Source organism: Ictidomys tridecemlineatus, chromosome 3 (assembly GCF_052094955.1).
Source record: "Ictidomys tridecemlineatus isolate mIctTri1 chromosome 3, mIctTri1.hap1, whole genome shotgun sequence".
In the NCBI taxonomy this organism is placed as follows: domain Eukaryota; kingdom Metazoa; phylum Chordata; class Mammalia; order Rodentia; family Sciuridae; genus Ictidomys; species Ictidomys tridecemlineatus.
In genome coordinates this window covers 85,630,248-85,702,336 of record NC_135479.1, presented here as the reverse complement: position 1 = coordinate 85,702,336, position 72,089 = coordinate 85,630,248, and positions in this window count along the sequence as shown.

Genomic DNA, 72,089 nt, shown 5'->3' with positions numbered 1-72,089 from the left:
ACTAAGAGACTACAAAATACATGAACCAGAGAAGCCCTGGAGAGCTCTGTGTGTGTGTGTGTGTGTGTGTGTGTGTGTGTGTGTGTGTGTGTAGATGGTGGGGGTGACATTGAGCTAGCTTATGGGTCAGAGAGTTGGTGGAAACAACATGCGTGAGCAGGGGGTGGGGCACACCTATAATTGCCATGACTCTTGGGAGGCTGAGGCAGGAGGACTGCAAGTTCAAGGGCAGCCTCAGCATCTTAAGGAGACCCTCAACAACTTAGAGAGAAACTATCTCAAAATAAAAAACAAAAAGGGCTGGAGGGATGTGGCTCAGTACCTGCCCAGCATGTGGGAGACCTGGGGTTCCAACCCCAGGACCACAAAACAAAGAGCTAGTGTGAGTGGGGACGCGGCATTGGCACACACACAGTGGTGGCTGGCTGAGGTTCCTCCTGCAGCTTGAAGAGCATTCTCAGAGGAAGTGCTGAGTCTCGGGTGAATCCTCCAAAATCCTTATATCCCAAAATCATGTGGGACCGTCAGAGGTCCTCAGCATCAGCCAATCCTCGGGTGTGTCCAATCAGCAGGACGAGGAGGCTGAGGCCCAGGACCCAGATCAGAGCCCACGAAGGACCCAGCGTTGCCTAAGTCACTGCAATCCAGAGGAACAGGAGCTTGGGAAACCAGCAACCCCAGCTTGGACCCCTGCTCCCCACTTACTGGCCACATGACCTGAGAGAGAGAGCAATTTGCCTCTCTGAGCCTCTTTTATGGCACGGGCCTAGCACCGTGTCCAGCAAACAGCTGGTGCTCCGTGGCGGTTGTCAGTGACCCTAACTCTGGTGCCAGCCCACTCCCAGCTCTGTTTCCTGCCAGAGCTTTCAACTCCCCTCCCTGAGGCTCCAGCCCGCGAGGTCGCTGTCCGTGATGTTCCTCCCTCGAAGTGAACGTTAAAGCTCCTCTCTTCGCCGGAAGAATTCAAAGGGCCCTGGAAACTTGTTTATTAGGAAAAGCTGTGGGAGTCTGTCCTACTTGGTGGAGGTGCTGACCGCTCACATCCTTCCCTGAATATTTCTCCCCGGTGACACCTTTTCATGTTCCCTGGCTGGCTCGGGTGAGTCACAGATCTGCAAAATCCCGACCACAGAAAACCTGGCCAAGTGCACTAGGTGTTTATTGGGAGGAGAGGGACAGGGATGATCAAAACATTGGCCGAAGCTCTGGCCTCGGAAACTTGCAAGAGCCAGCTTTAAAGTCTATGTTTGAAGCATCTAAACAGATTTATGGAGCACTCTCTTTTTAAATTTTTTTTTTCCCCAAGCCCTAATGAAAGTGAGATTGCATAGGACTCCTGGGTTGCAGTCTAACCTTTGGGATGCCTACGTGCGGTGCCAGGGCGTCTCGTGGAAACAGAAATGCCATTCTGTGTGCATCTTCCTTCCTGGTTGGATGCAGCCCCGCAGATGTGGACACGCGGGCTGCAGGCCTCTGCATACCTTGGGTTGCTTCCTGCTACGGTTCCCACGGCCTGCACACCATTCCACCCACTTAGGGAAATACCTGTTACCGCTCTGTGCCAGACCTTGAGTTGGGAACTGGGGACAAAGAGAAGAGTCAGACACAGCTCCCAGCCTCTCAGGCTTAGTGAAGGAGAGAGGGCCAGGGAGGGGGAGACCCAAGGTGAGCAGGCCTTCTCCAAATGGATAAAGGCAGGAAGGACTTCGGTCAGGTGAGCACATTGGCTCTCGTCCTTCAAGACCTGCTTGTATTGCTCCCCTGGGAAGTATCCACTCTGTTTGAGTGGTCCCTCACCATGTCCATAGTGTCCCTTGGAACTCCACAAAACCCATCTCCTGCACTGTGCATCTGCCTGGTGGTCTAGCCTGGTTGCTTCAGAGAATTGACATCGCGTTTCCTCTCTCTGTGTCCCAACACCTAGCTCCCGAGATGCGCCTGGCAGGTCCAGGAGGTATCTGTGTTGCTTCTAAGCTGAGATCCCCGTCATCCGCAGGCCAGAGCTGAGGCCACGTCACGAGCACGCCCACAAGGCCACACCTGAACCCTGCCCGCCAGGCCCCTGTGGCTTCATGCATCTGAGCCCCGGAGGGGTCTGGGTGGGATTAACCCCTGGATCCCTGCCTCATTCCAGCATCCGTGGTTTGGTGGTGGTAGTGGGGGGGCTGTTCAATCAAGGGAGAAATATGCTTTGAAATGAAAACGCGTCCCTCTCTGATCTGCCTGGCTCCTGCTCCCGGCCTCCTTAGTATGCATGTATTCAGCCCTCATCGCAAACTCACCCTCCGCATCTCCTCCACCCTGACGGGGGCCGGGCAGGGCTCCCTCTCCTCGCCCCCTCCCGTCCTCTCCAAAGACAAATTGCTTACATCTGTCAAGGCTTTTCTGATTAATAGAGGAATACGCCATGGGATGTCATCAGGGGTTCAGAGGCTTTTGATCAAAGGGGGAGGGGGACCCAGGCCACACTCCCCTGTTAGTCCGTGTATCAGGTCAGCTCGCCACCTTTCCCCCGAGTGACCCTGAAAGAGGCCTCCCCACGAGCCCACCGTGGACTCACAGGAGCCAGGAGTGGGGAGCAGAGAGGAGACGGCACCCCAGAAAGAGGCCATGGGGAGTGAGATGGGGAGAGGAAGAGGAGCAAGCTGGGGGCCATGGCCTCGGCACCAGCCCTTGGGGACGCATACCTCAAGTTCTCTTGGGGTGATGGCCAGGCAATTCCCCAAGCATGGACCAGGAGGAAGGGAGAGAGGGGGATGGAGAGAGGGGAGCTAATGAATGAATGAGGAAATCATAGAAGGGGGCGAAGGCTCCAGAAGAAGAGGGGAAACGGGGTGGGGGGATTGGCCGAGGCACCATCTGTGTCTGAATGGGCTCCTGATTGGCAGCCATCCTGACAAACCTCAGAGCTGGTAGCACAGGACCACCTCATTCCCCCACGTTCAGCCACAAGGCCCAGCAGCTAAGGCGACTTGGGCAGGTCCATGCCTCCCCTCCAGCCCAGCTTCTCCCCACCCTCTTCCTTCCCTGTGGCCCATGGGGGTTTGTACCAACCCTTGGGAGTCAGGTAAAGCGGGCCAGGCCTGCAGGGGTCTGGGGGCTTGTGTGGGAGCAGGTTCAGCCCAAGGACAGAGTGTGTCTCTCAGTTCATAACCCTCCTGCAGAGCTGGTCCCCGGGGAGCCAACGACATCCATCACAGGCTCTGTGTGTCCCCTCCGGTGTGCAAGGCCACTGGCCCCTGTACCCTGAAATCACCTTCGGTAAGGACTTTGCAATGGGAACTCCAAAGAGCCATGCAGGGGTCGCCTGGGAGGTTGCTAAATTAGGCTCTGAGGATTTAGATTAGCCTAATTTAATGACACGGCTGGCTGGCTGGATTGAAGTTTCTTGCTGCAGTTTTTTTTTTTTTTCTTTCAACTCACTCAACGATTATTTCCCTCGAGTTGGTTGCAGATGCAGCCTGCCCAGGAATTATAATCTGTTCCTTACTGAGCAAAAAGGAGGCCAAGGAGTTGCTGGCCCCATCCACACGCACGCCACCCAGGCAGGGGGCCCGCGGGGTGGGCAGCGCTGCCGGCTGTGTCTGTGCCATGACTCGGAACTTGCCAGAAAAACCACAGAGTCCTGCTGAGCCGGGCAGGCTGTCCTGGTGCCTGCCAGGCGAGAGGCTCCAGAGAGACACGGTGGCTGGCTCTGTCCCAGCTCCCAGCAGGGAGGGAGCATCCCCAGTAGACACGCAGTACTCGCAGGCAGGGGACACGTGTGGGCACATCTGAGATGCCCGTGACGCACACTCGCACACACACACAAACTCACGTACCTGCATGCAACCCACAGGCCCGAACCACAGAGGGCCTGAGAGACCCACGGGCAGACATGGCAAGCCACCACCCTAACCTCCCTGGTCCTCGGTCTGGAATCCCATTCAGCTCAACCCACCAACCACACCCAGAGCGCGAGCCCCTCAGCATCAGGCCCAGAGCCACCCATGGTCCAGCACAGCGGGTTACAGAGACATATCCGTCCAGTTAGCCTTCAGTGGACACTGATGTGGAGGGTCTGCTGTGGGGACTGGAGGGCAGACCCAGGGCCTGTCCTCCAAGCTCTGATAACAGATACAGGAACATCTATTCCAGTCATTTCACCCAGATTTCAAAAGAGGCCCGCTCTGCGCTGGGCCCTGGAAGACACATCCCCTGCCCTCTGGGCCCCCTCCCCCAGCAGGGAGGCTCACAGGTAAACAGGCCATGGGGGCTGTGCAGGGACTTGGTTAAAAATGGCAGAAAGAACAGCACTCAGGCATGAGAGGGAACCCAGGCAAAGGCCCAGGGACAGAGGGAGGTGGGCAGATTCTACATCAGGCCTGGGTCCATGTAGCAGCTGGGGAACATCTGAAGGGAGTTCCTGTCTTGCTGCCCAGGATGGCCGCATCACTGTCCAGGCACGAAGGACACTGTGACTCATGTTATAATCACCTTCCTCTCTGAGGAGGCAGCCATGGCCTCCACACTCGGGTCCCAGAGCCCAACCTGGAACAGGGTTAGGAGGCTGTGGTCTTGGATGCACGAGTTCTGGGCAGAGGCAAGGGGCCTTGCCAGCTGTGGGGCCCTGTATGGATCAGTTCTCAGGACACCTGTCACTCACCCACCAAGGAAACCCAGATGACTCCCTGCATGAACCTTTGCCTGGACTTGACCCCTGGTCTAGGTCCTCTCCCTGGAGTGTTCCCTTTCACCATCCTTCCCTTCATCTGATAACTCCCCTTACCCTTCCAGACCAAGCTGAGATGTCACCTCTTCCAGGAAGCCATTCAGAGCCCCCACCTCGCCTCGCCGTGCCTGGAGAGTCAGACACACTTCCTCAGTGCTGCCCTCTGGGGCAGCCATATCAAACAACATCACTGTTGTCTGTTAACTTAGAGTCCCAGAGACCCTGACAACTGCAGGTCCAGCTTCCCCAAAGGGTCTATGTATTAGCTAGCTATCGCCGCAAAACAAATTACCCCAAAACTTATTGATTTAAAGCAATAATTATTTATATCGCCAACATTTCTGTGGAGGAGCCAGGAATTACCATAAGAGGGGCATCTTATCCATAACATCAGGCCTCACCTAGGATCCAGAACCATCTGAAGGGTCATTCAAAATGTCTGGTGATGGATGCTGCCGATTAACTGAGGGACTCGCCAGTTCTCTCCATGTGATCTGGCCTCCCCGCAATGTGGCAGCTGGGTACGGGGGGAGAGAGAGATGGAATCTATGTCACCTTTAGGACTAAAGTCAGAAGTCAGGGAGCATCACTTGCACCATATCTATTGGTCAAAGTAGTCACACATACCTACGCAGATTCGAGCAGAGTTAACACAGGTCCCCATTTTTAGGTGGAAGAAAGGACAGTCACACTGCAAGGGAATTGTGTAAGGTGGGATAAATCTAGAGGAGTGGCTCTCATTGGAAAGCACTATTTGCTAATGCATATCAGCAGTAGATGCTCCATGCAGAACTGTGAATAAACAGAGGGTTCTTATTTTTCACTATCCATCTCTTGTCCTAAGACAATAATTCTCACGACTCCAACCAACTCCGAGAAGCCTGAGTGGCACAAGTCCTAGTCTCTCTGTCCACTCTGGAAACCAAGGGACCATGAAAGCCCTTCCAGCTCCAGAGTCTCAGTGGTACTCACAGTGGCTCTGGGAGCAGGGAAGGAGTTGGGACCCAGAGAGACCTCAAGAGCAGAGCCAGCAGGCAGCGCTGTGCCATCCACGGACACGGTTCAGGACGCGGGTCTTGGGACGGAAACATATGGGAAAGTTTCTTTTATAAGGTTTGCAAGATGTAAATAACTGTCTTCAGCTATTTAATCTTTCTAGGAGGAAAAAAAGTGCTATTTGGACTATGTGATTATATTTTTTTGAGCTCTAATCTTTGAACAATTACTCTGTTCTTTCACAGTTTCCTAATTAATAACAGAATGCGCCCGAGATGCGAAAGGAGGCCCCAGCTCTGTGCTAAGTGCTTTGGAGGCCCTGTAGCTGTAACAGGTCAAAAACACTAATATAGGAGAATCCAGAGGCTTCCTCTGCTTGCCACGCTGATGCAGTCAGCTGATGAGCAGGGACAGAGCCAGAAAGGCTCAGTGGGTGAGGGCTTGGGAGCAGGCGCAGCAAGATGTGCAGAACTGAGAGGAGGAAGGAGAATCTGAGAATCATTACAGGGAGTTGAGGGGTGGGTCTCCCGAGATGTTCGGCGGGGAAGAATAAAACCCACCTTGTCAGGGACTTCGGCTCTTGGACTGAGCTTCTTTGAATGTGATGCTGCACAGTCCGAGCCACCAGGACACTGGAACTGATAAGGCTCACAGCTCACTTGATCTTCACACGGCGGGATGAAATAGCGATGTTCGTTATGTCCCTCCGACAACCGAGAACAACCTGGAGGCCACCCTCTCCCCAGGAGGTCACTGCACCTCTTGGTCACAAACTTGGTAGATAGTGGAGAGAGGAGCACAGGCAAGTTCCTAGAAGAGGATCCTCCGGGTGGTGAGAGGAGACTCTTTCCATGCTCCAGAAGGGGCTGGGACTTTGCTATCCCTTCTCAGCAAGAACATCCTGGATTAAAGTTTTCAAGAACACGTCTGCCTGCTGCTCTTTCTGATCAGTTAGGTCTTGACCCTCTAATCAGGCTTATTTCTGTTCCCTCCGTTAACCTCCCTGGGCCTTCTATCTGGAATGTTCTTTCCTCCATCTCACCACCAGTCCAGCTCCTCCCTTCTTTAGATACTCAACGTGGAGGCCACCTCTTCCATGGCTCCTCTGTGGGCATCCCAGCCTCGGCTCCTGGAATGAGTGTCAGCCTCGGTAGCACATCTGGACTCTTTTCCTACAGAGACCACACCTGCTTCTGTCCTCTCCTTCGCTCCCCCTGTCTACCTCTCCCTGGAGCAGCTAGCTCAGATCCAAGCACACAGCAAGGGTCCACTAAGAATACACTGGACTGAACTTAGTGAGGAAAGGGATCTGGGTGTGTGAATGTAACCTAAGTGGCCTTGTGTCCATGTCTGCCTGAAGTGCATGCACTGATACCTAATCCCGACATGACAGTATTTGGAGGTGGAGCCTTGGAGGTAATTGGGTCATGAGGATGAGCTCTTCCGAATTGAGATTAGTGGCCTTGTGAGGACAAGCCTGGAGACTGGCACTCTTTTTCCCCTTTGTAAGGACACGATGAAAAGTCAGCAGTCTGTAATGTGGACGATGGCCCTCGCCAGCACCCCGCTGTGCAGGTACTCTACTCTTGACATCCAGCCTCTGGAACTGTGAGCCATAAAACTCTCATTTTTATAAGCCACTCGGGATCTGGCACTTTGTTTTAGTAGCCCAAATGGACTCAGACGCTGGCACATGGGGAGATTTTTTTTTCTTTTTAAATTAATTTCTTTTATGGGTGCATTATGCCATATTTCGGGATTCATTATGCCATATTCATACATGTGCATAACATAATTTGATCAGTCTCATTCCCCAGTCCCTTCCCTTCCTTCCCTTCTCCCTCCTCCATCCACCTATTCTACTGTACCGATCTCCCTTCTATCATCATTACATCATTGTTGTTGTTATTGTTATTATTTCAATTAGTGCTTTATAATTACTACAGGGAGAGATTTTTAAGTGAAATCTAATAAAACAAAAATGATGATTCCAAATTTAAGTTCCAACTGCACCTGTGTGCTCCATGCTCTCCTTTTTATGTTCATTCTGTTGAATGGAATTCTGGTGAACCCGGAAAGGAACAAGGGTCCTCTCCAGCAGACCCTGAGCTCACAGGTCAGGGCTCCTGTCTTCCTCCAGCCCTGGTCCCCTCTCGGCAAGTTATCCACATGGGTCACCACTCCTCATCGGCCTGTGCACCTCAGTCACTGCGTCTCAGAGCAGGGGTGACACTGCCCGGCCTGCAAGAACACCTCATTAAAGGGATGTGAACACATGAATGGTCAACTATCATCTGCTTCATCAGGTTACTTTAAGGGGAAATAGGATGCGGAAGAAGTGGAATACACAGCTAGAACTCAAGAAATAGTAGTTAAGATAGGTGGCAAGGCTGAAAGATGACACTGATAGTTTTTGGCATTCACAGCCAATGTCTCTTACACTTTTTTTCCATTGCCACATCTCTGACTGATCTAAGCCTTATTAAGAAACAGCAGTCAACAAAACAAAACCAAAGCAACCAGCAACAAGGAACCCCATAACTGCCCCCGTGACCACACAGAGATGCCAAGCATAGCTTAGCGGGGCCAGTGCAGCCACCACGGAGAGAGCACCACGTCCTGCTGATATCCAGGAAAGCAGGCCTGAGCATGCGCTTGCAGGGGTCACCTGGAGCCCAGGTGCCGGGGTGCTGTGCATCCCCAGGCATGGCCAGGAGTTGGCTTCTCAGAGGTTCCTGAGGGACAGTGTGCATAGCTCTGGTGCTGGCCCGTGAGATGGGGTGGGATGGGGGCAGGGACTTCAGGAGTGAGCTGGAACCCAGGCAATCAAAGGAATGGAGGACGTCATGGTGAGCTTGAGCGTCCACAGGGTGGAGCCGCGTGTCAACCACACCATGTGGAAGTAGTTCTTCGCTTGTTTGGCAGGCATCTTCCTAAGCACCCTGTGGCTATCCATGAGGGACACTCCTCCCCGTCCCCCACTGCGTCACAGCCATTCTGTGTCCGTTTCCTGAGGTGGCAGGCCTGGGGTTGGCTGGGTCCCAGGTTGCTCTAACAGGGTCATTCTCTAAAGGTCACCCTGCTGACCTCTATAAGGACATCTGGGACAGGGCGAGCGCTCAACGAACAGAAGCTACTATTAGTGCAGACACTGTTGGAGTGTGTGTGTGTGTGTGTGTGTGTGCAGGAGCTGTCCCCTTGCTCTAGTTGTGGCCTACCTGGGGCACAAGCCCTTTGGACCCTCCCCTCCACAGGAAGTGTGGGTCTAGGAGCATGGCAGCCTGGGTTGGGTGGACCCTGCTGAGCACCCTGGACATCAAAGTTGCCTCTTGACTCTGCAGCCATCTTTCTGGCCCTTAAACCGGGACCTGAAACTCAGATCTCTCCTGGCACAGAGGTTCTGCTTCTTCCTGTACGTTCTAAGAGCCAGCCTTCCTAGGGCAACGCAGACTTTGTGACTCGGCAGAGGATGAGACGGGAAGCCCAAGTCAGAATCATGTTGGTAAGACTGCTCCTGCCCCCTCAGGGGTTAACTATGCGGCTTCGAGGGCCAGGCTCTACCAAGCAGCCGGCAGAGCTGACCAGCTGGCCGCGTGCAGAAGAGTTGCCCCCCGCCATACCCATGCTGAACTCCCAAGGCAGCGAGTGTTCCGGGTCAGCAGAGCAGGTGAGCACCCCGACATCGCCTGAGCCCTCTCTGCCCCCATGCCCTGTGGGAGATGCCTAGGCCCAACCCAGAAGCGAGTCCCTCCGCTTATTGTTATGGCTAAATCTCTGGAACATTTTACAAACACCAAAAAGATCACAGAGAGCAAAGAGGAATGAAGGGAAAGGGAGAGGGGATGGGAACAGGAAAGACAGTAGAAGGAGTCAGACTTCCCTAAACTCATACACGGCCATGAACCCCCACATCACGCACAGCCACAAGAATGGGATCCCAATCAGAATAAGTTACCCTCCATGTACGTCGAACATGGCAAAATCCACTCCACTGTCATGTGCAACTAAAAACAGCAAATAAAAATATATTAACCAGAAAAAGAAAAATGACAAGAGAAAAGCCACCAACAAGATGGCACTTGGCCTTTGATTCTCCCCAGCCCCTTGGCTGGCTCATTTCCTTACATCATTGAGATCCTGAAGATTTATCCATTCTACCTTTCTGTGGGCAGCTCCTCCGCCCACTCCCCACCCCAAGGTTGGCATAATATTGGCAGTTGGCTTTACACTGAATTCTCCTTGCAAACACCAGTTTTCAAAGGACGCACGGTCCTCCCTCCTGGGCTGAGCAGGGTTGGAGGGAGCACCCGCTATATAGGCTGTTTTTGTTTGTGGTATTTGAAAGTAATGATATGAACAAGCTCTGGGAGCAATTCCTAGAAGTGGCACTACTGGGTCCCGTGTCGAAACATGTTAAGGGTTCTTGGTTTCCATTGCCCAATCACCCCTGGGAGGCTGTGACCAGTCTGCACCTGACTTGTAGAGAGTTCAATGCACTGGGCCTGCGGCCTGTGCTGGAGGGTCCCTTAATCCCAGACCTCGCTGCCAGTTATCTCTGCTCTCTCTCACTATTCATTCAGGGATTTGCAAGCACCAAGCAGTCTTCTTTCTCCACACCCCCCAAAGGCCACCTTCCCCACAAAATTAAAAGACTTTGAGTCTCTTTGGAAATAGGTCTGGACTCAGAAGAGGAGAAGACCAGAACCTCTTTGAAACCAGACACTCGTGTCTAAGAGTCAGCATTGTTCAATCAGAGTACCTGCACCAGAGGGTCCCCAATGCCACCTGGCCTGTGACAGTCTGGTAGCCAGGAGATAGGAGATAGGGAGCCAGGCTGTGGTGTCAAGTCGCTGGCTCAAGCCCCAGTTTTGCCACCTGCCAGCAGCATGACCATGGACAAGTTATGTAACTTGTCCAAGCCTCAGTCTTACAATCTGTAACGTGGGAGTAAAGGACATCAAAGCAGCTGCCAAGTGGTCACGTGGATCCAATGTGATTATGAATCACCCATTTTGACACAGTGCCTGGCGCGTGTGAGTTCCACTTACAGGGCTTGGTGCTGTACCACTTGCTTGCTTTGGATTATTCACCAAGGCAGATGCAGGGGGTCTCTAAGGTTGGTGTAAACAGAATCTGGGGATGAGAAAACGCCAAAGCTCTCTCGTGGTCCTGCTCCACTGCTGTCTGGCCCACACAGGATCCAGCCCCTGCTTTTCATCTGACCAGAGGTCAGTCTGGCTGTGCAGTGGCCCTCAGGCAGGCGGCTCTGAAACACGATGCTTCCAAGGGAGGAGAGTTGAAGGCCGCTTCACCAGGTGGTTATCACAGCCCCAGCCGCCGCAGAGGCTGGGAACACAATCTCCAGAAAGAGATTGTGTGAACTCAGCCCGCTGGGGAACAAGGACACGGGCTCCGATAAGCCGGAGCAGTAGCCAAGGAGAAACTGGACCTGAGGTCTCAGGAGGCCTCGGTGACTCACCCTGCAGACGTTCCCTGGGGACTCTGGTGATCCTGAAGTCAGAGCCTTGCTAGGTGGTGGGGGTGGGGGAAGAGGAGCCATCAGGACAGAACCCTTTCTCTGCAATGAGGATGGGAAGAAAGAGCCATGATCAGACATGCCTCACAGCTGGGGGAAGCCCTAAGCCTGCCACCCAGTGCCAGGGCTGAGCCAAGATGCCCAGGGATGAGTGGGTGCTGGGGGAGGGGATTCCTAGGTCTCTGGAGGGACAAGACTGGTCAGCAATTCCCCTGTGCCCCTGTCAACTGTGATCAGCATCAATAGGAACCCTGATTCCAGGACAGGATGTCCCCGCCAGGGGAGGTAGTATGAGTGACACCAGTGTCATACAGATCTCAACCAGAAATGGGGAGTAAGGGAGGCTGGAAAAAAAGAAAGTGAATTTGGAGCCAAGTGTGTGAACAGAAGGCCCTTAGGAAGGGCTCTCAGACTGCACCAGCTTGCTCAGACGAGGTGACTATCTGAACTGGGTATAGACGTGTTGGATTAAGCCAAACCACAGAGACAACGGGAAGGGATGCTCTGCAGTAGGAATTGGCTTCGGCAGCAAACTCACTCCCTGTTTCTTAATGGGAGCATCAGAAAGAAGGTTCCAGAAGGTATTTTTCCTTTATTGATGGCCTTGGAATCCAACATTCATTCAACAAACATTCAGGTCTACTTCACTGTATCCTGTTACTTACCCTGTATCCACACCTCTCTTCTTTCCACACAGAACCCTAATTTTGTCCACGAGTTGATTTCTTTCACACTCAGTTCCAGAGAGACACAATCACCCCAAAACCCAAGGCATCCCAGTATGCTGCAGTGAATTTACAGTGATATTTTCCAGTTTCAAGGGAAACACAGTCACACATGTTGGAATCATATGCACCACCAACGCAAGGGACTTCACGGTCATAGTACTGGGGACACCATAGTTTTGTGAAACCAGGTTTTAAGTGCTTGTTGTCATAAAAAGCAAGTACCACATAAAGAATCAGTATACATAAGAAAAAAGGATGGGGTGTCCAGTCCAAGTTCCAGGTCTGGGAAGTTGTGCAGAGCCCAACCGGCACGTGCATCCCCTTACTAGATAATTGTGGTTAATTAAGGATGATATTAAAATGCTATTTTTCCTCTCAGTTTATGTGCATTATTTTTTCAAATGGCTATCAAGTTGTTAGGACATACTTATTACATTGTAACTCTGCTTAACAAACAGGACTGTTGGCTATTTATTTTGTTGGCTATTTCCTTTGGCACTTCAGTGAAAAAGTACTGAAGTGCCAAAGGAGCCTTAACTAAGAAAGGTTAGCACCTCTGCCAGATGCTAATCAGAATGTGTCATGGTCACAGCACCTGTCCATGGTCCAGAGGGGTCCCTGCCCCCATCAGAATGAGGATAAGGACATAAGTCCATGGTCACGGAAACATTCACTCTCTTGCTGGGTGAGGACAGAAGGTCATGCAGACCCAAGTGCCACTGGTGGCTTGCAGTCTCAGAGGAGCCACCCTTAGCCTGGCACCCATGCTGCACACCACACAGCAGAGATTCAGGGAGACCTGGGTCCCTGATGCCATCACTGGGTGGCTGGATCTCCCACCTGCCTCTCAGCTTCCTGCAGTAGGAGATGAGGCGTCTCCTTATTGACTCTGGGAGTTTCCGTCATGGATTCTTATTTGCAGCCCAAAGCACTAGATGTGATAAACGAATTCACTGTGACTGAAGCTGCTTGAGGAGGAGCTGGGGATATAGAGAAGAGCAAGCAGAGCCTCTGCCCTTGGGATACCAGGGGCAGGCAAGTCTCCAGAATCCCATGTGCCAAGGTCTGTGCCCAGCTCTGCTGGGCCAGGGGCAGAAGAGCTGGTTCTTCCAGGCCTGACAGTAAGGGCAGCCCATGCAGGACTCTCATAGGAGGACAGTGTCCCCACAACAGGGCTCCCGGGCCATCCTCCTAAGACTTCCTGGGCACACACCACACCTGAGCTTGGTATTCCCACACCTCCCTCCTAAACCATGAGCTTCTTGAGGGCAGGAAAGAGCTCCTGAGGACCCACCTAGCTGGGCCCAACACAACTGGTCTCATTCACCACAGTAGATCAACTAGACTAAAGGAAAGTAAGAGTGGGTGCAGCACAGGGTGAGGGGAGATGGAGGGCTTCCCAGAGGAGGCGCCGGCTAGGGCAAAAGCAGGGATATTTGTTGACATAACAATGTTATGGGCCTGGGTATGGTGGGCACCAGGCATCAGTGAACATCATCCTTCCAAGGAAGGAGCCCACAGCCAAACGGGGAGGCAGGTTATACATGAAGTTCTAAATTGTGGGAAAGAAGAAGATGCTCTGAGGCAGAGAAACAGGGAGCCTGGTTCAGACTGTGGTCAGGGAAGGCCTCTTGGTGAAGCAGGAACAGAAAGGACGAGAAGGAGCCCTCCAGGCATGTGGGAGGGGGACATGGTCCAGGGGAACGTGGCCCAGAGGCAGGTGCAGTAGCTGCCCAGCAGGGTATGCGCTTAGCAGGTGGAGGAGGAGTCCCAGCCTGAGTCACCAGAGTGAGTCACACACACACACACACACACACACACACACACACACACACACACACAAACACACACGTGCATTTGAATCTCAGATAACCAATGAATATATACTTATACTAAGGAAATATTGCCTAGGATATATTTATCCTAAAAAAAAAAGTACTCACTGCTTATCTGAAGTTCGAATTTAACCATGCTTCTGATATTTTACCCAACATCTCCAGTCCAGGCTGACCACAGCAGAGTGAGCAAGAGGGAAATGGCCCAAGGGAGGGCAGAGGCAGGACCAGGGCAGACCCTGCAGGGCCTGGCAAGGGTGAAGTGCTGTTCAGATGCAGCGGGCGGCCAGAGGTCAGAGAGAAAAGAGTTGGCACCCAAGGATGCAGCACCAGAGGAGCCAGCGTGGCCTGGGGGTTGACTGCCTGGGCTCTGGACCAGGCCAGCTGAGTTCTGGGCCTGGCCTTGCTACTGAGAGCTGTATCATCTCGAGTGAGCTTTTAAGCAGTCTGTGCCTCAGTTTTCTCATCGATTAAATGGACATCAGGGAAGTGATAATGCTGGACAAAGCACTGGGTCAGTCTCTGCCTCAATAGTACTGCTTTTCAAACAGGCTGCCCGGTGCTGGATGGAGAGGTGGAGGAAGGAGGAGGAGGAGGCCGTGGCAGCCCTGCAGGTGAGAGGTAATGGTACCTGAGGAAGTGGGGGCAGCTGGGCCACGGGACTTGGCAAGACTCAGGGCAAGAGGAGGTGGGATGGGGTGGGCAGCAGTCAGGACCAAGGGCTGCTGTAGACATGGGCTTTTTCAGGAGATACCATGGAGCTGCCCTTCCCTTCTGGAGGCCAGGAGCCCGGCCGGCTGAAGGGCTACCCCTGCTCTCCAGCAAACCCCCTACTTCTCCCTTTCTGCAGAGGAGGACGTGAGTTCAGGGGTCATAAGTAGCTGCCATCTCCTTGGATCCAAATGAGCTCCAAATGCAAATCAAGAAGGAAATTACCACAATATGAAGCAGACTCGCTTTCCCTTTCTAGCACCTCAGTAACTTTAGAAAGCCCTGAAAGATTGAAATGGTTTGTCATTTCAGGAAAATTTCACCCTCTTCCAGTGTGAGACGACACTTGCCAAACTCCTGCCCCAACCCTCAGACATTTCAGATGCGCACTGTTGCCAAAGAGGCAGCAGATGGGAAACCGCCACTAACTGCTGAGCCTCAGACGTGGGGTCTTTGTGGCTGAGCTTGCAGCCCCAGTCCCTCTCTCTGTGGGCCAGGGCTCAGAGGGAGACTCCAGCTGCAGCTGTCACACTCAGATCTGAAATCCAATAGGGGGCACCAGAGACTGCTGGGGACAGCGAAGTCAGAGGAACCAGGAAGCTGCAGAGAAGATTCCAGCCCCAGAAACCCTGGTCCTAGGAGCATAAAAGATGGAAGATTGATATATACTCACAGAGAGATTTTTCTATCTATTGACTATAAATAAAATACAGACTGATACATGCTTTCAAATAACCAGGCACACCTTCTTCACCCCACACTCAGAATATCGCACAGAATATCAGAGCAGCTTCCAAACTGTTTCCTGGCCTCCAAGCTGAGATTGACTAGTAATGTCTGCCACGAGCACAAGAGCGAGGAGATGCGAGGCTTTTCCCATTCAAGGACTCCATGGATCTTCTTGGAATAAAAATGGGATTAGTGTTCATTAGTTCAAAGAACTAAAGGAGTTGCTGCTGCCGCCAGCTAAGCTTGGTATCCAAGGCCCCTCACAATCCACATTCCACTTCCTTAGTTTACATCTTCCTTAGTTAACATCTTCCACCTGTTAACCCTCTGAACCTGTGCTTCAGCCAGACTGGCCACCTCACATCCCACCTCAAATAGACCTTCAGTTCTCCCAGTGAATGTCCACTCACTGGCTTCTGCCTCTTTTCCTTTTCCAAAGTCACTAGTCCTTTACACTGAGATTCCATCTCACTCCAGTCAGAATGGCAACTATCAAGAATACAAGCAACAATAAATGTTGGTGAGGATGTGGAGGAAAAGGTGGGACTGCAAATTGGTGCAACCACTCTGGAAAGCAAGCAGTATGGAGATTCCTCAGAAAACTAGGAATGGAACCATCATTTGGCCCAGTTATCCCACTCCTCGGTACATACCCAAAGGACTTAAGATCAGCAGTGATTTTAAGTTACTACAGTGATGCAGCCACATTAATGTTTATAGCAGCTCAATTCACAATAACTAAGGTATGGAACCAACCTAGATACCTTCAATAGATGGATAAAGAAAATGTGATCCATATACACAATGAAATATTATTCTGCCATAAAGAAGATTGAAATTATGGCATTTGCCAGCAAATAGATGGAACTGGAGATTATCATGCAAAGTGAAATAAGCCAATCCCCCCAAAACAAAGGCCAAATATTCTCTCTGATATGCAGATGTTAATATGCAATAAGAGATGTGTAGGGAAGAATAGAACTTCATTAGATTAGATAAAGTGGAATGAAGGGAATGGGGGATGGGAATAGGAAAGACAGTAGAATAAATCACACATAATTTTCCTATGTTCATATTAGAACACACAACCAGTGAATCCACTCCACATCCTGCACAGCCCCAAGAATGGGATCCTAATTAGAGTAAGTTATACTCCATGTATGTATAGTATGTCAAAATACATTCTATTATCATGTATAATTAAAAATATAGTCAAAGTCTGCTAGCCCCACTCAGGACGGTTCCAGGAACCCACCCCTAATCACCCAGCCTCCACGGCCACCTTCTATTCAGGTTCCCATAGCACCTAAACCTTTGTGGCTTTCATGAGCTCTACTCTTCCAAGGCCTGGAAGAACCCCCTTCACTTCTGTGAACACGGAGCTCGCCTGCCTCTCTAGACCAGAAGCTCCCTGGGGCACGGATGCTAGATTGTTCTCAAGAAGGAAAGTGAGACCCCTGCCGTGCACTAGGGGGCTTAGCAACCCAGTGATGTAAGTGTGACCACATGCATCTTATAAATGGGGAAAACAAGACTCAGAGCCTGTCCAAGGTCACGTAGCCAGTGGGCGCCAGGGCTAGGAGTCACAGCTCCGTCTCTGAATTCACATCTCCTTCTCTTTGGTCTGGCTGCAGGCTTCTCTCATGGAGATCCACATTTGCATACAGGACCTGGCAGGGGACCATGCTGAAGCCCAATGGATGCGCCTGCTACTTAGTAGACACTCAATAAATAAATATTTGTATTCTGAAGGCCAAAGTTCTCAGAGTGAAGTCTGACTTGGAAAAGTAGATGGTGGATGGGCTTATGAGACCGTGGGGCTTGCCAAAGACCCCACCCATCTCACCTCCAGGGGGACCACGGATTTCACCTGTGGAAAACCAGCACCACCAGCAAACCACTCAGATCATGATTTTTCTGCCTTTTTCTCTGATGCCTGCCCCCGTTCTCTATCCCCCATCCTGGATGATTCAACCAGGAATGACTGAAGCTACCACGCCAATGGCTATAACCACACAGAGAGGCCAGAAATGTCCGTCACTTGTGCCCTTGGTTTATCTTTAGAAGAAGGATGACTGAAAGGACCTCCACTGCCCAGGATGATTGTTTTGACAGGTTTTTATTGTGCATAAAATTGCGTCATTGTTTTGTTTAACATTGCAAGGAGTTTAACTGCTACGAACTTAATGCGCCACCCCCCTCAGTCAACCATTAGGTCCCTTCTGTGTTCCTGACTTTATAAGTCTGTTTCCCTCCGAGGAACATCTGTTGTATACTTAAATGACCTTAGTTCAAAGGCACGATCAACAACAAAAAAAAAAAAATTTTTTTTTTAACTTCACTAGGAAGCATTGGAGGGGATCGTTTCTCTGCACTGGTCGCAGTATTAGGGGCTTCTCTGTTAACAGCTGTGTACATCTGCCCGGGCGGGCAGAGGCCCCTCTCTTTCTGCACATCATTAAAGATGCTCGGGACTGCTTTGGGGCCTCCTTCCCACTCTGACCCAGGCAAGTGAGTCTCGCCAAAGTCTCCATTTGACGGGCATCGATAGCCAGGGTTCTACTCAAATGTAACTTTGAGCCCGCGTGTGGAAGAAGAGTGATGAAAGACAGACAAAGGGTGCTCGGCTAACCCTTGGAAGGAACATGAATGGGCATTAGGGATTTCCAGCAACTTGACAAATGTAGGGAAAACAGTCTGTTCTTAGCCAAACACGGAGGAATTCGAGGAGAAAAACGAGCCTGTTGCAGACAAAGATTACAAGGAGACACCATCTTGGAAGCCATAAAAGTCATGTTGGAAAGACAGAGATGGCACGAGACAGCAGGCTCTCCGGCTTGGCGGGGATGAGCTCATCCTGATGTTATCCCATTTCACAGATGAGTCAACAGGCAGAGAGCTCCGGATTCGCCCAAGGAGGCCCAGGTCTCAGACTCCAGCTATCCTATGTGGTTAGGGTTCATGTTCAGGGTCAAAGTGAGGAGGTCACAGCTGTAAGGATGAAGATGACAGAGGGCACCAAGTATGCTAACTGCCTCTCTGCCCCCAGAGCCCCTGCAGGGGACTTGCTGTTAGAGAGTCTCAAGAAGTTAGCTAGTGGATGGCCTCTCTTTTCTCCAGGTTTGCTCCAATTTTTCAAGGAATGTCACTTTTCAAGGATGCTCTGCTGTCATGCCGACCGAACATCAGGAAAATACAGAACTGTGTTTCTCCGGAAGTCTGAGGAGAGATGGGTTGAGCCCCTGGAGCAAAGCTGAGCTTATTCAAGGGGTCGCCTTGTCCAGATGGGCTGGGGAGTTGTCATGGAGAGAGAGACTCAGCTTCAGACTCCATCTGTGGGGGCCCCTCCCTAAAGGCCCTGTGTCTTTGAGCACATGTGAATCTTTATGAGTTGATAAAACGTTTCTGGAAGTTGGTGGGTTCCTGTAAGGCTGGTTCATGGAATTTTGCCTTCTTGCAGTTGAGAAATCGCTGCTAAAAATAAAAGAAAGTCGGGTTTTCCCTTATTTGGGCAGGATTGGCCTGCATTGTCTCCTCCTTCCTATGTTATCTTTTAGAGTAAGTTGAAAGGCTTTAATCATGGGGTGGGGGGACATGGTTTTTAAAAGTATAGGCCGATTTCAATAACTAAGACCTTCAGAGATTGCTAGAACCTCTTTGTCAGAATAACATGTTGTAGGGTTTACTCTAGAGCGTGGATTTATCTGGGTCCGAGGAACAGCAAGGGCTTTGTTTCATTTTGATCATTAAAAGTACTGATGGAAAGGGGATGTGACCCACAACCATGTTATTCTTTCAATTGTCCATTCATTCTTCCTTCATTCGATTAAAGATGATGGAGAACACTCTTTGTCAGGCGTCATGACACAGAAATGATTGAGCCACCCTTGTCCACTGAAGGATCTCACCAGCTGGCCCCAGAGGTTGTAAGGATGGCAGTCACAGCCCAGGCACTCGGTGCTGCGGGGTGCGCTAGGGTTGGTGTAGAGGACATGCAGAGGGACCGAGAGGGGCTCCTAATCCCAACTGCAGGGTAAGGCAGGAACCACCAGAGCTCAGATTTAGAGGAATCTTGAAGGACCCCCGTGAGGAACAGAAGAATAAAGAGAGAAGGAGCAGAGGGGGTGGCCCATGCCAAGGCCTGGATGTTGGTGGTGGGTAGAGCACAAGGTGGGTGCCTCCAGTTGCAGAGTTAGCACTGCAGAGGTGGTGGCTGAGGCTAAATAAAGACAGGCTGAGCTGGCACCCAGCAGGACGCACCTCACCTCCCTCTCTCTAATCCTGCCCTGTCAGTCCACCTCTCCCTTAAGATGTAATAAACATCATTATCCAAAGTTCATGTATGAAGACATGAATTGGTGTCAACACACTTTATATACAAACAGAGATATGAAAATTGTGCTCTATATGTGTAATAAGAATTGTAATGCATTACGCTGTCATTTATTTTTTTAATTATTAAAAAAAGATTTTGATATTTTGTACATGGTGGATTTTTGTGCATTCATTTTGACATTTTTAAGGGATTATTTTACATCATTATTTATTCTGGTTACTGAGTTTTTTAGTGTCCCTTTCAATTTTGCATCTGAGGGGGATGGGTGCCTTACTGGGCTCACTCTTATCCTGGCTCATTTGGGATTAAACTGGGGAGTGGGAAGGACGGGGACAGGGCTGTACTCTTTACCCTGAAGGCAGCAGGGAGCCACTGAGATGGTAAATAGGGAAGTAATGCCCTTGGTGAGACTTAGAAAAGCTCCTTGAGGGAGCAGAATCCTAGGTGAGAACCCCTGAGAGCCCAAGTCAGGACCAGAAAATGGGGCCTTGGCAGCCCCCTGGATGTGAAGATCCTTCTGATCTGAGAAGGACTATTCAGGGCAGGGTACCCCCGTCATTATGTCATCCCATCAAGTCAAGAGGAGGACTGGGCTGGGAATGGTGGCACACACCTGTAATCCAGCAACTTGGGAGGCTAAGGCAGGAGGATCACAAGTTCAAAGCCAGCCTCAGCAATTGAATGAGGCCCTAAGCAATTTAACGAGACACTATCTCAAAGTTCAAAAATTAAAAGGTCTAGGGGTGTAGCTCAGTGCTAAAGTGTGTCCCTAGGTTCAATCCCCAGTACCAAACAAAAACAAAAACAAAAAAAGGATAGGAGGAACCTCAACTGGAGTCTTTCCTGCAGTCCCAGCCTCCTGAGATTTCTTTCCTTTGCCAAAGGCCAGGTGGAGGATTTCTGGACCCTCTAGTGGGTAGAGGAAGGCTTGGGAGTCCAAGGGATCGGACCGCCTGGGGCCCATCTGAGCCTGATCTGGATCATCGGATCCTGGGGCCATTTGATAGGGTGGGCTCAGGGGGACCTAGGGGGCAATGCTTTCAGCTTAGCATTTATGCCCAAAGATAGGCAGGCAGGTGGGAGGGCAGGAGGAGGTCTGGTCCCTATTAAGGGCCATTTGCTTATGGTATCAGGCCATCGGAGCTGCGGGCTGGTTAACAGGCGTGGCCTCGGGATCCCAGGAAGGAGCCGCTGCCTTGAAATCACACTGATTGGCTCTAATTTCCCCTGCTCCATGCAGAGGGCCCCCAGGGCAGCCTAATGTTGGGTGGCAGCCGTGGCAACCCAAGACGGGATGACTCTCCTGACAAGAAAACATAGTGGGTTCCTTCCTTCTCTCCAATGGGTTCTTACAGATATGCACTTTTCTGTCACTGAAAGATCAGCTGATCAAATTTGACCCCTTGGAGAAGCCTGCCTTGCTCCACAGCCCCGGTTCTGGGTTCTGGATTCAGGCACATCTGGGTCCCTCCCTCTTCTCTGCACCCCTCTCTCCTCTCCCACCCTCTACTGCAGGCCTCTGAGCCTTGCTCAGCCTCGGCTTCTCTAGCTGCAGACTAGATCGTCAAGACCCCCACGGCAGGCGTGGTGATAATGATGGGGTGACCGCATAACGGGGTGCCCTGCCCTGCAAAGCAATCCTCTGCTCAGAGCAGGTGTGGCCTTCACATCTAGAAGGCTGCCACTGGCCTGTCCCCACCCCACCCTGCCAGGATTGATGCCAACACTTCTCAGAAAGGAAGAAGGAGGCCTGGTTTTCTCCTTTGAAGATGGGCCCACCCAGCCCACCCCTGCCACATGGGAAAACATCAAAGAATTCAGACTTTCAGGACAGCCCCTGTGTCCCCACGTCCACCTTCAAGCCACTCACTCTGGGGGTGGGGGGGAAGCAGAGTTGAAGGGCCCTGGCCAGGGATGACCCTGCAGGCACTGGTGCTCAGTCCTGCAGGGGAGGGGCTGGGATGATGGGGCTTCCAAGGCCTTTGTAGCTGGGGAACTTGGGGGCATTTTGCTCCATGTCCCTCTGTCCTCTATCCCTCCCCATCCCTGGCCTTGCTGAAGCTTGGGCTGCTGGCTTCTCTCTTTAACCACTTCATGGGCATCTTCTTCCTCTTCTTCTTTTTCTCCACCAACCCCTACCCCAAGCCTCGTCGTACTCTTCCCCTCTTTGTTTAGCAGTTATTATTAAATAGTCAATAAACATGTTAAGTGCTTGCTGTGTGCCAAGGGCCTCACTCACTGGGCCTAGAAGGATGGACCAGGATCTGGGGGTTCTAGTGATGTCTTCTCACCTCTGTCTTCCTGGAGGGGGTCTGTCTTGGGCTAGGAGGGAGCTCTGTAACCACCCAGCGGAGCAGATAATCGTGGACTCTTGAAAGACCATCCTTACCGCCCTCCAGCTCCAGCCCACCCCTACCCTGAGACACAGAGGCCCTCCTGCCTCTTCCCTCCCCCACCCCAAGGCTCTTCCTGTCCCCATATGGTTGCAGAGTGAATGGGGAGGAGAGCACCTCCTTTTTCCATCATGGGAATAGGGGCGGAAAGGCCAGAGAGGCACAGGAGAGGAGTGAGGGGGAGGTCAGCACCGAGTTAGGCCCATAAAGCTCAGAAAGCCCTGCATCCCCATGGCCTGGCCAGCAGCCTCAGCCATTTCAAAGGACTTGATAAACAGCTTGGCAGCTAGGTCTCCCCCACACCTGGCGGTGCAATAGTGCAGGCGGGGAGAGGCCACCTCTTGGCCAGCCCGCAGCCCAGCAGCAGTATTTGGGGTAAGGTGCTCCTCTGCTGGGTCAAGGTGCTCCAGGCTCCTTGCTGGACCTCAGAACTGGCTGCCTTTTGGCAGCCAAGCATCTGCAATTCCCCTGCCCTGCCCTGCCCTGTAAGGCACATCTGCTCACAGTCGGGGGTCGGTGCCTATCTGGGAAGCACAGTGAGGCAGGCAGCATGGACTCAGACCCCCACATGTGTGTGCCTGGTCCACGTGCACCCAGGGATGTGCATACACACACATGCTGCAGAGACACAGTCACCCACGTGCACCCACAGGTCCCTGTGTGCGCTCTCTCTCTCTCTCTCTCTCTCTCTCTCTCTCTCTCTCTCTCTCTCTCTCTCCCCCTCCCTCCCTCCCTCCCTCCCATCCTCTCACCAATTATACCGCCAAGTGGACTGGAGATGGGCGGGAGGAGCGCCTGCTTCAATTAAAAAATAAAATATAGGCTAAGGAGATTCTGAAACAGCTTTAATGGGAAAAAACAAATGGAAGGGGCTAGCCAACCTCTTAGTGCTCCTGATGCTATCAATAGGTCTACGCTCACGCAAGGGCCTCAGCTAGTTCCTCAGAGAAGTGTTCCCCCCTGGGAGCAAACCCAGCCAGGGAGGCAGGGGGGCCTAGGAGCACCAGGGCACACAGCCAGCCCTGTCCCGGGGTGTGCTTCACATACATGGTTTTCTCCAGGCTCTGAACTGATCCCACCGATGTCCTGAGGGGCTCTGGGGCCAGACTGCCTGGGTTCAAATCCTGGTTCTGCCAATAGCCAACAGATGATGTAAGGTGACTTGACTCTTCTCTAAAATGGGTGTGATAATCCCACTTTACAAGACCCTGGTAAGGACTCACTGAGATATTGTAGATAAAGTGATTAGGAACCATTAAAGCTCAGCCAACATTGACTCCCTATGGTTCACTATGGCAAAATGAATTTTGAGACAGGCTCGCTTCCTGTGTATATTTGGCCTGGTCCTTTTCCCCAGAGTTGGGAGACAAAGGGCTTCAGATAGCGGTTTTAGAGTGTGGTACCCAGACCAGCAGCAGTAGCCCCTGGGAACTGGTTAGAAAATGCAAATTCTGGACCCCACTAGACCCACTGGATCAGAGACTCTTGGGCAGGGCCTGGTGTTGAGAGTTTTCACAAGCTGTGCCTAGGAGTCTCAAGTGTGAGAACCACTGGTGAAGGTCAATTAATACCACTCAGGTAGTCATCCTCACACCTACCTTGCATTAGCCTTTTATACTTGCTGCCCAGAAATATCCACCACCAAGCTCTGGGCGAGGCCCTGAGCACTGGCCCCAGGCACTCATATCCTGTTGCCGTCTGACTCCACCTTGGAGATGCCTGTCTCTGTTCTGTGTGCACCAGCCCTTTCCCATCTGCCACAGCCTGCAAGCTGGGGGCCTCCCTGCTCCTGCCTCCAGCCACGTGCACCCCAACCTCTGCCCTGACTCAGCCTGAGTCCAGCTGGGCCCAGCCCAGCCCGAGTGGGAGACACAGGCACTTGACTTCAAAGCTTTGTCAGAGTGGGCCTGGTTTGCAGTGGAGGTCAAAGATAAACCAAGGAACAATTCGGCCAGAAAATTGGAGGCGGGAGGGGAAATGGCTGGGGAGCAGGCCAGGGGAGGAAAAGCCACTGAAGCTTGTTTCCATGCACCAGAGAACTGGTGTCCTTGGGGCAGGCAACCTGAGAAAGGAGTGGCCCCTGGATCCCACCCTACCCCCCACCTCTCTGCAGAAGTTTCAAGTTGTGTTTGTTCTGTGCTGATTCCTTGCATTTCCCCCCAATACTAAACTCATGCTCAGAGCTGGGACCGACACTTAAGATTACTTATAAACAACTTGAGGGAGGTGACATGGCCAATGGGAGGTGACAGTGCAGAGTCCAGGTGGGAGCCAGGTGTCCAGCATAGGTGCTGCTGTCTGTATGGCACAGAGCCACCTCTGCTGGTCAGGCTGCCAGGCCTGGGGCAAGCCAGAAGCCAAGGCTTCTCCTCAGGTGCTGCTGGCCCCATGATCCTCCTCTTCCCCAGCCTCCAAGGTCCCTCATTGCTGGCTTGGGTCTTTTCAATCCAGTTTCACTGGCCCACGTTGGGGTATTTGAGGCTCAGGCACTGCCCTATCTGGGGGGTTGGCATCGCAAGAGGAGGCAGTGCCTTTACCCAAAGGAACAATGCCCCCCCCTCAGAGCTCAAGGCATGGATCCAGGTGAGTGACAGACATATAGTCACCATAGGGGATACCCACGCGTCCTGCTTTTATGCTGCCCAGTCTGCACTCCTGCCCTGCAGGAAGAACCCGCTGCCCACTGGATAGGGCTGAAGCTCCTTAGCTGGGGACACTCTGAGCTTCCCCAGTCTGACCCCACCTCCTGGCAGGTGTTCAGGCATGGCTGCCTGGACTCTCCTCAAGGGCCCTGCAGCAGCAGGATCCCTCCTCCTCTTCCTCCCACTCTGCTCCAGGATGATGGGGTGATGTCACTGGGCTCCCGCAGCACAACCTCCCTGGCCCTAAAGTGGTCTACAGCTCTCTGTCTCTCTCTGCCACTTTCCCCACTCTTCCCTCCACTTGGAATACCCTTCCCTTTCATCAAACCTATAGAATCTCGACCTGTGCCCCCTCCTTGGGAGAACAGTCCCACCCGCCAACCACCGGCCTCCCCACTCTGACATGACAGTTATCTGTGACAGCCAACCCCCACTGCCAGGCAGGCCCTTAGGTCAGCCCGGCTCCTGTCCACCCCACGCAGACTACATATTCCCTCAGGATAGAAACTGCAGCTTGCTCGTTTACCACCTCTGAAGCCCTGGCAGCATCTGGCAGAAGCAGCTTCCCAGTGTTGCACCAGCAGGAAGCTCCTCCTTGAGTCACAGGGAAACCATACGCTCCAGTCCAGGACTTTCTGGATCACAGGGGGGAAGGGACAGCATAGATGCTCACCGAGGATTCCCCTTTTGGCTCCTAGATATTTGTTCAACAAACATTTATAGAGTAATGGCTGTGACAAGCATCATGCTAGTCACATGATCACTTGTTGCATGCAGCTTGAAATCAATCAGGGAGGCAGATAATGTTCTGATAGAGGGAAGAGCGTGTGTGTGTGTGTGTGTGTGTGTGTGTGTGTGTGTGTGTGTGTGTTAGCACATCAGAGAGCACAGCAGAGAAAGAATCAAGGAAGGCTTCTTGGAGGAGGTGAAGCTTGAGCTGAATTTTGCAGGCTGAAGTTTTTCCAGAAGAGAATGGTGACAGAGCTCTGTCACCTCCAGAGGAAGCCTCTTCTACTTCCAAGCCCTTCCTCTCTAAGTCTTAAGTTCCCCAAATTGCAACGAAATCTCTGTGATCCTTTGATCCCAAGTCACAACCCACAGAATGGGAAAAAATCTTTGCCGGCTTCTCCTCCAGCAGAAGTCTGATATCCAGACTATATAAAGAACTCAAAAACTCAACGTCAAAATTGCAAATAACCCAATCAATAAATGGACAAGTGAATGAACAGACACTTCTCAAAAGGAGAAGTACAAATGGCCCACAATTGAATGAGAAGATGCTCAACATCTTAAGCCATCAGGGAAATGCAAATGAAAACTACACTGAGGTTTCATCTCACTCCAGTTAGAATAGCAAGCATCAAGAATATAAATAACAATAAATGCTGGTGAGGCACCTGGGAGAAAAGGAAATTTTATACCCTGTTGGTAGGAATGTAAATGAGTACAATCACTATGGAAATCAGCAGGGAGGTTCCTGAAAAGACTAAAACTAGAACTACCATATGATCTGGTTATACCACTTCTTGGTATTCATCCAAAAGAACTGAAACCTGCCTATTTTAGAGATACATACCTACCCATGTTTATTTCAATGCAATTCACAATAGCCAAGTTATAGAATCAGACTTGGTAACTATCTACAGATGAATGGATAAAGAAAATGTGGTATATGCTGGGTGCAGTGGTACATGCCTGTAATTCCAAGCCAAAGAGGCTGAGGCAGGAGGATTGCAAGTTCAAAGCCAGCCTCAGCAACTAAGTGAGGCCCTAAGCAACTTAGCGAGAGCAAGGCTCAAAATAAAAAGGACTGGAGATATTGACTCGGTGGTAAGTGCCCTGGGTTAAATCCCTGGTACAAAAAAAAAAAAAAAAAGAAAGGAAGGAAGGAAGGAAGGAAGGAAATGTGGTCTACACACACACACATACACACACACACAGACACACACACAAATATGCACAATGGAGTTTTAACCAGTCATAAAGAAGAACAAGATTATGTCATTTGCAGAAAATGGGTGCAAGTGAAGACCATAATTTTGAGTGAAATAAGTCACACTAAGAAAAGTATTATGTATTTTTTCTCCAATGTGGAAGCTTCAAGGAAAAAAAATATGAATAGCAGTGGGAGGGGACTCCTTGAAATTAGAAGGGAGACCAGTAAAGGAAAGGAATTATGGGGCTCTCTTTATTGGGATGTGAAAGTGACCAAATTATGTTTTAATGTCTGTAATAATATGCCACAATGAAGCCTGTATAATTAATATGCATCAATAAAAAAATTAAAAGGTCTTCACAGATACAATTGGGATAACCTGGTACATTGAGAGTCTTTTTCCGGTTCCAATATTCTTGGATGCAAATACTGTGAGCCATTTTAGCAGCCCACACTCTCCAGGGAGAAGGGAGACATTCTGCACCTTCCCCCTCCAAGCAGGGCTGGGCAGGCATGATGCTCAAGGGCCACAGGTCAGGAACCATTTCCCCTCTTTTTTCCCATGCTGCTCAAAGTCACACACATCTTCTGTCCTTATTTCCGGAGTTGCTGGCAAGAAAGCCATCCCTGAGTGGAGACAGCAGCATCTGCCAGTGGTGTGACCTGGCCAGTTTTCCCCCAGCAGTGAAGGACAGAGCCTGCAGCCCCACCTCACCTGCTCCAAGGCCTCCCTGTGGTGAGGGAGAGGGAAATTGCCCCACTGGACTAGAACCTTGCTCCAGGGGAAGGGTTCCCTGGCAGGGTCTGGGGACCGGGCGTGCAGCGCATGTCCTTGGAGGCAGAGCGGGTGCTGGGGAGGACAGGAAAGCAAAGACAGCTGCTGCCCCTCTGTTGTGGGGCCTGCGTTGAGGAGCCGTCGTGCAGATAATTGGGCGTCGTCCTGGTACACTGGTGAGACCCACTTCCAGATGGCATTGAGGGACCACTTAGAACAATTAGCCAGAGGAGATGACTCCACCTGCTATTTTTAGAGGGTACCACATCTGGAGGTGGTATCTTTCGGCTGGAGATGTCTGCACCAGAGGCAGGGAGACTTGCCTCATCCTCCATGATGGACTCATCAAGATATCTCTGTCATGTTTTCCGCTTTTCAGATGACAAATCCTTCTGGTGTTTTAGTGCATGGGGCCTGGCCCTAGAGCATCTTCAGACAGAGCCACCAACTGATGCTCAGCGCTGCGCGGGAAGTGGGGAGGGGCCGTGCCTTCTGCATTCGGCTCCTGTAGTCCTGTCTTCCAGCTCTGTCCATAGAGGGTGGGGCCGAGCAACAGGGAACCAGGTCTCGGCATGGCTGGGCCACTTCTCTGGGTTTATAACTCTTTGATGGGAATGTAATGGATATGCTGTCCCTGGCTCCCCTGGCATCATCTCAGAGAGTGAAACCAACGGGACAGACATGGACTTTGGAGTCAGACAGATGTGAGCGCAAATCCCAGATGTGAGCTATCTCACCCCAACCAGCTCTCCAGACAGAAAGGGGAAGAGGAGAGGAACTAGACCTACTGCAGAGGAGAATATAAATCTCCAAACCAAGAGCCAGGGGGCGCATATACCTTTCTCTATTTCTCAGCATAGCTTCACTCTTGACCCCTGTGTCCACAGATGGCAGGGAGGCCCCAGGCCACAGCACAGGAGACCCGGTCTTTGGGAATGTCAATCAGTTCCCAGTCAGTCTAGATCAACCCTGCACCCCCTCCCTGCTTGCTCTCCCTTCTTTATTCCCCAGGAAATGGAAGTATCCAGAGCTTGAGAAAGGGACCCCAGCTTTTCCCTCCACCTGCCTCTGCTAACCTTTGTCCACTGGTCTCAGCCACACTATGATGACTGCTGTCACCTCTAGTGCTTCCTGTTCTTTGCCCACCAAGCCCACCTGGTCATTCAGCGTCCTTCCTGTGCTGATGCAGGGTGTCTCCAGACCTGCCTGCTCTGCTCGAAGCCATTCCCCATCCCCATGGGGCCTAGTAAAGTCGCAGACATGCTCTGCACCACCCCAAGAAATTCCTTTTATTAACTGATGCACATGAACTCTGAGGAATGGTCGGTTTCATGTGGTCTGCTGGTTCTTCCATTTGACAACCTACTTTTCACTCTACGTCGTCTCTCTTAGCCTTCCCTCCCCTCTCTGTCACCCTGTTGGTGTCCCTTCTACTTTGATGATGCCCCAGGAGGTTCTCCGTGTCCCTAGCTGACATTTCCTCCATTTCTGTCTCACCACCTGGACAGCCCCGTCCTCACAGCCTCTTCCCCGCAAGCCTTGCATGAGCACCAGCGGACACCAGCCAGAGGCCTCCACAGCTCCTCGGCTGCAGGCCTGCCTCAAGACACGAGAAGCACAGGACACTAGGGTGTGTCTCCTCACAGCTCACACTAGGGGATCTGGGCCCCTGTGGGAAGTTCCAGGGGCAGCCACAGTCCTCTCTGACCTGGCCAGGGCTCAGCTCCCAGGTCATCCTGTGCAAGACTATGGTAGGTCCCAGGTGGTTTCTCGAGGGTTTACACAATCAACACAGATAACTCTCTGAAATTACAAAGAATGTTTTTCTGAATTTTCTTAAGAATACAGAAAGTAGTGTGGGAAGACTTGCGGTCCCCCGGGCCCCTTATCACAGAAGTAGGATTGAGGAGTGATCCAAAGTCTGGGCTTTTAATCCAAATCCTCACTCAGCTCCTTACATCGACCTTGGGTGGGCTCTCGTCCCTCTTTAGCTTCAGTGTCTTCAACTCTAACAGAGCAGCAACCTTGTCCCCCTCCCAGAGCTCTCCGAATGGTGCCTGCTGGGAGTAGCTGCTCAGGTGGGGGCCAAGCATCACTGTCACTATTATCATTGTCACCTTTGTCCCACGGAGAGCTCAGTTGGACTTACTCCCAGGAGAACATGGCTTCTCACGCTCACCCCAGTGAAGCCTCTGGGCATCTCCATCAGCAGGGCCACCCATGGTAGGTGGTGGGACAGGTAAGTAAGGAGATGTGGCTATCTTTACCTTACTACAAATAGGTCCAGATGAACAGAATATTTAGTAGTTTCAGTGTGTGCGTGTGTGTGTGTGCTAGAGAGAGAGAGAGAGAGAGAGAGAGAGAGAGAGAGAGGGAGGGAGAGAGAGAAAGGCGGTCACTCACCTATTCATTCGACAAGCACTCATCAAGGCCACTTAAGACCAAATCGCACTCCCCAGAAGTCCCTGTTATTAACATTTGTGGTTTGAGCCCCTATCGAGAACCTGCTGGGTGCTGGGATACAGGTGTCCATACTGGCCAGTCCTCGTCTATGGAGGTCAGTTTGTCAGAGAAGACAAAATAGCAAACCTGCTATTAGGAAAGACTGTGGTGGAAGTTGGAGAAGAGCTATGTGGGACCACATGATATCTCCTAGGCAGGTGTACCGTAGCCTCCCTGGAAAGTGGGTGATGGAGCCGAAACCTGCAGGTGGAGTTTGTGAAGATGCAGGAAGGAAGCAAGTATGCTCAAGGCAGAGGGACAGCCCATGCAAAGGTTCCAACGCAACAGAGAAGCCCTTGAGGGCTTCAGTCAGTGTGGCTTGTGCTCGAACACATGCATCTGAGGGAGCATGCACCTGGTGTGTATGTCCACGTGTGTGCACTTTGGAGGTGTGAGTGGGTTTGTGTGTGTACAAGCAGGTGAATGTCTGTGTGTGCATGCCTGGGGTTGCAGGCACAAAGAGCCCCCACCTCTGCATCCGGCCCAAGCTGATGGAATGTCTCTACTCTGCAATCCAGCAGTCTGAGGAACAGTACCCCCAACCCTTCTGCCACATCCCAAGGGCACCTATGGCCTAGCCTTTTATATCCTCTGATCTGAAGCAGGGATGGGAGAAGGGAAGGCAAATCCAGCCTCAAGGCAGCCCGCCCACCTCCTCCTCCTCCTGCTGGTGCTCCTTGCCCCCACCCTCTGCTCCCCATCGGCCACACAGCACTAGTGCTCACAGTGATACAGGGGCAAGACTCTGCCATTGACTGGGCTGAACAGCTGCAACCTGGACTCAGCCCTTGTCCATCTCTGGGTCCCAGAATTCTCTGTTGTGAGAAGGGGACCCCTTCCAGCCTGCAAGAAAGAGACTCCCTCCCCACCGGAGTCAGGCAACCCCATCCCAAAGCCATGTGCATAGAAGGTCTCTGGACCTCCTCTCTAGTGCAGGGTCTATTCTCCTGTTAGTGGGGGTTGGGATGCTGGGGGCTGGAAGGAGTAGGCAGAGTGGGTGGAGAGGTGAAGAGTTTCCTGGGCTCAGCCTGCTGGGAAAGCCAGCCCCAAGAGAAAGCTGCCCCAGCCCCACAACTCCAACTCGCCTGCTCCTCTCTCTTGCAGCACACCAGAGAAAGAGGGGAAGTACTCATCCGAGTAGCAGTGGCAGCCTTCAGACCATTCTTACCATTCTCTTTTGGTGCTCTTGCTCCCCTCTGGACATTTTCCCTCTGTCAAGACTCGGTTTAACTGCGTGTAACAACACCAACAGCACAATGGCTTTGATTAGATAAATGTTTCTCTCTCACATAAAACAAGTGGAGAGGCAGGCCGTCCAGCTCCTAGAGCTTCACAAAGTCTACAGGGACCCAGGCTCCTCTAGTTTATGACTCTGCAATTGCTGGCACCATCTTCATGTCCAAGATGGCTACTAGGGCTCCAGCCATCAAACTGTGGTGCAGTTTCTTTTTCTTTTTCTTTTTTAATTAACAAAATTTTATCAAAATATCGTTTGCCTAAAATAAAATGAACATATTCTTAGTATGGCAAATGTAAATATCCTTGAAACCAAGCATACACATCTTGAGATTCAGAGCATTTCCATCTCCCGAGAAAGTTTTTCTGTGCTTCTTTGCAGTCAATGCCTCCTTTGCCATTACTACACATTAGTTTTGCTGTTCTTGAACTTGATATAATATAGTTATTTAGTACACATACTTCTGTGTCTGCATTCTTTTGCTCAATATATTGTTGAGATATATCCAGCAGTACCAGTGTTGTCTGCCTGTTTATTGATGAGTAATATTCCACTGCAGAATGAGTAAACCACACTTCATTCACTTGTTGATAGACATTCACTTGCTCCCTCACCCTCCCTAAAGGAGACTTTCCTGAAGTGCTACATAATATCTCCTCTTGGATTTCAAAAAGTTGTCACATGACCACACCTAGCCACAAAGATGCTGAGAAGAGTGGTTCTTGAGTTGGGTGGCACTTGGATTGTTATTCCAGAAGGAGGGGAGAATGGGGGTTGGAGGTAACTAGTGGTCCCATCTGGCAGACGAGAAGGTACAGAGAAGGTTTAGTCTGTCCCAAGTCACCCAGGTCCCCGTGACAGAGATAGATCAAGGCTCCAGATTTAGGCCTTTCCCATCTGTCCCAGCAGCCCCCCCCCCACGCAGTGATAGTCACCCACTGCCAATGCTCAGGGAACAGGGCTGGATGGCATTAGATGCAAGGGATGGCACTGATGCCACAGAGCATTTGCCTGAGTGCTCGTTATGTGCCAGGTGCTGGGCCCGTCCCTCCACCCAGGACGCTGGCTGGTCCACAGCCCCATGCAGCAAGCTGGTGACCCCTGCCAGCCCCCATCTCAGACAGAAGGCTGACATTCAGAGGGTCAGGCAGCCAGCAAAGGGTGTGCGCGGAGCTCCAGACCTTCAGTTCTGCCGAAGCCAAGTCCTGGTCACAGAGAGAGGCACACTTGAGATTTTGGCCACATTTTTTTTTCCTAACAGATAGAGGGAGATTCTTTCTTGAGACTCATAAATAAACAGTCCTTCCAGAGACCCTGCCTGTCGGCCTCAGGGGTCTTCCACAGACCCCTACTCTCCTAATGCATTCAGGACTTTTCCTCCTAATTCTACTTCCCTCCATTTCATGCCTATAACGTATTAACATAAACAACGGTGCTGACAGCAGCTCAGCCCTCCTGGCCCATGCAGGAATCCCACTGATGATTTTCATCAGGGAAAAAGACTAAACAGGTTAAGATGATTAAATTTTCTTAAACCTACAGCTAAGCCTAATCAAAGCCATTTGTGCAGAGGTGTGGGATGTGTGTGTGTGCATGTGTGTGTGTGTGTGTGTGTGTGTGTGTGTGTGTGTGTTTTCCTTTGCTGGAAAGTTGATTGGCAGTTTCAAATGGATGAGGATGATTTCTGGGAGAACAGACTCAAACCAAAGCCCTTTTGGCAACCTCTGGCCATTTGGGACAGGCACCACAGCTTTTCTGAGAGTCATCTGATAAAGGAAAGGGAATTCAAAGCCTCTGCATATCATCCTCTCTGTGATCTCCCCCCAAATTGAGTCCATTTATAATTACAGGACTAATTATAATGACTAGGGAAGTGCAAAGGAAGTTTCCAGAAGTTTGTGTGGGTGAGGAACCCTCATGAGGCCCACGCTGCCTCACCTATGGTCCTGGCCAAAGCCTTTGCTCTCTCTGGGCTTAGCTTTCCCATCTGTGAAATGGGAAGGTCAGGCCTCCCTGAGAACCTCCTGTTCCCATTCAAGTTATGCTGCAGGGATTCAGCACATGGGAACCCATGGAGTCAACATCCTCCCCTGTGTTCCAACACATAGAGCTCATTGGAGGACTTGTTCACTGTGCTGTATAACTTCCACCAAAGGAGGAGGGACACGCAGGGAACAGCTTCCATTCTCCCTTCTTCAATGCTCCTCTCAAATTCCTCTTCTCAGTCACAGAGTTTCAGCTGGTCCCGTAGCCCAGAACTAAATCCTCCCTTCAGGTATTTTTAAAAGGCCACTCTTGTTCCATTAACAACTTCCATCTCACCTCTGGTGCCATGCCCTTGTCCCCCCTGCCCACCCCCATGTGTACCTGTGACTCACTCAGGAAACGGTAGTGGGGCAAGAGGCATGGTCTCTCACTACTCTCCCAGTCCCAGGGCATTCTGTGGTTCGGATGGAGAAGACAGAGGGGCCCGGGAGGAGACTAGAGAAAGGAGGAGCAGGTCCGGTCTGTGGGTCTCTCGAGGACATCACCACTGGCTGTCTTTCCCCTGAAATATCAGACATCCCAAGGCTGACCCTCCCACCACCCCCCAGGAATGCTGGGCCCTGACAGGGAACTGCTTACTGCATAGGGCTGTTCCCTGGCTGCTTCTTGAGATTATTCCTCAGCCAATAGCCCTCCTCAGGTTCCCTCTCTCTAGCAGCTAGGTTCCCTCAACACAGCTCGAGCCCGGTACCTCCTGAGTATCCACATGACCCAAAGGAAACTGTCACGTGAGGCTGGTCTCCCGCCCTTGCCCCATCCCCCGCCATCCTGGGTCACTCCAACCAACCCCTCGGGTCTCTGGAAAGAAGTTTCTATATTCACAACTACCCACAATCTCTAGGTAACATGAGCTGTGATCACCCTTTCTGCCCTTCCGTCCATAGGCAGAAAAATGGCCCATGAATTTCTGAAGTTCAGAAAATATCCTCCCAGGGACTGGTGACAGATGTCCCTTCTCTGACAGGCAACCCCCAAATTCTGCAAGTACTTTTGAAGTTCTATTAACCTGTTGAGGAGAATATCTGTTTCCCCCACCCCCCCATGGGGTAGGATGATATGAGAACACAGATTCTTGAATTCTTTTCAAATACATATTTTCTTTTGTGTAGGCTGAGGTGAGGGACGGAGTGTCTCTGGACCACTTCTGCCACCTTACAGTAACCTGCGTGGATGTGGATGGCATCTTTATATTTTCAGCTTTAAGGCTTTAATCAATCTCTTCAAACATTAATATTGTATGACATCATATTTAGGGTTTTTTTTTTTTGCAGTACTTTTTTCTAGAAAGAGAAGAGCAAACTAAACCCAAATCAAGCAGAAGAAAGGAAACAAAGATTAAAGTGAAGATAAACGAAACAGATAACAGAAAAAGAGAAAATCAACAAAACCAAAAGTCACTCTTTGAAAAGATCAATAACATTGATGAACTTTTAGCCAGACTGACAAAAAAAAAGAGAAAAGACTCAAATAAATAAAATCATAAATGAGGAGTGGCTCTTCACAACCAAGCTTACAGAAACAAAGAGGATTCTAAGAGAAAACTCAACAACCATATGTCAAGAAACAACGTAACTAAAATGAAATGGACAGGTGCCTAGAAAAACACCAACAAACTGACTTAAGAAGAAATTGAAATCTGAATAGACCTATAACAAGACAAGATAATTTGTGATTTTAAAACTTTCCCCAAAGAAATGCCCAGGTCCATATGGCTTCACTGATGAATTCTACCAATGGATAAAAAAAAAATGTGGCATTTATACACAATGGAATTTTACTCAGCAATAAAAGAGAATAAAATCATGTCATTTGCAGGTAAAAGGATGGAGTTAGAAAAGATAATGCTAAGTGAAGTTAGCCAATCCCCCCAAAATAAATGCCGAATGTTTTCTTTGATATAAGGAGGCTGATTCATAGTGGGGTAGGGAGAGAGAGCATGGGAGGAATAGACGAACTCTAGATAGGGCAGAGGGGTGGGAGAGAAAAGGAATGGGCAGGGGGTTAGCAAGGATGGTGGAATGTGATAGATATCATTATCCAAAGTACATGTATGAAGTTACTACTTAGGCGTCAACATACTTTATATACAAAGATATGAAAAATTGTGGTATATATGTGTAATAAGAAATGTAATACAAAAAAGTACATGTATAAAGACATGAATTGGCGTGAACATACTTTATATACAAAGATATGAAAAATTGTACTGTATATGTGTAATAAGAATTGTAATGCATTCCACTGTCCTGTATTTAAAAAAATAAAATCAATTAAAAATAAATAAATAATACCAATACTTTTTAAATACTTCCAAAAAATAGGAGGGATTTCCAACTCATTCTGGGAGGCCAGGATTACCCTGATGCCAAAATCCTATGAATACATCACAAAACTATAAATCAATATTACTTTATGAATACAAATACAAAGTCCTCAACAAAATGCTAGAAAACTTAAAATAGCAATGTAGTTTTAGAAAGGATCATGTACTACTCTTAAGTGAGATATATCTCAGGAATAAAAAATTTGTCTGCCACTGAAAAGTAATGTAATGTGTCATACAGTAAAGGACAACAGTTACACGATCATCTCAATGGATCTAGAAACTATTTGGCAAAGTCCCAAAAGAAGGAAAGGTCAAGAATGCTCCAGGAAAGGGAAGTGACCTAAATATAGGCACAAAGAACAAAAACTTTATTTAGAGATGTGCAGAAAGCAAAGATATTTTTGAAAAGGCTACGGGAGCCGGTCTTAAATATCAGCTTAAGGAGTTTAAAGGGAACCACTGAGGAATTTGAACAGAGCTTCGGCGTAGTGAAAGCAGCACTTTAGGAAGCTAATCTGAACCAAACTACCAAATGATCAATTTGTATATACCAATGTGACTCCTAGATACAGAGTACAAGTCACCACAATTTTCTGGATGACACATTATAATCTAATTTACTCCTGGGGGAATCAGATTTTGCAGTTGGAAATATGTACAGTGTTGGAGCCTCTCTTTAAGAAAAAAGAAAATAAATTAGGAGTCAAAATTAGGAACAAAGTGAATATTTAGGAGGAGAAAAGAAATCTCAACACATCCTTGGCTACTCCAAATCACTCAACACAAGAGGAAATGAGATGGAGGAGACACTAGAATAGAAAGAGGCAGGAATTACAACTAACTGTAGTTACTATGTCTGACTTGCCAACTGCACAGACGCATATGACCACCTGAACACATGGGCCTTAGGGGGACCATGAAGTTGGAGTCCCTTCAGCTTTGTGCTGAATCTGCCCTGTAATTGCTGAAGCCGGGGTGTTCGGGCTCTCGAGAGCCAGTTGCCTGCACCCCTTTCCAGCTTTGCATTCAGTGACATCTTGAGAACAGCTTGAGATATGCCATGGTGGGAGTATTTACACTACAGAAATCGGCAAAGGCTACACCTTGGAGCTTCCCCTTACCCCCAGAAAGTCAGTAATTAAACATTGGCCAGCATACCCCTGAATCTACTTTGATTTGTGGCTAAAGTATGGTATCAGTTCTGGTCCTTGATTCCAAGGCTCTGCCACTGGCCATCACTGCTGGACCATCAGAGGTCAAGGTCCTTAAACTCCATCTCAAACCAGAAGAGAGCTCTCCAGGGCAGTGATCTGAGAGCCTTCCCCCTCTGGGCTTTGCCCACTCTTGGCCCACATCCCCTTCACTCCCTCACTTCTCTGCCCCCATTCACCAAAAGAAGCCAAAGCAGCCCTGTCTGCATCTCCAATAGGAGAGATGAGAATATTATAGACTAGGATCAATGTGAACATGGAGTCTTCTGTGGGCAGCCTAATAGGAGCCAGAAGACAGGATCCCAGGGGAAGGAAACCCTCTAAGCTGCTTCCCCTGGATGTCTAGCTTTGGAGTTCCCCTAAGGATGAAGCTATGCCCTGACCCATCTCGCCCCACCACTGGCCCTAGGCCTGAAGTGACTGTAACTCCTCATCAGCTGACACAGAGCCTCCAGTACTCTTAGAGCTCACCCAGGGCCCATGTCTCCTCCCCAGTGCCCACCACCTCTCATGGGCCCTACACATGCTCACCTCTGGTTCTAAGAAGCCTCTCAGTCGACTGTGATGGACTGGCAGGAGTCCACGCCCCATCTCTGTGCTCGGGAGGCCTCCCCTCTGCTCTTCCTTCCCTCTCCAGAGAGAGGGTGTCTCGGGTTTTAGTGGGTCCCCAAAGCACTGGCCTTCTCCACCCTTTCTTTGGACCTTTTGGCTTATTTCATAAATAAGGAAACAGAGGCTCAGAAATCACAAGTCACACTGAGACCTGACTTCGACATCCAGGCCCTTTTCATCCTACTAAGTTACCTCTTGACTAGGTGTGAAATCCGTCACCTGCCAGCATGGAACAAGATCCCTATGCAGAATGCAACCCCAGCCCTCCGCACAGGGTCCAGAATGGTGCAGAATTCCCAGGATGTCCATTCCCAGTCCCTTAGGGCTATGGGAACTAACAGATAGGGAACCAGGCAGGATAATGATAAGAGAGAATGGGTTGGGCAGGAACAAGGCAGTGACCAGGATTATGACCATGAGGATATAATGAATGTCACTCAGGGGTCCACACCTAGGTCCTGGCCATCTCTAGGGATGCTCAGGTGTGTGAGCGTCTATCAGTCAGGGTTATCAGTGCCTGTGGGACACCTTCCCAGGCTGTCCATGAGGACCCTCTGAGAACAAGCACTGGAGACCAACAGTGGTTTGTGAATTGTATTTTGAGCCAAAAGATGTGGGTTCAAATCCCAGCTCCACTACTAACTAGCCAGACACCGAGGAGAAATCACCTAGCCTTTCTGAGACTCAGTTTTCTCCCTATAAAATGGAGACAGCAAAAGTACCCACCTAAATGTTTATCCAGAGGATTATGGGAGACAATGCCTGCAAAGTGCTTCATGTTTGCTACATGGAAACCATACAAATTGGTTATTACTGGGTTTTTGCTAAGATTTTCACGGTAACTCACAAAAGTTTGCGACTGAATGAAAGGTACTCTTGCCCAAAGTGACCCAAGAACGAGAGGCCAACTCACTCAAGGGAAGCACAGTGGTTAGGTACACAAGTTCATAAGCCCAGTCCAACCATCAGCCAATGAGAGAGCCTGGGAAAATCACTAAATCTCCTGTGCTGCAGTTTCCTCATCTGTACAACGGAGACAATAGCAGCACCTAACTAATAAGATAGATATTGAAAGAGATATATTTTTAAGGAATAAATTAAATAATATTTATTTTTTAAAAAGTGCAGGGCCTGACACATTTTAGGTGCTATTAGCACCATTCAGGCCTCAGCCTGTGGCTCTCAGCTTAGTGGAGGATGCTGGCCCCCAGAACTGAGTTACTTTGGGAGCTCCTGTGCCGGCCACAGGGCCCCTTACAGAAGGTCTCCTACAGCTGCCAGACCTCTGTCATCCATCCCACTGGCCTCACCACTCACTCTACTCAGATTTCCAATTATTTGTCCTGTTTTGAATTCGAGGGGGATATTAGCAGTGAGCCTGTCTCTATTAATGGCGGCATCTTTGGTGTTACCGACTTTCTCACTCACTCCTCGCTCTCTCTCCAAGAAGCTCTGTTTCCTTTAATTAAGCCCCGTGCTAAGTGCTGAGCAGGTGATGCGAGTCTGGAACGGCCTTTGTTCTGGGATTTAGACGCTTTCTCATGGGCTGGGGTTGGGAGAAACAGAGCGCTGTGCCTTTGAAGTCTGACATCCATCCCCACAACCAGGGAAGGGAACGGTGCGGAGAGACGGGCCAGCACGGCTCCAGCCGGCCTCCCTACCTGTAACTGGGGGTGAGGAACATGAGAGCATCTCTCCCACCCTATCCCACCCCCAGGCCCAGCAACATGACACTGGGCATCTACTGAGGACTAGATGGTCAGCACGCAGGAGAATCCATTCTGCAGATGGGGTGACAGAAGCCACTGAGACCACAAAGCCATTTAGACGTAGAGAAGACAGTGCACTGGTCAACTTGGGTTTGATTCCCCACCCTGCCGTGCTTGCCTCGGCCATTTATAAGCATATTGAGACTCAACTTCTTCCTCCATAAAATGGGCTGATGGTATCCACCTCCCAGGAGATGATAGAGGGGGGTCATCTGCATTGACAGCCCTGTCACTGTCAGGCTCTTACTGTGCAACAAGCTTGCCATTTGAAGGTTACTTCCTTTTATTCCCACCCTCCAATCCCTGCTTGGTCATGAGCATCTCTGAATGCACAGAGAGAACTGATCCTCCGCTTCTGTTCATGCCTTGACATGGGTGGATATATAAACATCCATGCTATCAAAATGTCAGTGGGTGTCCGTGTTTCCACAGAGGGTCTTCTGCTTATTCTGCCTTTGCCAGGTGAGTGGAGAGATGGGTAGGCTCAGTAAATGGTAGGCATTTGGTGATTGACCCAGCTGAGTGCGACTCAATAGGTTTTAAAGTATGCCATCACCATGGTTACCATGCAGACTCTCACGGGGGAAGACAACCTTGCACTTGGTTCAGGACTTAGTGCCAGCCTGACTGAGCACCATCAGAAGAGCCAGTACCCAGGAGATCATTTACATAGAGATGGGAGAACATGGAAGGTCGAGTGTAGAGACACCAGCATCGTGTCTGCCACATGGAAATATCCAGAAAATGTCATAAAATTGCTGCCAATGCCACAGTGGCCCTGGATAACCTACACCACGGTGAAAGTGACAGATTCAGGCAGATGCGTATCTACACTGCCAACCATGGGGCTGGGAAGCCCCATCACCTTCCAGCAGGCTCCAAATGCCCACACCTGGCCCGGTCCATCCATGCCTGGCACTGGTCCATCTCCTAGTTGTGGGGGGTGCTGTGGAGTGGGGAGAGGGACAGTCACAAGACTTCTTTCAGGGAATAGCAATTTGGTGCCTCCTTCCCAGGGGACTCAGTGTTCCTCCCTGCAACCCTATACCCTTCCCCTTGGGCCTTTCCACCCTCTCTCATGAATGCCTTCCCAACCTTCTAATCTGATGTCCACTCCTCCATCAAGGGCTGTTGTCAAAGCCCTGTGGACCCAGCCACGCTCCTAGTGCTTGGCACCGCTCCTTCCTCTGGCCCCTGGCTGAAGCTAGCCGTTGTGGCTCTTCTCTCCCTGCCAGACTGAGGGCTTCTCAGGGCTGGGTCTGCCCTGATTCTTCTCTACATCCCCAGCACTTGGTGGAGGAGCCAACCCAGAGCCGTCTTTCAGAAGAGTCTGGGAAACTGGCTCCAGTCACAGATCCCCAAATTACATCCAGTTATTATTATTATTACTAATTATTATTATTATTATTTTTACAGTCTCTAAATGTTGTTGAGTTCTAAAAGTTCTGCCCCTCACTCCTGGACACCTGTGCCTGACTGTGAGCATCAGAACTACAGGTCCCAGTGCAAAACACTAAATCCAGATTCAAACTGGCTGAGACCAACAAATGGGGGAAGGTACTGGATTCAAGTGTGGGCAGATCACCTACGACAGCATTCAGGTGCTTGACCCCAGCCCCAGGACTCCACAGTTCTCAGCTCCAATTCCCAGGTATTAGTTTCACTCTTAGAAATTTTCCCCCATCCCCACCGCCCTGCCCCACAAGAAGTAACTAAATGGCCACCAAGAGCTCTGGACTTTGATTCTCCCAGTCCAGTGATTCCAGAAGAAAGAACACTCATCTCTACTGCGATGATCCCAAGGATCCCACCATTGGCCCCAGAGTGGGCTCCGTGCCCACCTGGCTCAGAAGGCTGGGAGGAGTCTAGTCAATCCTACCAGGACCACATGGACTGAGGCTGGGGTGAGTAATTTCCCAAAGGGACATCAGAGCCCTTCTTCTAGAAGGGAAGTGGACTCAGGACAGACAACAGTCCTCACAGAGCTCCTCCACTACATAAGGCAAGGGAAGTCCCAAGTTTAGCCTGTCCAGGAGCATCCACCAGCCCTCAGGAGACAGCACCCCAACCAATAACTGTCCCAGGGAGTGTCTGATGAAGAGCCTGCCCTGTGTCACTGAAACCAAGTGGTGTGTTTTAGAGCAGTTGGGAAGGCTTCCTGGAGGGGAGGTGGGATTTAAGAAGGTCCAGGAAGAAGGGTGGATGGTGGTCCGGACTGCTGGGCGCAGACACGAGGTGGGTGGTGCTGATCTGTGAGCATCGTAATACCAGGGCACAGAGCTGTCACCAGGACCACACTGGGGACCTGAGAGGAAGAGAGGGAGGGAATGGGGCAGGAGAGCCTCGCCCCTCTTACGGGCGGGGCTCCGCCCACAGGACCCAAGCCAGCAAGATCAAAATCTAATTTACTCATTAGGGCTTGTTTCTTCTGTACAAATCAAATCATGAGCTATTTTTCCACATCGTAAATATTGTTTTAAACTCTTGCTCATGGGCAATTAGATTACAAGCATCGCCTGGTGAGCTCTTCGCCAGCGCACTTGGCGGGTCTCTGGCTGTTTGTGAGCAGTTTCCTTTTCAAATGTTTCCCAATGATTTTTAAGGGTCTTTGAAATCCTCTCCCTAGTGATGCAGGAGGGCCCTTGTCTAGAGCTATTAATCTCCTAACGGCCCAGGAGAGTCTCAGCTTCATCTGCTCTTTTCCAACAGCCCAGGCTGAGCTCTCTACCCACCTCATACTTCTCCCTGGTTCCCTGTGGTCTTCTGCCTCTGCCTTTGTTCTAATTAAAGACCCCAGGAAAGTATACACCCTGAGCACCCACCGTCAAGGAGACCTGCATTCCAACAAGATCTACATTCAGTTGAGGCAAATTATTCCATTTGTCTTCCCTGAGTTCTTTCTTTCTTTCTCTTTCTTTCTTTCTTTCTTTCTTTCTTTCTTTCTTTCTTTCTTTCTTTCTTTCTTTCTTTCTTTTTCTTTCTTTCTCTCTCTCTCTCTCTCTCTCTTTCTTTCATACTTCAGATTAAACCCCACAGTGCTCCATCACTAACCATAGTCCTTTTATTTATTTATTTATTTATTTATTTATTTATTTATTTATTTATTTATTTTGTTTTGAGACAGCGTTTCCCTAAATTGCCCTGGCAGGCCTTGAATTTTCAATCCTGCCTCAGCCTTCCAAGTTCCTGGGGGTTACAGGTGTGTAGCGCTTGCATCAAGTTTGGATTTTGACCTGGATAGAAAAGGGTTTAATCTTGCCTCATGAGAATGGTTCCCTTTCTCCTCTTCTCCATCAGGGTCCTGTGTGACCTTTAAAAGCTGCCCGAGAGACTTTTTTTTTTTCTTGCTGTTCTGAAAAAAAAATGTTCTTTTCCCTTTGGAATCAACCCTTTGCCCCCTTACCTGCATCTGCTTGTGGAGGAGGTGATCTTAAGGGAAATCACCTTAGAGAGAGGAGAGGTCCCAGGAGATGGGCCTCGTTGGGCTCCTGCCTTCTTCCTCTCCAATTAGCACCAGGACAGAGCAAGCTGGAAGGCACTGCTTGGAGAGCATCTCATCCAGCCACAGGGACAAACCAAGGTTCAGAGAAGGAGAGGGATCAGGCTAAGGTCAGAGCAACATGGGGACCTCATTGCCTGCTCCATAATTCCAGCCCAAACCTCCCTCCTGGACTTCAGACACCCATGTCCAGTTTCCCACTGGTCGATGAATACCTCAGAGTCAGTACATCCAAAGTGGAAGTACTGATCTTCCCCTGACACTTGTGCCCACCACAGTCTACCCCACTTTTTCTTTCACCCCATGTTTGATCTATCTCAAACCCTAATGTCAAGATTTTTGCCATTGGTCACCCCCCTGTCCCAGGTTCTATCTCCTTCTCACTTTGTATTCTAGTCCTGGTCTTCTGCTTTTCCCTGCCTCTAAGTCTGTTCTCAACAGGGGACTGGATAGAAACAAATGAGAATCACATCACTCCTCTGTCCACACCCTCCATGGGCTTCTGGCTGTGTTCATTGTAAAATTAAAGTCTTCTCTGTGACCCATGGATCCTCCATGAATTATCCTGTCCCCAGACAAACCTGAGCTGCTTAATGTCCCTTCTCAGGGCCTTTTCACTGGTTATTCACCTACAGGCACTCTTCCCCATCTACATGGCCAGTCTCTGTGCTTGCTCCACATTACTCAGGAATTACTTTCTCCTCCATATATGTGATCACATGATTTTCAACAAGGATGCCAAGACCATTTGTTAGGGAAAGTCAGTCTTTTCAACAAATGATGTTGCAAAAGATGGATATCCACATGTGAAAGAATGAAGAGGGAACCTTACCTAATGCCATATAGGAAAACTAGCTCAAAACTCTGAGTATAACACATAGGGGGAAAGCTTCATGACGTGGTACTTGGCAATACTATCTTAGCTGTGCTATCAAAAATCACAGGCAACACAAAGAAAACAGACAAATTTGGTTTCAATGAAATCAAAGACTTTTTTTCCATGAAAGGATACCATCAACAGAGTGAAAAGGCAACCTGTGGAATGAGAGAAAATATTTATAAATCATATATCTGCTAAGGGATTAGTATCCAGTATATATAAAGAACTCCTAAAAACAAAAAAAGCAAACAAAACAATTTTCCAGTGGGTGAAGGATGTAAATAGCCATTTTTACAAGAAGATATACAAATGGCATATGCATATAAGATAAGCATATGAGAAGAATATCATTAATAACTAGGGAAATGCAAATCAAAACCAACATGACACAATTCACACCAATTAGGATATTATTTTTTCTGGTACAGCTGCTGTGAACAGTATGGAGGTTCTTCAAATAATTCAACACTGAATTACCATATGATCTAGCAATTCTACTTCCAGGCCTCTAAAAAAGAATTGAAAGCAGGGACTCCAACAGATATTTATATACCAATTGATGTTCAGTAGCATTATTCACAGTAGCCAAAAAGGTGGAAACAACCCAAATATCCATTGCCAGATGATGAATAAACTGTGGTTTATTTACACATAAATAGAATATTATTTGGCTTTCAAAAGGAATGAAATTCTGACACATACTAAAACATGGATGAATCTGGAAGACATTAACTGTGTGAAATAAGCCAAACACAAGGACAGATACTATATGATGCCACTTTTATTTGTCACCTGGAATAGTCTTATATGAAGTATTATATGGTACCACATTCAAATGAACTATTAAGTAAGCCAATTTATAGAGTCAGAAAACATAGCATTGTTTGCTAAGGGGTAGGGTGAGGGAGAAATGGGGAGTTGTTTAATGCCTCCAGAATTTCAGTACAGAATGATTTAAACATTCTGAATCTGAATGGTGGTGATGGACACCCAGCAATGAGAATGTACTAAATGCCATTGAATTATACACTTTAAAATGGTAAAAATGGTAAATTTTGGTGCACATCTGTAATCCCAGTGGCTCAGGAGGCTAAGACAGGAGGATCCCAATTTCAAAGCCAGTCTCAGCAACTTAGCAAGGTGCTCAACAAATCAGTTAGACCCTGTCTCTAAATAAAGTATCAAAAAGGGCTGAGGATGTGGCTCAGTGCTTAAGTACCCTGGGTTCAATCCCTGGTATCAAGGGGAAAAACTTGGTAAATTTTATGTTATGTATATTTTCTATAATGAAAATCAATAAATTTTAAAAGTGACCCTCTCAGTGAGGTCTCCCCTGAACACTCTGAAATTTCAACTCTCCTTCCTCTAGATGATTCACACCCCCTTTCTTTGCCTCATTTTTTCTTAGTGCTTATCATTATCTCACACATTATATTTTTGCTCTGGTTTTATTCATTTCTGCCTCCTCAACACCACCAACAAAAACCCCTAGAATATCAGCTCAAATAGGAAGAGCATTATTTCTGTTTTTGCATTGCCAACACTAGACCCGTGTCTGGCACCACAGAAGCATTTGCTGATGGAATGCAAGACACCAAGAGGTGGCTGGGGGCTGAGAAGATGCTTCAGCGTCTCTGGGGAATTCTCAGTTCCCAAGAGGAGCTGTGACGCTGGCAAGGGGCTGGGACCCTGGCTTTCCCACCCCTCAGCCACCCCTGCTGCCTGGGGAGCTACTCTATTAGATTATGAGTTTGGCCTCCAGAAGGGCAGGGAGTTCATGGGAAAGGAGCTCATCAGGGCCCAAAGGGAAACCAGGAAGTGTCCCCTTTCCTGCTGCAAACACTTCCTGTCTCCTGGGGAAGGTAGCTGATGAGGTCATCTTCGGCAGGGGCAACGGACAGGCCAAGCTCTGGGCAGCAAGCCAGCCAGCTGCGAGTGCTTTACTGGGCACCGCTGTGTGCCCAGTTCCTTGCTGTGGTCATGGAGAATTGATCTGCTTCTAGGAGTTGTGCTAGTGTGCACACACACACACACCGGCATACAGTGCAAGTGAAAACTGAGTGGGTTGTTACCTTGTTAATGGGTTCTTACCCCTTTCCTTGCTACAGAACTCAGTTCCTGGCCCTGCCCCAGCTGTCCACACCTGCTCCCAGGAAGTCTACTGTGCTGGTTCTTTAAAGTCAACCTTAATATCCTCTCTTCAGGGGATTTGACACCTAATATTCATCTCTAACTTTCCAGTGAACCATCTTATGTCTGAGGCTTCAGGTGTGTGTGTGGGGGAAGGCCTATATGGAGAGACCCCAGGGGACACTGAAATGGGACCCTGGAGAAACATGTGGCCCCTGGCTCCCCTGCATGTTGATGTCATCCTGGTGATCCCAGTGTGCTGGGGGTGATGCTGCTGCTGAGCAGGGACTGGAGGGGCAGTTTGATCCCAGAACAAGCTGGTTGAGACTGGGATCCAGGGCTGGAGGGACCCTGGACCCAGATGACTAAACTCAGGACACAGGAAAGAGGCCATGTCTTCCTTCTAGTGACCCAGGATTCAAGCCTAATTGACAGACATTTGTGGAGCCTCCCAGGGCCAACCTGGGCCAAAGCATTTGGGACGATGGTGCACAGATGTTGTGCCCAACCTCACAGAACCCACATGGAGGTGACTACTAAAAGGGAACTGAAGAGGGCTAGGAGAAGAGGACTCTTGCTCAGCCCACCAGGGATCACTTCTAAAGGACAACACCCTAGCTGGGTCCTGAAGGTGTCAAGAAAGAGTAGGCAGGTGCCGAGGTGAAGGAGGACAATTCCAACCCTGGGAATGACATGTCCAGAGGTCTCAGGGCCCCTTCAGGGGCATCAAACACTCAGTAGCTGAAGTTCACCACAGAGGGGTTGGGCGGACACGGAGACTGAAGAGTCTGGTCAGCTGGAGGCTAGGGAGCTTGGGGTCACTTGAGCATCTGGGCTCCTCTGGACTCTAGATGTTAATTGAGGGTGTGATGTGGTCAGATATGAGATCCAGAATATCTTTCTGACTGCTCTGCTACGGAGAACGGATGGAGTGGGAATCGGGGAGTGGAGAGAAGTCATGGAACCTGTTGGAAGTTGCCAAATAATCCAGAGGCTGCACCAGGGTGGCCCAGATTTATGTGGCACCAGAACTCGGTCCTTTTCCAAGGAGAACTCAAATGTGGACAAGAGAGGGTAAGGGATTGTCAAGAAGGAGCCTGAGTTTCAGAGCGTGGGCTGCTGACCACATGGCAGTCCTGGCCCCTGTGTTCAGGGAGGGGAAGCGATGATGCAAGCTGTGTCAGAAGGGTTGAGAGAGATGTCCGATGAACACTGGTGAGCTTCTAGAGCTCAGCGTCAAGGTGTGAGCCAGAAATGCGGGTTTGGAAGCCACTTGCACACAGAGGGTGGCCGAAACCAGACTAGGAATGATGTCTCCCAGAAAAGGTGTAGGAATGAGAAGAGGGGTTAGGGCGTCCCAGGGAATCCCAGCATGCAAGGGTGGGCAAAGAAGAAAGAGACCTCAAAGGCGACAAAGACAGAGCAGCCAGAAAGGCCAGCCTCAGGAGTGCAGAGGCTCGATGGTCATTATTGGGAGTGGTCATTCAGTCCTTCAACAAACATGTTTGTGATCTTGTGACTGCAGATAGAGGCTAGAATTCTTCCCCTGCTTTGGGAGTTCAAGTCACCTCTGCAACCTCCCTTGGTCTTAGATCGCTGCAAAGACAGGAATATCAGGATCCCTGCAGTCCTTCTCACTGTCCTTCCTTTTCAGACTGTTTATTCCATTGGTGCTGGGAGCCAACAAGGGTCCCGGAGTCATGGGGGACCCATGGTTCTGAAACTCACCTCAAATTCTTACAAGTTCTGTGACCTCTGACAATTACCTAACTTCTCAGAGCCCTAGAGGTCTCATCTATAAAAATGGGAACAACAGCTCCCTCTCAAGGTTGTTGAGAAGATCAAGGGTTATGTGTTTCAGAAGCACCCACTAGAGCCCTTGGCACATAGTAGAGGCTTCATTATTCTTTGAACAAATACCCACCGTCCTCCAGGTTCTGGACACTGGGAATACAAAGATGACTATTTCAGGATTCCCTCTCTTGAGGAGCTCCCGGCTTAGTGGAGAAGGCAAGTAACAGACAGCCCCTGTGTAATCAGCATCTTGGGGCTAAGCCTGGAGGACCATGGGAGGGCCCTGGGCTCTGCTGACTGTGCTGTGTGGCCATGAATGGCAACAAAGCCTCTCTGAGCTCCAGGTACATCTGTTAAATGGAGATAGTCACACCTGCCCAGATGCTCCCTACCAGGAGGAGATTCACAGAAAAATAGTAGTTGAAGCATCCAAATTCAGGACAAGTATTTCCATGTTTGCTGAGAACTCCAAAGAGAAGCTGAAATGGAGACCAGAGGTAGCCGAAACAGTTGGAGAGAAAGAAAGCAAGCCAGCCAGCAGTGAACAAGCCAGCCGGGTCGCTGCCTTCTGGCTCCCACGGCCTCTGCCCGGCCCTATCACCATGAAGGGGAGCTGCCGAAGACTCCCCAAGCCAAAAGGGAAAACAAGTGCATTCTTGAGATTAGCAGAGGCAAACACGAGCCCTGGAGCCTCAAGTTCCCAGGGACCTGGCCTGGGCTGTCCCCAGGAGAGGCCGCTGTGGGTATAGGTGGCCTTCTGAAGAGGCCACACCTGTGAAACGACATCGGCTGGCACCAGTCCTGCTCCAGGGACCTCGCTTTGGGCCTTAATCCTGTAGTTCCCACGGCCCAGGGCCCGGCGCACAGCTGGGCTCAGCAAACTGAGTGCCCACACTCCCTCAGCCACCAGCACCTTAGAGCCAATGCCTGCATGGAGCCTGGGGACACAGCACTCGGGAACAGAAGCCACAGCACTGAGTCCTCTGAGGAGCCTCGGTGCCCTGTGGAGTGGCCTGGAAAGACCAAGAGCAAAGCCCGGGCTCAGATGGGTTTAAGAATCCAAAGGAGCCCTGAGGCATGCATCCCAGCAGGTGTGACCACTGAGTGGGTCTGAGGATCCCAGATCCACAGATGATTAGTCATGGAGAGCAGTGGTCAGGGGTCCACTCGTGACCCAGAGGTCCAGCACCTGGAGTCTCCAAAGATTCAGACTAAAGTGCAGAGTCTTGCCCCTGGCCCCTGTCAAGTCTGCAAGTGACAGCAGTCCTCTGGTTCACTGAAAACCTCCCTCCCCACCCCCACAAGAGGGCTGAAGGCGTCCTCAGCCACCCTCTCAGGATAGTTATGTCTGAGAAGAGGGCAGGGCCTGCTCCAGAGGACAGAGTTCCTCACGTTAGATTTTCAGGCATCAGGAGATAGATAGCTACAGGCCCTGAACTTGGGCAATAAGAGTGTGCCTCCTCTGCCCATGTGATAGGTCTTCCTCACGCATCTGGAGTGCCAGCAGGGCTGCCCCTCCCAGGCAAAGAGACCAGAAGCAGCTCCCAAGTTCCAGGTGGATCCCCACATTGGCCCCTCTCTCAGTCTGGTCCCTTGTTTCACTTCTCCTCTTCTCTCCCCTCATCAGCACTCTGCTCCTTCCCTAGAGCCAGGATGGATCCCTGAGCACCCAGAGAAATACAAAGGACCCAACCTGGTCCTCGTTAGAAGAAGTCATTATCTTGAGTGATTGGACCAGGGGACAGACCACAGGAGACCAAGGGGCAGGCCTGGGCTCCTCTGGGAACTGCAGTGTGCCCATGGGGAAGGGTGACCGAGGCACATACTTGAGGCAACAGTGTCTACAGCAACACCTGGCTGGGAGCCATGGACAGGCTGGGCACACACCCCACTGTGGCTGCAGCGGAGCACCCCCAAAGGAGTGAGGGGATTCCTCTCCCTTTGCCTTTCATGGCGAGGTAGCAGGCCTCAGGTTTTTGAGTTCTGGACTTCTTCATCCCCAGGGACTTTGAAATCAAAGAACAAAGAAAGAGAAGTTGTCTGAAATCAACTGTAAATATGGCTCACTTTTAAAGATCCATAGCCACGGAGTCAGTCAAGGAATAAAGAGGAAGAGGAGAGAGAGAAGAAGGAGCAGGAAGGAGAAAAGTGGGGAAAAAAATGGATGAGGAGGAGGAGGAGAAGGGGAAGGAGGAGGAGGAGAATGGAAAGAGGGGGAAAAGAGAAGAGGGAAGAGGAGGTGGAAACTTGGGACAGGAGGCCAGAAATCTAGGGTACAGGATCCATGCCTGCAAGCACACAAGGGTCTAAAGGTGCCAGGACTGACTGGAGTGGCCACAGGGCTGCCCAGACTTTGAGCACTAAGTCCTGTGTCATAAAAAAGGTTCCGTGGCCAAGCCATGGAGGGATAGGATGGAGTTGGTAGGTTGCCAGAGTGTCTGACCAGTCACAGGCCCTGCCTCCACAGCTTCCGGGACGCCAGAGCTCCAGGGCCCTGCTCCTCTCAGGGGAGATACAAAGAACCTCAACTCACAGACAGCAACCTCTCATGGTGTTCGAGGCTCACTGATCCATTCATTGCTGGTCAAAACCTACCAGTTACTACATTGTGGAACTTTCCTCTGCTTGATATTTAGTAAAAGTAATTTTAAACAATATATTTGTTTTTAAAATAATAAATTTGTCCACGGAGACTGTATCAACATGGCACACTGAAAACGTATCTGCCTGTCTCTCCACAAATAACCAAGTCAAAAAGCAAATTTTAAAAAGGAAGGGAAGGAAAGAAACATAAAAGCAGTAGAAAACATGAAGCTTTCCTAGTGTAACCAACAGTTAAGCAGAATCCTTGAAAGGCAACATACAGCTGGCACTGGGCTGATGGAAACACATCAGATTGATGAGTTCCAATAACACGAGTAAAACAAGTGAATGAATTAAAGAAGTCAGTACAGGATATGAATGAGAAATTCAATAAGAAGAAGACAGAGATACTGAAAAAGAACCAAACAATATTCTTGAAAATTAAAGACAATAAATCAAATAAAATGTTCAGTTGGGGAAATCTCTCTAACAGAATAGAACATGCCGAAGACAGAATCTCAGAACTAGAAGACAAATTGCCAGCCCTGAACAATTAGGCAATATTAAAGAAAAGAAAATAAGTAATCATGATCAGAATATACAAGCACTCTGGGACAACATTTATATAGGCCAAATTTAAGAATCACTGTAATTGAGGATGGTTGTTAGATGCTCACTAATGGAATGAATAACTGCTTCAGGGAAATAATAGAAAATGGTTCAAACCTTGAGAATAAGATGGACATCTAGATACAGGAGAGAGTCAGACCCCAAAATAGACAAAAATCAAAAAAAGAACCTTTACACAATGCATTATAATTAAAATATCTAACATACAGAAGGAGGAAGGATAGAATTTTAAAAGCCTCACAATGAAAATATCAGGTCACATGTAGAGACAAGCCAATCAAAGTTACTTCTGATTTCTCAATACAAACTCTAAAAGCCAGGGAGGCTGGGAATGATGGGTTCCAAGTTCTAAAAGAAAATAACTATCAACCAAGATTGCTATATCCAAATGAACAAATCCCATTTGAAGAGTAGTTAAGCAAATGAAAAACAGGACAAAATTACACATTAGAAATAAATCAAGATGGCAGAAATTAATAAACATGTCTCTATAACAACAATGAATATAAATGGTCTCCATTCTCCAATCAAAAGACACAGGCTGGCAGAACGGATTAAAAAACAAGACCCAACTATTTGTTGTCTGCAAGAGACTCACCTTACAGGTAAAGATAGTCACAGGCTGACAGTGAAAGGATGGAAACTGACATACCATGCAAATGGAGCCTCAAAACAAGCAGGAGTTACTAGAGTATATCTGACAACACAGATGTCAAACCAAAATTAATCAGAAGAGACACAATCACTTCGTACTGGTAAAGAAAACAATCCAACAAGAAGATAAACCAGTAATAAATATTTATGCCCCAGTCATGGTGCAACTAATTACATAAACAAGCACTACTCAAATTAAAGCCTCAGATAGACCCCAGTACAATGATACTGGTTGATTTCAGCATACCCCTCTTACCTTTAGATAGGTTGTTCTGACATAAACTCAGTAAAGGCTCTTTTTTTAAATTTATTTTTTTCACTCATAACTTTGTTTTATTATTATTACAAAATGACACAGTTACAAATATAATGGAGAACCTTTATTAGCATATATATACTTTCTTTTTTATTAGTTGCTCAAGACAATACAATAATCTTGACATATCATACATTTGATTCAAATGGTGTATGAATTCTCATTTTTCCACATGTACAGACTGCAGGATCACATTGGTTATAAATTTATTTTTTTAGTTGTAGTTGGACACAATATCTTTATTTTATTTATTTATTTTTATGTGATGCTGAGGATCGAACCTAGGGCCTCACATGTGCTAAGCAAGCACTCTACCGCTGAGCCACAATCCCAGCCCAGTAAAGGCTCTTTGAACCTGAAAAATATTATGAACCAAATGGACTTAACAGATATCTATGGAATATTTCATCCAAGAACAGCTAAATACACTTTCTTCTCAGCAGCTTCTTCAAAATCCTTCTTCAAAATAGACCACATTTTAGGACACAAAGTAACTCAAAGCAAATAAAAAAATGATGCATTATGATCTGGTAAGATGCAAGGAATTCCACCAGACGTTTAAAAATGAACTAATGCCAATGCTTCTCAAATTATTCCATGAAATACAAAATGATGGAACACTTCTAAATTCATTCTAGGAAACTAGTATCATACTTATATCAAAACCAGATAAGGACACACATAAAGGAAAGAAAACTACAGATTAATATCCCTGATGATGCAAAAATCCTTAATAAAATATTAGCAAATCATATTAAACCACATAGTGCAAAGATTTTACATCATGACTGAGTTGATTTTACCACAGAGATGCAAGGATGGTTTAACATAGCAAATCAATAGATGTCATTCACCACATACATAGAATTAAGGATAAAAATTATGTAGTCATCTCAATAGGTGAAAAGAAAGCCTTTGACAAAATTCAGCAATCACTCATGATTAAAAACACTGAAGAAATTAGGGATATAAGGAACCTACCTCAATATCATAAAGTCTATCTATGAAAAACCCAAAGCCAACATCATAGTAAATGGGGAAAAATTGAATTCATTTTCTTCAAAATCTAGAACAATACAAGGATGTCCACTCTTACCACTCCTATTTAATATAGTCTAGAAATTCTAGCTAGGGAAATTAGGCAAGAGAAGGAAATAAAATAGATAAAAACAGGAAAAGAAGAAGTCAAATTATCACTGTTTACAAATGATATGATCCTATACCCAGAATAATTAAAAACAAAAAGAAAAAACTCCAAAAGACTGCTAGAGCTAATTTTAAAACTTCAGCAAAGTAGCAGGTTACAAAATCAGCACACAAAAATCAACAGCTTTCCCATACATCAATAATGAACATACTGAGAAATAAAATCAGGAAAGCAATCCCATTCACAATACCTTGAAAAAAAATCCCTATGAAAAAACACCATCATAATGGCAGTCATCAAGAATACAAACAATAATAATTGTGGAAGAAGATGTGTAGAAAGAGGAAGACTTTTACATTGTTGGTGGAATTATAAATTAGTGTAACTATTATGGAAATCAGAATGGAGGTTCCTCAAAATACTAGGCATGGAGCCACTATATGACCCAGCTATATCACTCCTTAGTATTTATCCTAAAGAAGTCAAGTCACAGTACTCGTATTTATAGCAGCACAATTCACAAGAGCCAAACTATAGGACCAATCTAGGGGTCCATCAATGGATTAAGAAAATGTGGTATATATACACAATGGAGTTTTACTCAGTCATAAAGAAAAATGAAAGTATATCATTTGCAGGAAAATGACTGAAACTGGAGAACATTATATGAAGTGAAAAAAACCAAACTCAAAGGTCAAGGGTCATATGTTTTCTCTCATATGTGGAATCCAGAGAGGAAAAAGAAAAATAAATGTGTTGGGGTGGCGGGGGGGGGGGAAATCTCATGAAAATCAAAGGAAGACCAGGGTACTGGAGGAAGGAACCTGGGGATAGATGGAGGAGAAAGATGGGGGAAGTGCTAGGGAGTGACATTGATCCAATCATATTGTTATGTTGTGTGCACGTACAAATATTTAACAACAAATCCCACCATTATGTATGACTCTAATTCACCAACAACACTCTGGAAAAATATAATAATAAAAATGAAATAAAAGGACAAGAGATGTCTTTCAGTAGTAGAGCATTCCTGAAAAGAAATTACTAGAATCAGGCTGATATACATATGATAAACAGACTATTTTCCAGAACAGTACACAAGGAATCTGAAAAACAAAAAAAAAGTATACACCAAAAAAATCACCTATAACAACAACAAAAAAAAAAGACACCAAACTGAACAAATCGCAACATCTAAGGAAAGACAACTGGGAGATAAACTGAAAGCAACTTTAAAAGTATATTAATGTCTTCAGAGGGATAATAGAGTATGTCACATCCACAAAACAAGAAAAGAGGATAAAGCTCTTATAAATGAAAACTATGATTGTCAGAATGTAAAAACTCAATTAATGTACTGAATTCAAGAAAGGGAAAAGATGAGAAGTCATTAATAGGCTAAAAGACGGTACTGATTTCAGGCTGGGATTGTGGCTCAGTGACAGACCACTTGCCTCACATACGTGAGGCACTGGGTTTGATCCCCATGTACAACTAAAGAAAATTCAAAAAAAAATTTTTTTAAAAGATGGTATTGATTTCTTCAAGATTTGGGGGAAAAGAATAAATAAGCATAAAGAACAAAAGCTTAATTAAGAGGGATGCAGACTTAGAAGCCACAGTTTCCATCTAAGAGGAGTTTCGGGAGAAATGAACAAGAAAGATGAAGGGAGGGGTGAGAGTACTGGGAAGTAGAACACACCATACCCTTCTCAGAAAGCAAGCCAACACAGGGACTCCTGACTCCTCCATCCTCAGGCAATGAAGGGGGGCCCATGAGCTGTGTGCGCTTGAAGGACAAGGAGGGGGAGGGCAGCTGGGAGCATATAAGGACCAGCACTGTGGATGGGAGACTGGAAGAGGAGAGGTTTGGGACCTCTCTATTGTCTCTCCCACATTGCTCTGGGAATAATATGGCTTGCTCTTGATGTGTGAGAAGGAATATATATATATATATATATATATATATATATATATATAGAGAGAGAGAGAGAGAGAGAGAGAGAGAGAGAGAGACAGAGAGAGAGAGACAGAGAGAGAGAGATTGAATCCAGCATTCTTTCCTCCCCAGGATACCCTATGACTAGCTGGCTGTGGTCAAGGTCTTTAAAGATCAGCAGTGCCAGGGTAGAGGTGAAGTTCATAACTCCAAAGGTCCCTCCCCATGCAGTACATTCACCCACTTGCCTCACACATATGAGGCCCTGGGTTCAATCCTCCACACCACATAAAAATAAATAAGTAAGATATAGGAACTATATCCATCTACAACTAAAAAATAAATTTTAAAAAACTATTTTTTTTAATATTTTAAAATATTAAACTCTTAATACCTAACTCTTCTTCAGTGTAGGTAGTTAACAGCCCCAGCCTGTATCAGTCCAAGAACAAATATTGAGGCTTCTTAGGAATGTGAGTGCCATAATGAAAAGACAGACAAGAATATCCACTAGGGAAACAGAATGAATGGGAACCAAAACAAACTTAAAATAGGCATATTAAATTCCCCCAAAGATATGTTGAGGGTATCAGAAAAAAAGAAAAAAATCAGGAATCAGAAGTCACAAAGAACCAACTGAAAATCCTGGGTATGAAACACACTCTAATTGGAATAAAGAACTCACAGGCAGGTAGAGCAGCAGGACAGACAGCTGAAGAAAGACTCTGTACACCCCACAGTCAGGTCCAGGAGTGATCCTGGATGGCATCATGAATGGACGGACAGACAGGAAAGAAGAGTTCAGAAATACAGAAAAAATGTCAACTCACAGAACAAGTGAACTCCAGGAAACTAGACACACAAATAAACAGAGGAAGAAACACCTGGAAAAATAATGGTTAAGAATTTCACAGAATTAGAGAGAGATAAAACCTCAGATGCAACAACTTGAAAAGTAAAATGATGTAAACAGAAAAAAAAAAGATCTCTTCACATTATAGTGAGAAGAGAAAGAACATCAAAGACAGGAATAAAATTTTAAGGAAATCAGACAGAAAAGGCAGACCATTTACAAAGAATTTGTTGGCATTGGTTTTTTCAACAGCAATACTTGGTGTAGGAATTTAAAAAAAATTAAAAAGGCTATTTTCAAAAAGTTGAAGTAAACTTGATTACAGAATAATATACCCAGCATAGCTATCATGTAAATGCAAGGGTGAAATAAAGATACTCTCAGCACTACAAGATCTTATGTGCTTTACCACACATACACACCCATTATAAATCCTCTAGGAGGATATACTCAGAAACAAAGAGAGATCCACCCATTTCTATAGAATATGGTAGATTTTGTCAAATATGGATGAGGGTTGCCAGATTTAAGAGCAACAACAGCAGGACACCTGCTCCCACCTGCTCACCTAAAATGTGAATTTCAGAAAAACAATAGTTTTTTTTTTAGAATAAGTATGTCCCATATAATATTCAAATTTATCTAGTCATGCTATATTTTACTTGGCAACCCTAGATATAGGGTATAAATAATAAAAGTTAATTATAGTCAAAATAGGTAAAATCTTAATTTAAAAAAGAAAGAAAGAAAAAAGAAACCCCAGACTAAAATATGTGGTGAGGGGTGAAGGAAGGAAGGAAGAGAGGGAGGGAGGGGAGGAGGGAGGAAGGAAGGAAGGGAGTGAGTGGGGAAGGAAGGAAGGGGAAGGGAAGGGACTCAGGGAGGGAAGGAGGAAGGCAGTGGGTGGCTAAGGACTGGTGCCCAGGAGGAAGGTAGAGAATGTGATAACAGCCACAAGGTGATGAGGTAGAGGCAACCAGAAGATCAAACAGAATGAACAGCTTTCGGGGCAACAGGAAAAAAAATATATATATATATATACATATATATATATATATATGTATATATATATATATATCCTGTCCAGTGGAAGTTAGGAGAAAACAGAAATAATACAAAAGGAGAACAAAATAGAAAATTTTGAAACAAGTTCTAGCACAGTAGTAATTACAGTACACTCCATACCCAAACTAAATCCACCAATCAAAAGAGAGTCAGAACTGATTTAAAAGTCGAAGGATATATGCTGCCCAGAAGAAAACATCGCAGACAGAAGGATATAGAATGTTGGAAAATAAAGGGACTGAAAGCCAGGTATGGTTGCACACACCTGTAATCCCAGCAGCTTGGGACACTGAGGCAGAAGGATGGCGAGTTCAAAGCCTGCCTTAGCAACCTTGCAAGGCCCTAAGCAACTCAGTGAGACCCGTCTCTAAATAAAATATTTTAAAAGGATTGGGAATGTGGCTCAGTGGCTAAGAACCCTTGGGTTCAATCCTGATACCAAAAAAAAAAAAAAAAAAAACTAGGAAAGAGAAAAAAATCTACGTCCTAGTAAAATCAATGATATATATTATAGCTTCAAAATATATAAACTAGCAATCAGTACACTACAGGAGAAAATAGTAAATTAATAATTTTGGAGATTTTTGACACATGCTTCTCAGAAATTGATGTAGCAAACAGGAGAAAAATAGTAGCACAACTAAAGGTAAAACTTACATGTGAAATGTATGAGATATTTACATCTGAAGCATACTACATGTCAGAACCTCTAGGGCATAGCTAAGCAGTGCTCAGGGAACATTGATGCCTTTAAGTACATTGATCAGATCACAAACAAAGTAGGTATTCATGTTAAGAAGTAAGGAGAATAGAAAAACAAGTCTTCAAAAGAAAAATAAGAGAGATGAAAACAATGCAAAAAACTACAGAAATAAATAGAAAACACACCAATAAAACAGTAGAAAATATTAAATTGGTTCTTCAAAAACTTTTATAAAGTTGACAAATCCATCAAGATTGATGAAAGAAAAAAATTGCAAGCAAAATGAAGAATGAAAAAGAAAATAAAGATACAATCAAGGGCTGGGGATATAGCTCAGTTAGTAGAGTGCTTGCCTTGCATGCACAAGGCCGGGGGCGGGGCTTCAATCCCCAGCACCACACACACACACACACACACACACACACACACACACACACACACCAAAGATACAATTGAGATTGAGTTATTTCTTAATGATGGAAATCCAAACAATACATAGTAGCAAATACAGTAGAAGCCAAGCTAGAAATAAAATAACCATTAAGGAAATATAAATTACATAATTAAAGACTGCCCTTGTTCCTTCTGCTCATTTCAACCATCAAGAAAAGTTTCAGGCTCAGAGGGCCTTAAGGAGAGGCCAAACAATATTAAACGTCAATTCTATATTATATAAGATGCTCTACAAAACAGAAAAAGTGAAGTCTGTCCAAGTCATTTTAATGAGGTTTTTGTATCCTGATTCCAAAGCCAGAAAATGATCTTATTAAGGAAAGACTCTTTAAAATCATTTTACAAATCTAAAAGTATTAAAAAACATATATAATATCAAAATGAAATTTTTTTAAAAATTAATGTATTATACACATTAATGGATTCAGGGAGAAAATAACATAATTATGTCATTAGCAAAAAAAACAGTCAAATTTCTTAAGATAAAAATCTATTTATGATGGACATTATCAGAAAAGTAAGAAGAGACAGAACTTCTTTATCTTGCCACGACTTTAGACTAAATATGGAGTCAACATCATATTCCATGGGAAACCTTTAAACATGCTCTTTTTAATATAAGACCAATTAAAGTCACTCACTATTTCTGCTTATAACCAGTACTTCCATCCTCAATCTAAAGAAGAGAACAAGAAAGAAGTTGAAGGCAAAAGATAGGAATGGAAAATGAAAACTCTCAATATTTGTAGATTAATTTATTATCTACATAGAAAAAGCAACAAAATCAGATAATCAATATAAATAATAGGAGGGTTTATAGCAAGGTTACCAGAAAGATCAATTTCCAAACATCAATACTATTCTGTAGAGCAACAACAACCACCTATGATGTGATAGAAAACAAAATGCCATTCATGAGCAGCAGAAAAAAATACCTAGGAATTATCCAAATAATGCACTCACAAGGAATACATGGGACAAAGAGGATGAGCCAGTGGTAGACTGGAAGAAGATATTTGCAACAATTAATATCAGAATTTTAAAGGAATTCTTGCAAACTAAGGAGGGTGTTTCAGATAGGGGAAGCCTGAACAACTAGTGATTTTATGACCTCATTAGTAATTTTTTAAAAAAATCAATCTAACAAGATAAAACTTTGCAGCCACCAGAGTAGTAAAAACTACAAAATTGAATAACAAATGATAGTGATGGTACACATAGGAGAAGAAACCCTGTTCCAGCATCAGTGAGCATGTGGACTGGAACAGTAATTTTGGAGAACAACTGGAAACAATTAGTGAAATACAGGATGCATATATCCCATGACCCATCAACTCCACTCCTAATGCTGCTCTGGTGAAATTGGCACATGGCTTCCTAAAGGAACATACACAGGATAGCTTATCACAGCATTGTTTCTCGTAGCTGAGAGACAGGGGAGCTGGGTGGCCTAGGAGTTATCACTAAGAAAATGGGTAAACAAAACATGGTGGTATACTTTGCAAATAACAACAACAAAAAAATCATACATCCAGATACATATAAAACATGGACATTGTTTAGTAACAGTGGGTTGAGGGAGAAAAAAAATCAGAAACAGAATGAAGTCTGCGCATACCACTTATGTAAATCTAATACCCCACACAAACACACAATAGCTAAATATTTCAAAGAACTAGGCTTCCAAAAACCCCAGGCAAAAGAAAAAAAAACAATAGAATCAATGAACAAATACTAAAGCTAAAAGAGAGTTTATCAAGTTGTCAGATATAAGCTGGGATGTGAATCCTTCCACCCCCAACTGAATTCACAGGTTGAGATCTTAATTTCTAAGGTGATATAGCTCTGGGAGGTGGAGTTTGGGAGAGGGGGGATTAGGGCTTAGAAGTGGAGCCCTGTGAATGGGATTAGGACCTGTTTTAGTAAGCTTTTTTATTACTATGACCAAAAGATCTGACAAGAACAATTTTAGAGGAAGAAAAGTTTACTTAGCGATCACGGTTTCAGAGGGCTCAGTCCACAGATGGCTGACTCCATTGCTCTGGGCCTGAGGTGAGGCAGAGCATCTCAGTGGAAGGAAAGCACCTCAGGGCATGGCAGTTAGGAAGCAGGGAGAGCGCTCCACTCACCAGGGACAAAATATGAACCCCAAGGGCATATCCCCAGGGACCTATATTCGCCATCCACACCCTACCTGCCTAGAGATACCACCTAGTTAATCCACATCAGAGGATTAGTAACTGATTAGGTTAAGACTCTCATAACCCCATCATCTCACCTCTGAATGTTTTTGCATTATCTCACACATGAGTTTTGGGGACACTTTCTCTCTAAACCATAATAGTCCCCTTCTAAAAGAAGTATGAGACATACCGTCTACTGTATGAGGACACTGACAGAAAGTGCCATCCACGAACCAGGAAAGAATATCCCTCAGCAGACACCTGGACTGCCAGCACCTTGAACTTAGACTTCCCAGCCTCCAAAACTGTGAGAAAAAAATAAATGTTGTTGATGAGTCCATGATATTTTGTAACAGCAGCTTGAATGGGCCAACACATATAATAACAAATTATGTAACTCAATAGCACCCTCAAAACCATAAATAACTAAAAAATAACTTTAATAAAAGGCAAGATGCCAGTCAGGATTTTAACCAAACTATCATCTAAGAGTTATCTCAACAAGGAATATTTAATACCTCTACTGAAGGTCACAAAAAGAAATCCCACACTCTTAGATAGGAAGATCTTGATACTTACCCCCCAAGTAATCCATGCTCTGTAATCACAATGAAATATCTAAGAGTAGTTTTTGAAGAAGTTAATAAATTTAGATGGAAATGTATAGGGGAAAATAAAGAACCATAAATGAACTATTTTGCCTGACTGTTAATATGTATTACAAAAGTGTAACAATAAAAACAATCTATTGCTGGTATAAGGGCAGACAAATGGATGTTAGTCCTGAAGACAGAGCTCAGAGATCTGGCCTATGCATAAAAGAATTTGATACAGATAAAAATGGCATCACAGATGAATGAGGAAAAGATGGCCTCTTTAGAAAGTTTGTCTTGGGAAATGGCTACCACAGAGAAAAATTCAAACAAGATCCTTATCTAATATAGTACACAGAAGTGGAATTCAGATGGATTAAAGCCTTAAGAGTAAAACCCAAAACTATAACATTCATAATAGATGATAAATCTCTGTATTCTACAGATGGAAAAGACTTCTTAAAGAAAAACCCCAAAATTATACATCATAAGTGAGAAATTAACAAGTAAATAAAAGATGGATTTGATTAAATAGAATTTGAGGAGTTTTCTTCTCTGACAAACATTATAGGCAAATTAGAGCAGAAGATTGGAAGAAAGTATTCATAATGTATTAAAGTGATAAGAGTCTAATTTCTATAAGGAACCTATAAAAAATCAACACTAACCACAAAATATACCAAGAAGCCCAACAGAAAAAAGGCCTGGGGAAATTATATGAACAGGCAATCACAAGGCGAAAACTGATACAGCTAAATGCTTAGTGATTGCAGAAATGCAAATTAAAACAACAAGAGGGCCAGGGGGGTAGCTCAGTGGCAGAGTGTTTGCCTAGCCTGTGAGAGGCTCTGGGTTCAATCCCCAGCACTAGAAAACAAAAAAACAAAACAAGAGAGATTCCCACATTCTTACTAGATTATAAAAATAATTAAAAACTGGATGATGGCAATGTTGACAGATGGTAGAATACAGAGGTCTCCATTCACTGGTGATAAAAGGGTGCCGGGATATACACTTTGGGGGGATAAGTCCAGCAGTAATTAATTACACAATTACATTGAGAAAATCGAGACCCATTGATTGAGAAGTAACACTTCTGTGTATATACTTCAAGAAAATCCCACATAGGTCCACAAGGGGACATGTGTGAGGATGTTCATCATCATGCTGTTTGAAGTGGCAAGGGATGGAGGCGATCTTGGTGACCTCGGCTGGGGGCAGAGTACTGTGGTTCTGTGTTTAAGGACTGCTGGTTCCTGCCCCATTATGGCCAGGTCTCTAACAACGAATGTTCTGTGAAAAGCAGGAGAAACAAGCTCTGTAGCAAAATGCCTCAGGCACAAGTTGAAAATACCTTCACAGATAAACAACTCCGCACATTTCATAAGAACATCTAGAAATATCCAGGGATGGGGGGAATCTGTGGAGTGGTTGATGAAACCAAATGAAATAAAATGAGAGGATTGCTGAATAGACAAATAAATGACAAAGTGACAAAGTTCATATATATATATACACAAAAAAAAAACATTATTACATAGGGCAAGGATTGTAGAGAAGGGAAATGGAAAGGCAGATCAGTGATTTGAAAGAAAAGATGGTAAAAATCAAACGAGAGAAGTTATACACAGAGCCATGGTGAGAGGGCTGTGAACTGAGGACAATAACAAACTCAACTCTGCACCCAAAGTTCAAGGAAAGCTAAAAGATGAAGGAACAATAGAAGACAATTCCCCAAAGTGGAAGATCCTCAAGTTTCCCAAACCAAGTGCTTCGTTGATCAAATATGAACATCAGTGAACACAATAATAATCAATCAATAAACTAAATAATTTATAGTTCATAGTCCTAAAAAATCTTTCTAGTCCTAGATGCTCTCAGAAAGGAAAAAATAGGTCATAGAGAGAGAGAGGAATAAAAATTATATTAACAGGAGACTTTTTATGAGCATCATTAAATGCAAGGAAAGAATGGAGAAAAACTCCAGTGTTATCATAGTTATTTATTAAGATTGATCTTATTTATTAAGGTTAATGTTATTTATTAAGGCTTCAAAATAAATCAGCACTAGAGATATAGCCCAGGGTAGAATGTGTGCCTAACATTCATGCGACCCTGGATTCAATCCCCAGCACCATAAATAGTATCAATAATAACAATAACAACAACAATAATAATATATCAAATAAAATATTTAACCCTAAAGTTCCATATGTAGCCAAACAATCATTCACATTCGAAAAGCAGACTACAGACATTGAAGAATCAGAAAGCTTTCCCCCATAAACCTCTAAATTTTGACCTGAGGATGGCCTCCAGACCAAAGGAAAAATTAGTCCAGAAAGATGTAGTTAATTCTCAATATGAATAGAATAAAAGCTTTAAATACTGTCAATAAAAACTTATAGGCTTTGGCTGGGGATGTAGCTCAAGCGGTAGCGCGCTCGCCTGGCAGGCGTGCGGCCCGGGTTCGATCCTCAACACCACATACAAACAAAGATGTTGTGTCCACCAATAACTAAAAAATAAATATTAAAAAATCTCTCTCTCTCTCTCTCTCTCTCTCTCTCTCCTCTCTCTTTAAAAAAAAATTATAGGCTTCAAAAGAATAAAACTGGAACTAAGAACTAAGTAAACATTCAATACAACAAAGAGCAGGAGAGAAAAAAAAAACATCAGAAAGACAATAAGAAAATACCGTGAATGAAAATTTAAGGTGGCAGGAAAGAATTTAAATATTTCAGAAATTAAAATAATTTAATAAACTGAAGTGTCCTTGAAAAAGTTATGGAGTCTCAAATTATGTTAAATAAATAAATAATATAAAGATATCTAAGGAACGGAAAAAGTAAGTGCTCTGTGACGCCCCTCCAGCACATACCCCGTCCCATAGAAGGAAAGTTTCAAGGACAACAACCCTCATCAGCTCTAATGAACAATATTTTGTTTTTCACATATCAGATGAGCAAATATTTAGTATTGACATCAATTACTGGTAGGGAAGAAAAGAAAGAGTCACCTCATATGCTGCTAAGGGTGGTGCATAAATGGTACAGCACACTAAGTGGCCATTGGCAGAATCCAGTAAAATTGCAAACATCCATACTTGACAATTCAGAGGTTGGTTCCAGTTATAACTCAAAACTCTCCTGGATGTTATCAGGGATGTGAAATGGTACGGAAACATCTAGTAAGTCCTGTGCAAGGATATGCTTTTCCATACTGTTTGTAATAGTAGAAAATGGAAAACTAGATAAATGTCCATTAATAAATAAATACATTTGAAGGGTTCTGCATCTGTGAATTCAAACAACCACAGATCAAAAATATTCAGGGGAAAAAATGCATCTGTACTGAGAATGTGCAGACTTTTTTTCTTGTCATTATTCCCTAAACAATGCAGTACAACAACTATCAGCATAGCATTTACATTGTATTAGATATTCTAAGTAATCCAGAGATGATTTTAAGCACACAGGAGGATTGCATATGTTATATGTAAATATTACACCATTTCACATAGGGGACTTGAGCATCCTTGGATTTGGGTATCTTGGAGGTCATGGAACCAACCCCCATGAATACAGAAGGATGACTGTATACCTAAGATGGAGTATGCAATTATATGAAAGAATTCTCTGCAGCAGTTAAAAGGTCTGCATATACAAACAAGGTTGAATTTTTTAAAAAACAACATGATTTAAAAATGAATGTGCAGAATGCTACATAGATTATTATATGTAAATTTAAAACCACAAAAATCCTAATTTATATTGTTTTAGAACAACATGCATGCATGTCAAAGCATAAGTAATGGAGGAGAAAAACACCACTACTCATGATAGAGGATGCTTCCAGAACGTCTGCGGGAGACAGGAGTATTGGTTAAGAGGCCTTAAGCACTGTCTGTGATATTTTATTTTTAAAAGAAAAGAGAAAGAGTATGTCAAGTTATTAGTCGTATAAGTATATGTGCTCATTATAACTCTTCTATTTGTTTTTTAAAAACTAATATATATATATATATATATATATATATATATATATATATATATATATATATCAAATGACAAAGGAAAAAGGTATAAAATATTCATATCAGGAAACACAGAAGGTTTGGCCAGAAAACAAAAGCACACATTAAAAGGGGCCAATATGGATTTTTTTTTATTGATAACTAGACACCTGGAAGATATAAAATTGTTAATATCCCTACACAAAACTTAAAAATACAAAGGACAAAAATACAAACCATGCCAGGTGTGGTGGGGCTCGCCTGTAATCCCAGTGGCTCAGGAGGCTGAAGCAGGAGCATCTCGAGTTCAAATCCAGCCTCAGCAAAAGAGAGGCGCTAAGCAACTCAGTGAGACCCTGTCTCTAAATCAAATACAAAACAGGACTGGGGATTTGGCTCAGTGGGCAAGTGTCCCTGAGTTCATTTCCTGGTACCCCCCCCACACACACAAAATACAAACCAAAAAGATAAATAGATAAATCTATGATCAAAATGGGAGGCAGAAATAACAAATCAATCAGAAAGAAATAAGTGGGCATATTAACAATCATGCTCCAGTAGCTATAAATAAAACTTGATAATCAACAAATACACAATCATTTTCTCCAAACATACATGAACCATTTGGAAAAATTAATCATGCTAAAGAATTTTTTTCCAAAATCCCCCAAATTAAAAATCCCATAGATCCCATTCACTTGTTTACTAGCTACTGGAAAAGGAAAGTAAAGAAAAGCAGAAAGTGGAGGACAGGAGAGGAGGAGGAAGCAGTTTCGGCAACCCTTACGTAAATGCCCAGAGTCCCCAGAGGAGAGCTGAGGCTATGCACCAAGCCCTTCTTCCTCCCAAGGAGGCCTCTCTGTGCAGCCATTCAGTGCTGGGTGCTGGGGACACAGCATGGACATGACAGTCCCTTCCCCCATGCCCATTCCATGAGACTAAAGGCAGAGAAGCTACCTAGAGATTGTTTTCACCCCCACGTGGAGCATCAAAATAAAACCAGGAGCCTACTTAAACCTGCCGCCTTGCTTCTTATTTACAACCTATTGCCCCCGAGAGGAAGGAAGAAAAGTGCCCAAACTCCTCATGAAAGTTGGGTTTTCTAAGGGAGAGGGTTGGAGGAAGGAAGAAGCTGGGGCAGGAGGTGGGGGCAGGGGAGGAGGAAAGAGAGGGCACAGGGGGCTGTGGGCAGAGCCAAGAGCGCAGGAAGAACTGGGCAAGAGGCTGGAAACTAAAACCAGGATGCCACAGTTGACTATTTGGAAAACGATCTTAAAATCTCTCTGGAAACAAAATGTGTTTCTCTTCCAGAGCTGACTACTATGTTCTCAGAGGGAAAATGGGGGGGGGAGGGGAGAACGAAAGAAAAAGTGAAAGGGAGAGAGAAAAGGAGGGAAAGGAAGAGCAGGAGGGGGCAGATTTTCTGACACCCCCACAGGAAGACAGATCAGGGTTTGGAGAGGGCCCCCACCCCACCCCACTCCTTCTCTACCTATTATGGAGAATTTTCTGAGAAAAATGTACTTGCGGTTAGCTTAATGATTTTGGTTCTGTTCTTAATGTCCTTATTGTCTTTAATATTGCTTTTTTTACTTCTTGGAGAATTCCAAACACCTCACCATGTTCTACGATTCCGAGGCCGACATGATGGAAAGAGCTGAGGCCTGGTGGCTTCAGTAAAGCAGTGAAGAAGGTAGCCCAGCCCCTCCTCTCTGGGAGCATCTCTTCCATATCTGAGTTTGCTGACAAACCGCGAGAGCCCGAGAGCCCGTGGCTTGCCCACTGGCTCCTCACAGGGCCTGGGTAGGAGCTCGTCAAGTGCTGGCTGATGGAATAAGTGAAGGAAGGAACAAAGCACAGAATCTGGGAAGGGACGACCCCTGAAGTGGCCTAGGGTCATGGCCGCACTTTTAGACTGCCTTGATTCCCAGGAAGTCTGCCACACTGAGGCCTTGGACACCAAGTCCCCTCTGACATGAGAGCCCTGCACCAGAAACACACATCACTGAAGGGACCCAGGGGTCAAGCTGATTTTGGAGGCCAGCTGGTATTATACTCATTGGGCCGGAGTGACTCTGGGAGGACATCCCTGGAGGACGCTTTCAGGCTCTAAGTTGGTACAGAATTCCCTTGGTCACTGAGATCCTCAGCAGGAAGCCATGGGTGAAACTGGAGGAGGGTTGAATGGAGTCGTGGGCCTTTAAGTGTTTTTCCATGGTCATGTTTTTTTGATAAGGAATCACATGCTTTGATAAGGAACAGCCCCAGGAGGCACTGGGGCAATGAACTCATCTTGCTCTCCAGCTGCCTTGTCAGAGGAATTGTTATTTTCTTCTAGCAAAGCAATGTTATACCCATTCAGCTAAGATCTTTCTCCTCCGATGGAGCTTAATGCCTTATCAGAGACAAGATCCATCCATCTGATTTAAGGGATGGTCAGTAAATAGAGAATAGTTTAAATGGCAATAAAGTTATGGGAGAAACCGATTAAAGTCACACACATGTGCAGTTACAGACCAAAGTTTATAAAAAAAAAAAAAACAACTCCCCTTGGACTGAAACCAAATGATCTCCTGGATCCTGAAGTCAAGTGATATTGTTCCAATTTTTTCCTTTATCGGACAAAAGGAAAGGTCTCTCCATGTAGCCTTTTGACATACAGCTAATTTAAAGAAGATTTGGGGAATAGAATGCAGGATCAGATGCCCCTGCAGATTCCTTCTGTTTTCATTTGAAATCTCTCATTTATGCTCAGATTTCCAATTGGAAATTTAATGACTTTTTCTTTAAGGAAAGTTGGCAAGCTGGATTGGTTTAAATACAAATCTCCCCAAGGTACAAGATCAGACATCATTATAAAAATAGAAAAATATTCCCATTGTCCTTTTGAGATGTTTCTCCTAGAAGACGTGAGGATGTTTCTGAACAGCAGATGCGTTTTGGTAAAACAAAGTCGAAAAGTATGTGGAACTCTTGACATTGGAACTACTTCCTGAGCTGTGTCAAGTTTTGCGGCTGCCCTGGGTAACTGAAACTGTTCTATTTGTGGCAATACGCTTGTAGGAAAATGTCTCAGCAAGAGAAACACTCCTGGCTGCTGCCCGATGATTCTCACTTCTACTAGGGACAAGTCCTTTATCCTCTGGGCGTCAGGATCCCTCTCTGCCAAATGAGGAGGCCTGGCCCCGGCGACCTCCATGGACTCTTCAGGAGCTCTGGACGCTCTCTGAATTCACGTTTTACTCACATTTCAAATGAGTCTTACATTCAGCTGTTAGAGAAGATTTTTTTTTTCAATGAGAAAAATATAGGATTGCTGAGTAATTCCTGAAATCAGACATGGGCTCATCCAGTGCTATCAAGGAATAGCCCCAAAATGATCTTGAATGACCTGTGTCTCTGCCTGCAATGAGCCCAATTCAAAGACCTGATTGTGTTGGAGAATAAATAATGAGATGCCCTTCTGTAACGAAAGCAAATGGAGAAATGGTTTCTCATGGTGGCTCAGTGCAGTCCTATCTTTGCTGAAAAGACAATGTTTGCCAAAACCTTGCCTTTAGCCCAAGGGCCGGCCTGAGCAGCTAAACTTCTCTTGAAAGCCTTTAGGGCCCAGGACCAGGTCTAATTCACCCCTCTGTGCAGCTCCTGTATCAGGTCCTGAAAATAACGCAAAGTAGCCCTATTGAATAAATGAGTTAGTGAAAATTGCCAATTTAGACCCCAGTTAGCAGAGGCTGCCTTGATATTTATATAAAAGAAAATGGAGCAGAATTCTTTGAAGGAAAGGAGGTGGCTGGGAGATTCATCTTAGAGCTAGAGTTGCTCAGCAATAATTTATTATTATTTAATTCATCTGTTTGCTTAGACTATACTTAGGATAGAGTGGGAAGAAGATGTTGATGGGAATTTGGGGAGCCTTTTTCCCAAGCTACCCCTGATGCCAAGATGTCTGAAAACTTCCTCACAGTGTTCACTCAGAGGTATCCAGGATGGAGGGGATATAGTCTTCTTTCTCATAGGTGCACCCCTCCATTTGCACTGCTCAAACCAGACAGTTACAGGAGGCACAGTGTCACAGGTGTGCCTGTGTGTGTGCATGAACTCTGGGCACACTGCTTTCTGAGGGGGCAAAGTGGAGTAATGGATAGAACGTGGACTTTGGAGATGAACAGGGCTGGGTTTTATCCTCGGGGTGAAGGATGGAGCTAAAGAACCTTATGATGTGACAGGTCACTTAATCTTTCATCTAAAAAGAAGGGAGACTCCCACCTCCCTCACAGGCCTGTACCAAGACCTCTATAAATAGATGCACTCATCTCTTTGTTAACCAGGCCTGTTTTCCACAGGCCCCTCCTGGCTCTCGTGACAGGCTCTGTTCACTCACCACCAACACAAGGAACATATTTTCTTTGTCAGCCCAAAGCGGTCAAACAAGTCCATGCAGATGACCCCTGACCTTTCCCCAGAGTGGAGTCAGGGGTAATCACACACGAAGGCACCGCGCACCGAGGCAGGGGAGAGTGTGTGTCGGTTGGAGAAGTCTGGGGCAAATGTTAGGACAGAACAGACAGGACTTCAAATCGGTTTTGCCACTCAGACACCAAGGATCCTTGAGTCTTGACAAACCTGGCCTTTTCAGACCCTGCCGATAATGACTGGGGCTGAGAGAGTCAGGTTAAATTTCCTGATGTACTTTTCCCAGCCCGACTGGGGCCATTTCTCATTCAAACCACAAGTCCCAGGGAGGCATCATGTCTATGCAGGTGTGTGTATGTGCCAGCTCACGTGTATAGGCAGACACACATGTGTGCAAATAGATAAGATGCAAGGACGGCTTCTCAGGCCAAAGCTAGTTTGAATCTGTTAACAAAACGGGGCAACAACTCAGACAATGTTCACATAGTGATTATTTGAAAACGGAAAACAGAAAACCTGCTTCAAATATGAGAAATGCCTTTGTGAAATAAGAGATTTTTAATATTTTCAATTAAAAAATAATAATCCCCTGATAAACTGACCAAATGGGAATATGAAAAACATAACACACGGCAAAATCCTGCAACGTGAGGCTGGGGTTATGGCTCAGTAGCAGAGCACTACCTAGTACGTGTTCCATCCTCAGCACACATAAAAATAAATAAATAAAATAAAGGTATTGTGTCCATCTATAAGTAAAAAAATATTTCTTTTTAAATTCTGCAATGTTAGGTATGTGTTTAGGCTATATCCATATATCGGGCCAATATCAAATACATAATGACTTGAATTACCTTTATTAAATTCAGTCACTAACATTAAAATCGATAATATCTTTCTTGTGTTGTACTTTCACTTTGTGAGGCATTTTCTTGCCGGACAACTCGGAAACTCTTTTGCAGGCACTCCAAAATGTTAGCTGAACGATGATTATGAATATAAAATGGAGGCGATATTCCCAAAAGCATTCTCTTGTAAGGTTTGAACTTGGAAGTGAAGATAATGTTACATCAACTACGGAAAACCATGAGGCTTGAATCTCTACCACCTATTGCAATCTTCTAGCATTGTGTGGAAACAATGTGATATCTCAGGAAAACCCGATAATTCTACAGAAAGCCCATTTTTTTACCTAGCCTGCAAGAGGTATCAGTACATCCTCCGTGAGAAAGATGAACAACAAGATCTTAATTTCAGGGGTGTTCTTGATGTTGGAAAAAAATATCAGCTAGCAAGTGTTATTAACTATCTTTGAATTGACAAGAATGCAGGATTAAGTTTCTTTAAGGCAATTACACTTTTGATGACCCCTCTGCATATAAAGCATGTTAGCTAATGGGGGTGCAGAGGGGCAGGCGTAAGTGTTTGATCAGGAAATCCTGCGTGAGCATATTGGATGGAAATTTGATTAGTAGCCTTAGTGACGGGCGATCAGATCCTTGGGGTCTGCACAATCAGATCTGGCAGGACTTGCCTTCTTGCCTCTTTGAAGGAGGCGAACATTTGTACAGAATCAAGACAGTGCTGGGTCCTTGATTTTTTTTTTTTCTGGGTTCTTTTCTTTAAGTTACTGCAGACTAAAAAAGCCTGAGAAGTACCTTTTATTTTCTTTCAACAATATGTTTGCAGTTACCTTAAATGTCGAAGAATAAAATAAAAATCGGCCTTCCCCTGAAAATTTGAGAGTAGAGGAAATAGAAATCAAAAAACAACAGAGCGAGAAGAGACCTAAGGGAAGATCCCTGTAAGAATAATGGCAAAAACGGATGCCCAGACGAGTGTCAGCCGGGCAGCATTGCTGAGCAAGCAATTCTCACAAGGATTCCATTGCACAGAGAAGGAAATTCACAGGACTGTGAAGCAGCTCAAGGTCATAGACCAGGACTGGAGCCTGGGCAGCTGAGGTCTTGATCCAGGCTTTCCACCTCTCCCATGTTGTAAGTGGGAAAACTGAGTTCCCCAGAGAAGACCTCTTCCCCAAGGTGAATTCCTCATGCCTAAAATCACAGTCACCTTCTCTCCCCACACAGAGCTTTTCTCTTGAATGCCTCAAAACTTCACCTCCCTCCGTCAATCTGGGCCAGTTTATGCTGAGGGATTTATCTCCAAGGTGCCAAGTGGCTTTTAAACAACCTGTAGAACTGAGAGTGATTTCCATTCTACACACCATAGACACTGTGGTCTTGGAGAAGCTTAGCAATCTGATAATAGCCACACAGCGAGGGGAAAAAAATGGAATTCACTCTCATATCTGTCTCATCCAGAGTCCTTTGTCCTCAGCTTTGTTCCAAGAAAACAATAAGGTAGGAAAGAAAGATGAACCCCAGCAATATTTGGGGCCAAACAGGAGCTAAAACAATGAATTTACATTGTAAAAAAAATTGGTAATGTATTTGTTTAGCATGAGGAACAGGATCCAGTTTCCCTATTAGGCATATTTAGTTAAACCAACAGGTATTTTCCCCTGTGCCTGATCTGTCATCAGCAGAATGAGGCTTTGCATTAGCAAGCAGTCATAGCCACATTCAGCCTTTGAAACATGCATTATTAAAAAAAAATACAGACACACGCAGAAATGTGTGCACACACAATCCCCACATAATCTATCTCCCTTTTCTCTTTTTTTCACCTGGACTATCAGGTCCCCATTTCCCCCTTTCAGTGTGATATATAAAATATACATGTTTATAAGGGAAAAGAAACAATTCTGAAATTTCTCACCAGGAAAAGTGATCACTGTAGGTTTTGGCATCAGATTGACCCTGAGTCACAGAAAAGTCAATTAATTGTGATGGCCATAATGGATCGATTACTCTGGGAAATCCACGATGTGACTTCGGCACACATCAAATGCACCGGCCCTTTTTGGGAGAGTGACAAGAGGAGAAGAAGAGAGACCCACTCACACACCAACTCAGCACAGCCTCCACAAGCAGGAAGGTCTCCTCTGTCCCTTCTTCAGCCGGATTCTGCCATTTAAAAATTCTTGCTTCTCCTACGTTCGTATCACACGAGTGAAATGTAGTTTTAAAATACAATACTAAAATCAAAACAGCAACTTGTATTTTTTTGCAAGAAGAGGGAAGTCGATTAAGTATATATGTGAATGTTTGTCTGAATGAATCTAATTAATTTTCTTAGAGTT